General features: G+C 37.0%; 2 protein-coding genes across 5 annotated transcripts in view; one reads left to right on the forward strand and one right to left on the reverse strand.

Moving 5' to 3' along the window:
- Positions 1 to 22,990, forward strand: part of BBIP1 (BBSome interacting protein 1) — a 40,361-nt gene extending 17,371 nt beyond the window's left edge. For both annotated transcript variants that reach the window (XM_027851609.1, XM_027851610.1), the window contains exons 2-4: positions 9,012 to 9,193; positions 19,750 to 19,826; positions 21,979 to 22,990. In XM_027851609.1, the coding sequence (XP_027707410.1) occupies positions 19,781 to 19,826; positions 21,979 to 22,145 (213 nt within the window). In that variant the 5' untranslated portion in view covers positions 9,012 to 9,193; positions 19,750 to 19,780 and the 3' untranslated portion in view covers positions 22,146 to 22,990. The remainder of the gene's footprint in view (positions 1 to 9,011; positions 9,194 to 19,749; positions 19,827 to 21,978) is intronic.
- Positions 22,991 to 23,870: 880 nt separating this feature from the next.
- Positions 23,871 to 51,727, reverse strand: PDCD4 (programmed cell death 4). Of its 3 annotated transcripts, none has more exons than XM_027851605.1 (12): positions 51,665 to 51,727; positions 46,244 to 46,345; positions 40,893 to 41,195; positions 38,875 to 38,969; positions 36,058 to 36,171; positions 34,645 to 34,866; positions 31,490 to 31,587; positions 30,604 to 30,718; positions 27,611 to 27,718; positions 27,254 to 27,364; positions 26,404 to 26,543; positions 23,871 to 24,572 (listed from the first exon to the last, which is right to left on the reverse strand). In XM_027851605.1, exons 2-12 carry the CDS (start codon positions 46,284 to 46,286, stop codon positions 24,512 to 24,514), a joined length of 1,410 nt encoding a protein of 469 aa, XP_027707406.1. In that variant the 5' UTR covers positions 46,287 to 46,345; positions 51,665 to 51,727; the 3' UTR covers positions 23,871 to 24,511. The 3 variants fall into 3 exon arrangements, with proteins under 3 accessions (XP_027707406.1, XP_027707409.1, XP_027707407.1); XM_027851608.1 differs by lacking the exon at positions 51,665 to 51,727 and adding an exon at positions 51,485 to 51,540; XM_027851606.1 differs by lacking the exon at positions 51,665 to 51,727 and adding an exon at positions 47,336 to 47,502.
- Positions 51,728 to 72,089: the final 20,362 nt, after the last annotated feature.

A 72,089-nucleotide genomic window follows, 5' to 3' on the forward strand; every position in this document is an offset into this window, starting at 1 on the left:
CAAAATCAACTTATATCCACCACCTTTATGCATACCCCTTGAACATGGTGTAATAACAATACAGTTCTCAAGAGTTACAAGTGTCATCTTCCCTTGCAGGGATGTAAACAGTTTGCCCTTATTAACAACATGTTGTATTTTTCTGTCCCGTTTATTTTTTATGTATTTCTTGAGTCTTGTATTTGAAGATCAAATTTTCTGTTGAGCTCTGGTCTTTTTATCAGGAAGGTATGGAAGTCCCCAATTTTGTTGAATATCCATCTCTTCCCCTGAAAGATCATGCTCATTTTCACTGGGTAGTTGATCCTTGGTTGTAATCCAAGCTCCTTTGCCTTACAGAATATCATATTCCACACCCTATGGTCTTTTGATGTGGAAGCTGCAAGGTCTTATGTAATCCTGACTGTGGCTAAATTGTTTCTTTCTGGCTGTTTGCAGTATTTTCTCTTTGACCTGGTAATTTTGGAATTTGGCTACTATATCCCTTGGCGTTTTCAATTTGGGAACACTTTCAGGAGGTGATCAGTGGATTCTTTCTTTGCCTATTTTACCCTCTGGTTTTAGGACCTCAGGGCAGTTTTCCTTGATGATTTCCTGAAAGATACTGCCAGGCTCTTTTTTTTTTCATCATGATTTTCAGGTAGACCAATAATTTTCAAATTGTCTCTCCTGGATCATTTTTCTAGATCAGTTGTTTTACCAATGAGGTATTTTACGTTTTCGTTTAGTTTTTCATTCTTTTGTTTCTGTTTGACTGATTCTTGCGCTCTCGTAGGGTCATTAGCTTCCATTTGCCCAATTCTAATTTTTAACAAATTGTTTTCCTCTATTAGATTTTATACCTCCTTCCCCATTTGCCCAAATATATATTTTTAGGGACTTGTTTTCTTCAGTGTACTTTTTTTCCAGTTGGCCAATTGTATTTTTTAAGGACTTGTTTTCTACAGTTAACTTTTGTCCTTCTTTTTCCAGGCTATTGACTTTCTCTTGCATAACTCTCATTTTTTCTTCCACCTCTCTCATTTGACTTTTAAAATCCTTCTTGAGCTCTTTTAAGAAGGCTTGTTGTGGGGCAGCTTGGTGGCGCAGTGGATAGAGCACCAGCCATGAATTCAGGAGGACGTGAGTTCAAATCCAGCCTCAGACATATAACACTTACTAGCTGTGTGACCCTGGGCAAGCCACTTAACCCCATTGCCTAGATAAAAAATTTTAAAAAAAAAGAAGGCTTTTTAGGCTTCAGACCAGTTCATATTCCCTTTTGAGGTTCCAGATGTGGGTTTGTTGACAATGTTGTCCTCTTCAGAATTTGTGCCTTGATCTTCACTGTTCCCATAATATGAATCTCTGGTATGTTTCTTTTTGCTCATAGTGTTTGCTTATTTCCTGGCCTTTAAAAAGATTGAACTTTCCTGCTGGGGAGCAGAGGGCACTGACCCAAGCTTCTTCTATTGGAAGCCTTGGGCGTGGTCATTGGCTTTATTTGCTGGGGCCTCCAGTGTTGGCAGTTGGAAGCTGTAGGGTTCTGGCAGCTTACCTGGTGTTGTGCTGGAATCAGCAAGGCTGGAACTCTAGGGCAACTCCTGGTTGCCTGCTTTTCCTTTCCTTGGCTTTCTTCAGCTCCTTTCAGATGGATGTTGCAGAGTGTTTATCCGCCTAGGGCCCTTTGTAGTGCTGCTTCCCTTATTTTTGCTAAGGCACTGGGAGACCCGGTTGCTGTAGAATGCGGAAGCACCTGGGGGTTTTCCGTGCTGGTTTCCACCGGTTCCCCAGCCCTCACTGAGGCACTGGGGGGTCCAAGTGTTGGTGTTTGCCTGCTCCACCACCTGGGTTTCAGGATCTCCTCCTGGTATGCTGAGGTGGGGCTTTCTGCTAGCTTGCTGGGACACCTCCCTTTCTGTACTGCTTCCCTTCCCCCAGGGTAAGAGGGGCCTTTCCCGTTAATCCCTCAATCTACCTGGGCTACTGGACTGCTGCACCCCTTCTTTCTTCTGGTTCATCTGTTCCAGGGTTTTTCCTTAGGCGATATTTTCTGCATTTTCAGAGGTTAATATGGGAGGCTAAGAGTGACTTACCTCTTACTCCAGCGTCTTGGCTCCCGGAAGCGGAACTCCTCAAGAGAGTTTTCAAAGCTAGAGATAGAGATTTGAGTTAACTTCATGGAGGTGTTAGGTGAAGCTGTAGGAATGCATGAAGTTGCCTGGTAGAAAGTATAAAGAAAGAGAAGAGGACCAGTAATGTTCCCCAACATATTTGCAAACATCCAAGTCAGAAATAGTATCTGGCAAAGGGCACAAACAAGAAATAGAGTTAGGAGAAGAGCCAGGAAAATGTGTTTAAAGTCAGGGAAAGAGAGTAAGTAGAAAAGGAGGTGGGGGACGGGACATTGGGATGTTAGTGGAGAGAAGGAAGCTACCAACAGTGTCAGATCTTGCATAGAGGTTGAGTAGAATAATGACTGAGAAAAGATCAATGGATTCAACAGTGATGACATTGGGGACCTTTGAGAGAACAGTTTCAATAAAATGATAGGAAGGAAAGCCAGTTTGCAAAGGTTTAGAGTAGGTGGTGAAATGATGCATTGAGTGTAAATTTTGTTTTGCCCAATCCCCTGCTAAATGGCACAGAAACTTTGACCTTTTGAGTTGCTCTCTTCCTGACCTGAATCAGGTCAGGGGTCACCAGGCCCCCCATTCTAACGGTATCACCATATTGGTATCACACTTAGTACAGATACCTGATTGACCTTAGCCTTATTACATCTCAGAACTCCTGGGTTCAAGTAATACACCAAGCTCAGGTTCCTGGTAATAAGGAGTACAAACTTGTTCCTCCATACCCAGCCTGCAGATTGCGTTTTTCAGAGCTGGGGAGATATAATGACTTTACAAATAGTAAGAGTGGACCTGGTTTGGGATTTGGGAAAGAGAGGAGAGAAAGAGTTGATAGGGAATAAAGATTTAAGTTGCATGAGAGGATGATTCCTGGATCATAGTCCCGGAAGAGTGTGACCTAGGACCAAGGATGCAAGTAGAGTGTCTTACAAGTCTTACAAGGAGTGTAATGTGTTGTAGCAAAAGAGTGCTAAATTTGAATTTATAAGACCAGGATTCAAATTATTGCTCTGCCATTTGCTGCAAAAGTGATATGACCTCAGGCAAATCACTTAAAGACTCTGGGCCTCAATTTCCTCAACTGAAAAATAAGAGTGTTTGATAAATAATCTCCAAGTTTCCTTCATGTTCTAAATTTTTGAGTCTCTAATGTGTCATGTGAGGATGCAACTGTTTTTTAAATTTTTGAAAACATAAATTTAATTATAGAGTTTGGGAAGGGACTTCATGGCCATATAGTCCAACCAATATCAGAAATGAATCCCCACTTTAACATACCCAACCAGTGGATATCTAGCTTCTGCCTAAAGATCTCTATTGAGGGGGATCCTGCCATCTCCCAAGAGACTGCATTCAGCTTTGGAAAGCTCTTAACTATTAGGATGGTTTTTCCACTTTGTAACTTCCATCCAATGCTCCTGGTTCTGCCTTCTGGGCCTAAACAGAACAAATCTAATCCTTCCACATGAAAGCTCTCCAGATAATTAAACACAACAATAAGCTGTCCTGTCTTCTTCAGATTCACTGTACCTAGTTACTACAGCTAATCTTCATATGACACGGACTCAAGTCCCTTACTCCATTTACCCTCTTCTGGATAATCTCCAAATTATCAATATCCTTTGTCAACTGGAAGCCAGAACTGAACAAAATACTCTGTGTGGTCTGATCAGGAAAGACTGTCACTTCCTTATTCCTGGAAGTTCTGCCTTCTTAATGTAGTCCAAGAGACATTAGCTTTTTTGGCTGTCATGTCATACCACTAACTTATATTGAAGTGAAACACTATACCGAAACCAGAAGAAGACAACAAAGTCAAAGCTCCTACATCCAAAGCCTCCAAGAAAAATAGGAATCAGTCCCAGGCCTTGGAAAAGCTCAAAGGGGATTTTGAGAAGCAAGTAAGAGAAGTAGAGGAAAAACTGGGAAGAGAAATGAGAGTGATGCAAGAAAATCATGAAAAACAAGTCAACAGCTTGCTAAAGAAGACCCAAAAAGATAGTGAAGAAAATAACACCTTAAAAAATAGCCTAACCCAAATGGCAAAAGAGGTCCAAAAAGCTAATGAGAAGAAGAATGCTCTAAAAAGCAAAAATGGCCAAATGGAGAAGGAAGTCCAAAAGATTACTGAAGAAAATACTTCCTTAAAAATTAGAATAGAGCAATTGGAAGCTAGTGACCTTATGAGAAATCAAGACACTGTAAAACAAATCCAAAAGAATGAAAAATTAGAAAACAATGTGAAATAACTTACAGGAAAAACAACTGACCTGGAAAATAGATCCAGGAGAGAGAATTTAAAAATTATTGGACTATCTGAAAGCCATGATCAAAAAAAGAGCCTAGACATGATCTTTCAAGAAATTATCAAGGAAAACTGTCCTGATATTTTAGAACCAGAGGGCAAAATAGAAATTGAAAGAATCCACTGATCACCTCCTGAAAGAGATCCCCAAACAAAAACTCCTAGGAATGTTGTAGCCAAGTTCCAGAATTCCCAGGTCAAAGAGAAGATACTGCAAGCAGCCAGAAGGAAACAATTCAAGTACTGTGGAAACACAATCAGGATAACACAAGATTTAGCAGCTTCTACGTTAAGGGTCCGGAGGGCATGGAGTATGATATTCCGGAGGGCAAAAGGAGTTAGGATTAAGACCAAGAATCACCTACCCAGCAAAACTGAGTATAATCCTTCAGGGTAAAAAATGGTCATTCATGAAATAGAGACCTTTCAAGCATTCTTGATGAAAAGACCAGAGCTGAATAAAAAATTCGACTTTCAAATACAAGACTCAAGAGAAGCATGAAAAGGTAAACAGGAAAGAGAAATTATAAGGGATTTATTAAAGTTGAATTGTTTACATTTCTACATGGAAAGATGATACCTTTCTCATGTACATGAAACCTTTCTCAGTATTGGGGTTGTAGGAGGGAATATATATAGAGAGGGCACAGGGTGAGTTGAATATGAAGGGATGATATCTAAAAATAAAATTAAGGAGTGAGAGGATTGTGCAGGGAGAAGGAGAAAGGGAGTGGTAGAATGGGGTAAATTATCTCATATAAAAGAGGGAAGAAAAAGCTTTTACCATGGAGGGGAAGAAGGGGGAGGTGAGAAGAAATGAATGAATCTTACTCTCATTGGGTTTGGCTTGAGGAAGGAATAACATGCACACTCAATTGGGTATGGAAATCTGTCTTACCCTACAAGAAAATAGGGGCGAAGGGATAAGAGAGGAGGAGATGAGAGAAGGGAGGGCAGATTGGGAGAGTGGGTAATCAGAAGCAGAAACTTTTGAGGAGGGACAGGGTCAACAGAAAGAATGAATAAATGGAGGGTGGGATAGGATGAAGGGAAATATAGTTCATTTTTCATAACACAACTACTATGGAAGTGTTTTGCATGACTACATATGTGTAACCTGTATCACGTTGCTTGCCTTCTCAATGAGGGTGGGTGAGCAAGGAGGAAGGGAGAAAATTTGGAACCCAAAGTTTTAAAAACAAATGTTAAAAATTGTTTTTACATACAACTGGGAAATAAGATATACAGGCAATGGGGTATAGAAATCTATTCTGCCCTACAGGAAAATAGAAGGGGGAGTGGATAAGAGAAGGGGAGGGGATAGAAGGGAGAGCAGATCAAGGAAAGTGGTATTCAGAATACATGCCATCTTGGGGTGGGGAGAGGGGAAAATTTGGAACTCGAGATCTTGTGAAAGTGAATGTTGAAAACTAAAAATAAATTAACTAATTTAAAAAAATCAAAATAAAAATTCACAACCTGTCCCCAAACCATGTTTCCAGACCCACTGTATATTACTTACCCTCTCACAGTCTGAAATCAAGCCCTACTGGCTTCTCTGTTCCTCATAAATGACACTCCATCTTCTCTCTGTGATGGCACCAGCCATTCCCCCCACCCAATCTAGAAGGTACTACTCCCTCCTTACCTCAAAGAATCCATGCTTCCTCTAAAATACAGTTCAAGCACCATTTCTTTATTCCAAAGTGCTAGTGCTCTCCGTTCCAAAACTACCTCGCAGTGGAGTTTAAGTAGGAAAATGACATGTTCAGCTCTGCAGTTAAGAAAAATCACTTTGGCAACATTGAGGAGGATGGTCTACCATTATGGGGAGAAACATGAGATAGGAAGATCATGTTAGGAGGCCTTTGCAAGAATCTGGGCAAATGGGGCAGCTAGGTGGTGGAGTGGATAGAGCACCAGGCCTGGAGTCAGGAGGACCTGAGTTCAAATTTGGCCTCCAACCAGACACTTGACACTTTACTGGCTGTGTGACCCTGGGCAAATCACCTAACCCCAATTGCCTTGCCCAAAAAAGAAAAAAAAATAATAATCCAGGCAAATGTTAATGAGGGCCTGAACTAAAGTGGTGACTGTGTGAATAGAGAAAAGGGTAAATTTTGTGGATTTGACATTAGGGTTTGACAACTAACTATGTGAGCTGAGAGTGGGAAATCAAAGATAATTTTAAGATTATGAACCTGGGAGCCTAGAAAAATGATGTATCTTTGATGGAAATAGGGAAATTTGGAAGAGGGGTCATTTTAGGGGAAAAAATGAATACCCTTTTGGACATCCAGGACATCAAGTTTGAAATGTGGAATAGTCTTCCAAAACTGAAGATCAAGGGAAAGACTGTGTGTGCTTGGATATATAGCTCTTTTAGTCATTTGCGTAGAAATGGCAATTAAATCTTTGGAAACTGATGAGGTCACGAAGAGAATACGGAGACAAAAATGAAGAATGCCCAAGATAGAACCCCTGTGAATCTCTACCATGCTAATGATATGAATGCTGATCTAGCAAAAGATTCAGGACACAGGATGGGGCCATGGGAGAATAGTGTCATGAAAATTCTCAATACCAATGAATAAGCATTTATTAAGCACTGCCTGCGTGCTAGACACTGGGGATACAAGAAAGAAGAAAGTTCCTGCCCTCAAGAAACTTACATTCTTTTGAGGATACATGTACATAAATAAACATATATATATATATATATACATATATATATATATATGATAAATACAAGATATTTGTGGGGAGGAAGGACACTGGTAACTGGAGAAACAGAGCTAGAGCAAAATTTTGAAGGAAATGGAGGATTGGAAACAAGTTTCTATTTTATCCTTTTGAGTGTGTTAATAGCAAGTAGGAAGGAGAGTGACGCGATTAGACTTGGATTTTAAGAAAATCACTTTGGTAACTAGAGAATATAGGAAAATAGATTAGAAAGGAGATGAAACTTGAGGCAGGAAGCTATTGCAATAGTTTAGGCAAAAAGAGATGAAGAGTGCCTGAATTAAGGTTGGGGACCATTCAAGTAGAGAAAAGAGTATCGACAGGAAAGATCGTGTGGAGATAGGAATGTGAAGCTTCGGCAAATGATTTATTGATGAAGATGAGAGAGCATGAGGAGTTGACAAATATAGGATCTTCAAGCTAGAAGGGACCTCAGAGATCATCTGATCCAAACTCCCTGATTTTATAGAAGAGGAAAAACTGAGGCCCAGAGAGGGTGACTGACCTGCCCAGCATTATACATACAGTCGTGGCAGAGCTGGGATTTGACTCCAAGTGCCAGGGTGAATGTAAGGATAGTGTCGTCCTGGACAGAAACTGGGAATATTGGAAGGAAGGGCTCATTTTTGGTGGGGAAAGATGATAAGTTCAGTTTTAGATGTGTAGATTTGGAGAATTGCCTGTGGAACATGCAGTTTCAGATCCAATGTATTCTAAAGCATTTTCAATATTAGTTATAATTTTGAAAAATACATTAGTCTTTGCAAGTAAGAATTTTTTAATTAGTTGTGTTTGTATTTCCAGTGTCTAGCACAGTATCTGGTCCATGAAAAGAACATAACAAATTTCCTCACTTTTCCTCCTTATTTCTTTCCTACTACATTCTTTTTTCTCTTCCTTTTCTTCTTTTAAAATTGTCAGAATATAACAGGAGTTTATTGACTCCTGTGTTTGTATTTCAAAATTTTACTTCAGTTCTATTCTTTCCATCAAGAATGCCTGAAAGTCTCATATCATTAAAAGTTCATTTTCCCCCTGTGGGATTATGCTTAGTCTTGCTTAAATAAGTTATTCTTGATTGGAAGCCTCTATCTTTTGTCTTTTGTAATATTGTATTTCAAGCTTTCCACTTCTTTATAGTGGTTGCTACTAAATCTTGTGTGATCCAGTACTTGAACTCTTTCTGGCTACTTGCAGTATTTTTTTTTCTTTGACCTGTAAGCTCTGGATTTCAGATAGGATGTTCCTTGGAATTTTCATTTTAGGGTTTCTTTCTAGAGTTTACTGGTAGATCTTTCAGTTTTCACTTCACCCTTTCATTCTAATAGATCTGGGCAGGTTTTTTTCCATGATTTTAAAAAATATTTATGGTTTTTCTTTTACTAATATTTCCCTCCTACTACTCCATCCCCATTGAGCAAATTAAGCAAAAAAAAAACCTCATACCTCTAACCCCCTCCAAAAAATAACAACAAAGTCTTTAATACATTACTATATTGTCTAGCAGAACAAATTCCCTTATTGTCCATGTCTGAAAATTCTGTCTGCATTTTAAGTTTATCACCTGTCTGACAGGAGGTGAGTGACATATTTCATCATCATTCTTTTGGACTTACCATTTTGGTTTATCATTGCATTTATCATTGCTGGCCCCAGGCCCTTTCACCTAGGTGGAAGACTGTAAATTCAGAGCAATAGAACTGCAGGCTTCCCCTTGGCCTGAGCTCCATACTTTGGTCACTAAACTGCAGACCTCAGACTAGGCTGGGATCTGAATGCGTTACCTGACTCAGGTGGATCAGTGTCATATAGCTGCTATTTACTTTTATCTCTTACTGCTCTTTTCTCAGCACATAGCCTCAGGCTAGATGTGAACAGGATCTGTTGAATGGGCAACTCTTCCTTTTCCTGGAACACAACTGCAGATTGGCCTCATTACCCAGCCCTTCTAAGTCCGCACTAGGTCCACTACTCAGCTGTGGAGCTACAGAGTTGCCAACCAGCTCCTGTTCTTACTTCCTGCACAGTTGGGGTGAGTACTTGCTGGATTCATATCCACTTTTGCTCTGCAATACATCTGCAGGTCATACCTCACTTGGGTTCCCGCCTACATCTTCTCTGTATGTGCAAACCAGTTCTGGGGTTAGAAAAACACAGCTGCTTGCTGGCTCCTGTTCCTGTTCCTTAAGCTAGAAAAATGACTCAATGTATTTTCTCCTTGGATTTCAAACTCTCCCACACACCCCCCAACTTTAACCTCCCTCCATCTTCACTGCTTTGACACTCATCTTAGATCTTTGTTGTTGGAGTAGTTGTGGAGAGAGCTAGGCTATACTGCATCCTCCTAGTCTACTATCTTAGCCATTTTCCTCTAGTAGTCATTTAACAGGTACTTTTAAGAACATCTCAGTCTATGTGCTGTGTTGAAAGAGTTTTGTATGGAGTGGCTCTCCCTAGACAAGGAGTGATTTTACTAAGCAAAATTAATAAGACAGTTGATTTTACTACCTACATGCCTCCAGTAGAGACATCAAAAAAGGAAAACCAAATGGAAGACTGCTTACTTTTGCAACCTATTTTGTATCTTTGATTTACAATCAGAAATTCTATGTAAATTTAATTCATAGGAGTAAGGGCCCCTAAAGACTATTATTATACATAAGACACAAATCTTTTCTGTTTTGGTTGTTTTTCCCCTGGAGACTTGCCATGTTATTTGTCTTAACTCTCAGGAGATCATCATATTGATAAGCATTTAGAATTATACTTGTCATAACTCAGTCATCTGTTTCAAAGCTCTCATTTTATAAATTAGGAAACTGAGGCCTAGGAAAGAAAAGTATGTATTTTTAAAGTCAGACAGCTAGTTAATAGCAGAACAAGATCTACTCACCAAAGCTAAAACAAGACATTTATGTACTATGGACAAGGTTCAAAAATTGTGTCCCAAATATGACTGTCTCTTAGTGGTTTTGAGTTTCATGTAATACCTGTAATTTGACTTACTATAAAATAAATACCTGTATGCCGTGAAGAATAGACTTTATTAAATATTTGTGTGTAAATTTTTTTTAAAAATTAGTCTCTTGAATTAACTCCCTATCTCCAGCATGTTACATATTAAGCAGCTTACCTCCCTGCTAGAACTAGGCCTGTGCCTAACTCCAAGAGTTAATAATATCTTATAATATCTCATTTCATCCCTCATATTCGTACAACTTCCCATGATAACCCTTTCAGGGAGTTTCAGGGAGCAATTACAAAACCAAGAAACAGAAAGATAGTCTCAGATCACTCAGACAAAAGCCTGAGCAAGCAAATCAGATTAGACTGAATTCTGATGGCTTTAGAATAAAACTATAACAATAATTATAATCATGCCATCTCTTACATATGAAAATGACATTTTAGACCTCAGTCAACAAGCCTTTACTAAGCTCTTACACTGGGGGTACAAGGGCAAGAATGCTCTCAAGGAGCTTTGGGGGAAATATCCAGTACACCTCTAAGTTTATACAGAAGAAATACAAAATAAATATAGGTTGATTATGGGGAGAGAGCACTAGCAGAAGCAGTGAAAGGTTTCATGGAAAGAGCAGTGCCTAGGCCCAGGGCTTCTGTGGCCTTCTAGGTCCTTGGATGTGAGCTTTTGACTGAGTCCAAGTTTTACAGAACAAATCCTTTTATTAAGGGGATTTATTCTGTGAAGTTTGAATTCAGAGGGCTGCACTTAAGGACCTAGAGGGCCACATGTGGCCTCAAGGCTGCAGGTTCCCCCATCCCTGGTCTAAGCTGAGTCTTTTTTGGGGGGGAGGGGGGCAATGGGGGTTAAGTGGTTTGCCCAGGGTCACACAGCTAGTAAGTGTTATGTGTCTGAGGTCGCATTTGAACTCAGGTCCTCCTGAATCCAGGGCCAGTGCTTTATCCACTGTGCCACCTAGCTGCACCCTAAGCTGAGTCTTGAAGGAAGAAAGGAATTCTGTGAGATGGCAGTGATGAAGAAGGGCATTCCAGGCATGGGAAACAGTACCTCTGCACAGTCAGGAGATGGAGAGGCATTTGTGAGGACCAGAAACAAGATCATTTTGGCTAGACCACAGAATTCAGGAAAGGAGAGCAGAGGTTAGTAAAATATACTAAGGCTAGCAAAGGAAGTTGGAGCCAGGTTGTAATGGATTTTAACTGCCAAAGAAGAATTTCTATTAGATCCTAAAGGCATTAGACAGCCCCTTAAGTTTAAGTAGGGGAACACCATAATCTAACCTGCAACCTCCTTCTAATATCTCCTTTCTAGTTTATTTGGGAGTTTTTCCCCAAAAAGGCATTGGATTTTGATTCAGAAGACTTGAGTTCAAATCCCAGCTCTACTACATACTTCTTGAGTGACATTGAACAAGTCACTTCTCTAGGCCTCAGTTTGAGGGCCTAGATGATCTTCGAGGGCTTTTCCAACTCTTAGTCCATAACCTTATGTTGGTGAACTTTTATTTATCCATCTACCTTCTCAACCATTGCCACGGTAAATAACAGCATCCATCTGTGAGATAGCTAGCCAGATTGAGGTATTGGAGTATATATTCCTGGAATAGAATGAAAGCTAACTGGCTAAGAGAAAAATCAAACTTATGACTTTGTCAGCAGGGCCATCGCCTGTTACTAAGTTAACTAGCTCTAGACAGACATGTCACCAAAGGAATAAGTTCCAAAACCACACATGTTATTTGTTATTTCCAATGACTTGATCTATGTTAAATATGCTTTTAATCATTACCATTATTATATTACAACAGTGATTGTTTAAGTTGTCACTTTTTATAACCACCTGACTTGTTAGAGTTCGTTTACATGTACACACTTTTACACGGGGGGAAACGGATATGTGACTCTTAAATATTTTCCATAAATTCAGAGACAATTTGAAAAGAGAATGTGGTACGATAAAATAGGATAATTAAGCAAGAAGAGTAGAGAAGCCATGCACTTAAAGGTAATTACAACAAACTCTCCATTAGTGCTGCAAGGCAAGAGGCCAAGGTCTAAGTGATTTTTAACCACATCCAGGACTTGAAAGGTAAAAAGGAAAGGTGGTGGATGCTATTCCACTGTGTGCCAAATAGCTAAGGAAACATTTATTAGCCCTTCTCTTGCCAAAAAGATACCTGATCTTCAGAATGTTCAATTTGAAGTCAGATCTAGATTCTAATCCCACTTCTGACCCTAGCTGCATGACCGTGAGCAAGTCATTTAATCTCTCCAAACTTTAAATTTGTAAGACGGGGTTAATAATATGTATTACTTACCTCCCAAGGTTGTTATAGGGCTCAAAGTAAGTAAACATAAAGTGCTTTGCAAATCTTTAAGGGCTATGGAAATGGCATGTGGTGGTAGTGGTAGTGGTAGCCAAGAAGAGACTACTTCATGATGCTTAACCTTGTGACCCTCTCTCATGTCTCAGTGACATTTCACGCAAAGCACTCATGAAATGTATATGGAAAGAACACTATGGTAATTTCTCTTTTTTTTTCTTTTTTCAGTAATTTCTCTTTTGCCATAAACATGTTGTATGACCTTGGCCAAATCATTTACCCTTTCTGATCCTCTTCATCTAGAAAATGATGAGTTAACACCAAAGAAAGAATATGTATACAATGATCCACTTGGGGAACAGAAAGAAAATATTTAGAACTTCTATTTGTAGTTTTTATCTAAAAGATTTTAAGAAAGTGAGCTAGTTATATCTGATATGCAGATTGATAGTGCTCCCCTTACTTGGTCAGAGTGTTACATGGTCACATGTCACATACGGTATGCAAGTGTTTCACAGGTAAACACACAAGTAACACCATTTGTTGGGCAGGAGAACACAGGAGGGCTCCTAACACTAACAGGTGTTCTAGTACGAGTTCACTGTTGATCCGGTCAGACAGGAAGATAGCTTTGGAGGGGTTAAATAAGCTTCTAGTCTAGTCTTCTCAAAAGGGTTGCTTATAATAGGAGCACCAACTCCTACAGCATTCCCTAAGCACACTTCTTGCAGAGGCAGGCAAGAATAGGAGTATAACTCCTTCAAGATCCCCTAAGCCTCAGTGAGGGTCAGTTGAGACAAGCACACAGATTCCCCCAAGCCTTGATGGGGGCCAATCAAGGCAGGTACATGCAGTCCTCTATGCATTACCCAAATCTCCAAAATGGGTTCCCCCACTCACTGACCAATGCCTACCTGCTGTATAGGGCAACAGGCAAAGAAGGCATCTTGCCAACATTAAGCACACAAGTTAACTTTAGCAATATCATCAAGACCTAGCATAGCTCAGGTGTACATTATGCCATTCCACGCAAGCATGGTGGAGATGTTTTCAACCATAATTCATGGGAAATATTATCTAGGATCCTGGAACGATCCTGGCACTAAAAAGAATAACAAAATTCTACTTACACACACTAAAATACACCTTACTTACAGCAAGCTATCCTGAGAGAAAAATGGGAATTCCACAGAACAGAAGATTAATTGTGGTGTCCTCATTCATTTGTTTGCATTTGGCATATTGTCACATAGTGCAGTTTACATATTCATAGTCAGGCAGCTTTATCTAGTTTTAGCTAAACTAGCCCTCACCAAATGGACATGCGGTTTTACAGGAGTGCTTCAAAGAAACCTTGGATTGATTATAATGTTAATAATTCAAGCACAAACAATAAGATGATGTTAGAGCTGCATTTCCTACCCCTAGTAAGTAACTCTTTTATCAAATATATTAACAGGTTTTACACACACACACACACACGCACACGCACACACACATATATATTTATAAGTTGTACTACTGTATTAACATGTGACATGTATTATAAAACATTCACAAAACAAATTTAAAAGGATGAAATAAAACAGCAAAAAAATTTTATTCATCAGAGTGTACAGTCAGAAAAGTTTGGAACCTCCGGCCTAGAAGATGGCTGAAGTCTAAGGTCCCTCCTAGATCTAGAATTTTCTGCTTTAAGACATCTGGAAATTCACGCACCTGTTCCCCTTAGTTAGTGGGAGAGAATCTCTGCTTTCTCTGTCAGACTTCTTTTCTCGGTCATTGTCTCTCTGAATGTTGCATCGCTGCTACTTCCCTGCTGCGCACTTGCTTCTCTATTATAGGCCAATGGACTTAAAGAAAAACAAAAGACATGTTCACTTTGTAAAAATATTTACCAGAAGAGTATGTGATTTTAGTCCTTGTTTAAGGCTGACCTTACAGAGAAAACAATCTTAAAAAATACTGTATGGAACATACTGCTGATAAGGTATTAAAAAAAAAATCAGGCATAGAAATGCTCAAAGTAAGACTTTTTATTGAGTGCTATTTTTATAGAAACTTATTTAAAAGCTTCCATTTGTCTGTTCGGTATCTGATCAGTATATTAATAATCTGACACTTCTCTCTCATATGCGATTAAAACCTCCACCAATATCTTAACATGGAAAAGTGACCCTAGCTTCTTGAAGGCTATGCCAGTGGGAACCCACTCTACCAAGTTAGAAAGGTTTTGAATTTGAGCATAGCAATGGATTGTGTTGCCTGTCATCTGAGGACCAGCCTACAGGCTTTTATTACCAGGATGAGGTATGAATTTGGAGCCACAGTTAATCTTGAAACATTCTATAAGGTGTAGAGAGATTGTGATTTGCAGTGATAGATAAAGTATCCATTCCAGTGAAATCTCAGATCTCTTTAAGTATGGGAATAGAGGAGTGTTTATTTATTTGTTTTTTAAGTCCCAAAATCTCCTTCTGGCTTTCAGTGGCTGTACTATAACTATCTGAACCCCACTCTTGACAGGTTTGTTTTTTGAAAAATATAATTTTAAACAATTAAGAATGGAAGGAAAATTCATTACACAGCATCTGCAAGTACAAGTACCACTTTGGCAGTAGGCAATTGCAACAGCACTTTTGTGTGTACCACATTTGACCTATCCCACCAAAATAGCCATTCAGAAGTCATTCTCCCCTTATTGAGAATGGGCCACCATATAGCATCACCCCATGAGCTGAGTGACATTGCCTATGATCACTGCACATTTCCAGGGCCATGGAGCCAAACTCATGGAATTAGCTTCATATCTTGTAGTTATTGTAGAACCATAGCCAAGAAGCACAGAGCTATGGAAGCAAAACTGTGTGTCCAGTGAGAAACTGCTCTTAAGCTATTCTTCAAGAGTGCCTTGAGCATTATAGTAGCTTAATATATGTTTGCTTATAGAATTGAATCATCTTAAGTTTCTGAATAGCTGATGTGGCTGCTTTGCTGATAGAGCAGTGTCCCAGAAGCTGTGTGACAAAAGCTCATTACCTTGGATAATTGGGAAGGAAGGTGAAAGGATTTCTTTCCTTTCTAGCAAGAGAGTGCTTTTGGTGTTGTTTCCCTGATGTCAAAAAGGGAGAATTATATTTAATAGTAACCTCTATGTTTATCTGCTTTGTCTCCCTCTTTTGACTTATAAAACTACTCAGCGAAACTACTCAGGACTGTCTTTCCATTGATAGAAACATCATAGCAAATTGTACAGTATGATTGTTACTTATTGAACATAAAGAAGAAACAGACTTTGCAAAAAAGCAACTAGATAGGAGATAGTCTGAATAACTTCATACAGGTTACATGGCCTTATATCTGGCCATGTTAAAGAACTCTTGTATCAGAGTTGGAAGGGATTTACTCCAACCCATTCCTAACCAAAGACCCCTTCTATTCATGACCCAAAAGTCATCATCAAGCCTCCACCTAAAAATCTCCAGTGATGAAGAGTCTGCTCACTACCTCCTGAAGCAGCCCATTCCACATGTAAATACCCCAGATTGTTAGAAAATTCTTCATAATATCAAACTTAGATCTCTCTCTCTTGCAGCTTCCACTGATTACTCCAGTTTCTGCCCACTTGGGACTATGTAAAACAAATATAGTCTCTTACACATGGCATCCTTCAAATACTTGAAAAGTTATCATTTAAGTTATTCTTTCTCCAGGATAATTATTCCTGGCTCCTTCAACCAGTACTTTTTTTTTATCTAGTCTCCAGTCCTCTGACCCTTCTGGTCACCTTCTTCTAGATGCACTCTGTCTTGGCAATGATTTCCTAAGTAGTATCCAAAACTGAATATAGTATGTCAGATAGATATACCCTATAGTCTGACTAGGTCAGAGGAGAGCAGAACTATCATTTTCCTCATTCTGAATCTTTTGCCTCTTTTAATTCAACCTAAAATAAACATTTGATTTTTTTACTGTTTCACTGCTGACTCTGTTCACTAAAATCTTCGTATCTTTTTTCATGTAAGTTGTTTTTTAACCCATGCACAAAAATGTTCCATTTGATTAAATTTCATCTTATTAGATTAATTGCATCATTCTTCCTCTCAAACTTTGTGAATTCTAAATTTGCCATCCAGGGACATGGATAGGCATGATCTTGCCTTTTAAGAAGTGACAATCTAGTAGATAATATAGGTAACTAATCACTCAAAAACTGTAATTAATATACTAATTATAAACATACAAAAAGGATGTTAAAGATTTTAGTATCAGAAAACTAAACTGAAAAATTGGAGATTAACTATAGAATAAGCAGGGTGACCATCTTGGAGTTATGCACCTATAGATCTTAACTATCATAAGAAGACAAATAGTTATTCCTACATTAGTGTTTCTAGGCTACTTTCACACATGGGAAATCGTGTACACCATAATCAGAGTCTTTGAATACAAAGGACAGTGATATAGAGTAAAATCACAAATATAATCACTTGGAAATATGTTGTGCACTGTGGAGGGAAAAGGACGAGCAAGGTAGCAGAAAAATGTGTACTTTATGTAAAAGAATCAGTTATTTCCAAGCATTTTAGTAGCACTGTGCAAATAATAAGTGATTAGCAGTTCATGAAAGTAGGACTTTAATTATGAAGACTCTGCCATTTCTGTGTATTTGGAAGCCATTACAAAGATACAAGATGGAAAGTAAGAGTCATATTTGTGAGGAATAGCAAGAAGGACAATTTGATCATAATGTAAGAGAAATAACATAAGGATTGGAGGCAGATTGGATCCAAGTTGTGAAGGGCTTTAAAAGCTAAAATGAAAATTTGCATTTGATCCTAAAAAGACAGCAGTCACCCATTGGTTTTATTAAGTAGAGTTGTGACATGATAAGACTTGCACCTTGAGGCAAAACGACTTTGAAGAACAGATTGGAGAGGGGAGAGGCCTAAGGCAGGGAGATAAATTAGAACATTATTGCAGTTGCCTAGGCTAGAGGTGAGGAGGACCTGAACTGTGGCCCTATGCATATCAAGTAACCAGATACAAAAGATGTGGAGGTAGAAATGACAAAATTTAACAATTGATTGGATCTATGGAAAAGAGACAGTGAAGAGTCTAATAAAACATCTAGGCTGAGAATCTGTATGATTGGAAGGTTGGTGTTAACCTTGACAGAAATAGGGCTATGAGGATAGGAAAGGGATGGCTAAATAGTTCACTATTGGACACATTTAATCAGAGATACCAAGGGGAGATCCTATTTGAAATATCCAGTAGGCAAATGGAAATGCATGACTGAAGCTTAAGCTAGAGAAATTGGCTAGTTATAATAATAATGATGATGACAATAGCTAGCATTTATGTGGTGTCTACATGTGCTGGCCACCGTATTAAATACTTTACAAATATTATCTCATTTGAGACTCACAACAACCTTGGGAACTAGGTGCTATTATTATCCTCATTTTACAGTTGAGGAAACTGAGGCAAACAGAGGATAAGTAAATTGCCCAAGGCACAAAGCTAATAAGTGTATGAGGCTGGATTTAAACTGAGGTCTTACTGATTCCATTGTCAGTACTCTAACCACTGCACCATCTAGCTGCCTCTAAGATATATAACTTTGGGAGCCATCTTCATGGAGATGATAATTAAATCCACATTGGAACTGATGAGATCACCAAGTGAATATAGAAAATATGAGAGCACAGGATAGAGCCTTGGGGTACACCCATAATTAAGAGGTGTAAACATGTTATGGGATGGTGGGTATGTTATTCACCCAGCAGTTTGTGACTGAATTTCTAAAATAGGTGCTGAAGAAATGGTTTAGTTGTGGGAATGGGAAGTGTATGGCCCTGGCAGAAAGTGTGTGGTAAGAAAATCTAACGGCCTAGGAGCAGGTTCATTTGATTATAACTAACTTGCTGTGAGTGGAGAAGGCAGGCTCTAGCAGAGACCAAACCACCCCAGCCACTTTAAAAATCAGAGACCCATCTTTAATGTGATCGTGTTGTGAAAGTTGAATAGAAATATTGCTTCAGTATAATTAAGCATCAAGAAAAGGGTGGGGCTTTCTGTAGAGACCTTTGTTTACCAAAATTTACCTTTTTTAGACAGAAGTTTATGTTGTCAGCCTTGTCCAAGATCATCTTTGTAACATATTGTAATAATTAAGTTGGCATCTGATCAAGGTGGTCCAATATATATGCTCTATATATAATGACAGATTTTTGAATGCTTGTCACAGAATGTTCATGATTATATGTATTATTTGTCTAGTTCAATTAACATGCCTTTTTTAATGTCTGATTAAAGTAATTAGCTCAAAGGGTTTAATGTTACCACATTTATACATATTTTCACATGCTTTATGAAAACTGAGAAAATTTTCACAAAATCTTCTTTTAACCACTCTAACATTCTTCCTTCTTTGAAACTGTGACTATATATAGCCAGTAGAAGTTTTCATAAGTGAAATGTGTTTTTCCTCGTCACAAGGCAAGACAGTTTTTAAGGGATGGCTAGTTTGCCACTATAAGTGAGAATGTCAAGCAGTTTGTCATCATTCATTTCTCTGTCTTCATCTACATGCCCTACTTCTTTCTCTCCTTCTTATCTCCCCACTTCATCTGCAGCCATAGGGAAAATGTTAGGATTGAGATGGGACTGCAGCAATTATTTGTCCTCCATTTTCTGGAATTCAGTGATAGTAAGCCCCAGACCTTAAATTTGAAAGTACAGGTGATTCTAAATATAAATGCTGTCTTGTAATCATCTGCAAATCATCTTTTTCTCAGAGACAGAGATGCCAAAACCCTGTAGTCACTTTTCATTTTTAATTGAAGTTTTCATTGACACAAGAAACTGTAGAAGGGAGGGAAAAATTTTAGGCTATGGAACTTCCAATATAACTGCCACTAGGTAGGCCTTAGCTTTGGGGTTTGGACTTGATGACCTCTCAGGGCCCTTTGAGCTCTTAACCTGTGATTCTGTGGCAAATTATTATTACTGATTAATAAGTAGGGAGATTCTCAAATAGTAGAAAAAGTTGCCAAAGAGGCAGTGGTCCAGGAACAAGATATTCATATAACTCACTTTAACCTACTTTAGTGAAAAGATTCTAAAGAAATTATATAAACAGGGAAAACTCTTCATCTTCTGCTTCTTCACTTGAATCATACTAACAATGTTTCATGGAGCAAAATCAATTACAGAAATATACTTTGGGAACTTGTTCCAGGAAAATAACATTAATAAATGTTTACTCTATTCAAAGGGAAAAGAAAGGAAAATACAGCAGTTCTGATATGGCAGAGGTGAAGTCAATGTTCCGAGAAGTACTTCCCAAACAAGGTAATTACATAATTACCCCCATCAGTAACACTTACTGGTCCCTACAAAGCATAGGTAATATACCAAGAATTTTTTTTTTTTTAGTAAGCATTCTACGTTAGGATATTCTTCTAGTTTTCAGACTCTATGATTGTTTCCCACAACTGCTACCACAAAAAGTTTGCCCCACTTCTTCAAACAAACTTAGTTTTTAGGGGATGAGAAGCCTGAGCTTCCTAAGAAAAGAGTGATGCAAGGGAGATGTGCCAGAAATCTTGCTGCATTAATATTGTAACCTTTAGTTAAGATACTTAAGTTATAAGCTTTTGTTTCTTGCAATTTAAAATGTTTATGAAAACCACATTACATATTACAGGAGTTTTATATATATCCATGTGTGACAGGTTGTTTTTTTTTAAAAGCTCTTCAGGGATGTTTTTAAAAAAATTTTTTTTCAGAATTTTTAAAAGCCCTTGATTTGGAGTCAGATGACTTGAGGTTGAATCCCCTTTCTATATCCCCTTGCTGAATAACCTTGCTATTATTCCTTGTGTAACCTTGGACAAGTTATTTATCTGTGCCTGTTTCCATCTGTAAAGTTAGTGAGTTGGGGGCAGCTAGGTGGCATAGTGAATAGAGCTCTGGCCTTGGAGTCAGGAGGACCTGAGTTCAAATCCAGCCTCAGACACTTAACATTTACTAGCTGTGTTATCCTGGGCAAGTCACTTAACCCGATCACCTCACCAAAAAGCAAAAAAAAAAAAAAATTTAGTGAGTTGGTCTGATTCTCCAGGGTCCTTTCTAGTCTAAATCCTATGATCCTCAAATCTCTCCTTAAACATTTTGAAAATATGGAACATCTGTGTATCCAAGTTCTATGATCTGTACCTTGCTTCTAATAAATAGGTGCATGTGAAAGTCAAGTCTCCCGATTCCTTTAACCCAGAAGTCAACAACCTTTAAAGGGAGAAGGCATGTTTTTGTTAATACTCTTAGAATCATGTGAGAGAGTGTGGCTTACTGGATAGAGGATTGTCCTTGGAAGTCTGAAAAACCTAGTTTATTGAAATCTTGACTTTTACATGTATTTTGTGACCTTAGAAAAGTCTTCAACTTCTCAATGCTCCAAGCAGCTAAGACTCAAAGTTAAACTCTTAGGGGCAAGGTAGTTTTCAACACCCCTTGTTATCCTCATTGTCTTCCCTTGGATATGCCTTAATAATAAAAATAGGGATGGGGACTGGACTTATTCATTGAATATGAAATTTGAATTAAAAGTTCCTCCTTGAAAGAAGGGACTGCCTTTTCTATTTGTATCTCTAGCACTTAGCAGCATATATAAGAAGTTAATACTTCATTCATTGTATAAGGAGCTCCCAGGTGAGTAAAGTCCTACCATTTCCAAGTTTGCAACTGCTATCTTGTGAGTTGCCTAGAGCACTTGAGAGGTTGAGTGACTTGCCCAGGATCAGACAGCCTGTATGTCAGAGGCAAGATTTGAATCCAGGTCTTCCCAGCTCTGAGAATAGCTCATTATCCACTATATCACACTGTTCTTAACCATTTCCTGCTTCAAATGGAACACACTATTTTTAAATTTGTCTGACCCTCCCTAGATTTGCTAAACATACACCAAGGATCCAAACTGATTGTGCAATTTGGAGGACCCTCAGGTGTTTGGTAACCTTCCAGGTATGCAAATCCTAATCCCTCTATTGCCTCTTTAACTTTGTGGAAAATTTTAAAGGAGTAGGAGCCCAGATCCTAAATCCAAGCCAGCACTTCATCTGTCTACTGTAGCAAACTGCCTCACACACCTAGATTTTCACTTGTCAAAAGGATTAATAAAGAGTAAGTATTTTTGACTTCCCCAGTCAATAACTGGTTTGGCAGTACTCTATCCTGGAAGACCTTTCGTCTCTCCTTGGCTGCTCTGGTCCCAGCTATATCATTACAGGTATCAGCAAAACTCAAACCACGCTTCACTGGCTTTACGTAAAATACTTGCCATAGTCCACTGGCAGCCATTATTATTTTAACTTCTCATCATACCTTTGTTATTGTGAAAGTGCTCCGGGAAGCTTCACTTCCAACCTCAGTTTTAAGTACAAACCTAAAACATTCCACTTCTTTACTCAATAATCCATTAATGTTTATTTCTCTTTAAATATAGGTCAGTTGTCTGTGGAAGATGTGGCCACCATGGTGCTGTGCAAACCCAAACTTCTGCCATTAAAATCTCTGACTCTTGAAAAATTAGAGAAAATGCAGCAAACGGCACAAGAAACTATTCGCCAACAGGAAATGGCAGAAAAGGAAGAGCACCAAACAAAGCAATGAATGAATGATTTATTCATCAGTTTTGGTTATTTTTACTTGCTATGATAGTTTTCAAAATAATTCATATTTGTTTGCTAATCCTGAAATTTGTATTAAAGTTAAAATTCATTTAAAATAAGGGGATAAGTATAAGTCATCAAAACAACATAATGAATTTAAGCTTTTATAATTCCTATTTTAGACTATGGTCCAACTTTCACTTTGGCCATATTTTATTTTAATCTTTAGTATTCCGTTTAGTGATTGCTGGAATTCTCAGTTCTACCACAAGATTGCATTTGTCTAGATGTTGTTCAACATTCCTATTTTTATCAATTTTAGAGGTCCAACAACCCATAAAATGTGTAACTTCTGAAAATTCTACACATTGGCCTTTATGCATGATATATCAAGACTAAAAATGAAGTTTATTTTTTTAAGTGTTTTGAGTTTTTCAATGGAAAGCGTTGGGGAGAGAAAAATACTTAAAAAACAAAATTATAAAGCTACTGCATAAGCATATACACATATACACACATATTATGTATATATACACACATATTATATACACGAACACACACACACACACACACACATATATATATTTGAAAATGCATTCAAATCACATCAAAAATAAGCTAAGTTTCTTTTTAATGATTCACCTGGGAATCTGAAGCAGAGGGAATGAGTAGATTTGTGAAACAAGATTTCATGGTAGACTGCTTTTACTTTCATTTGATAAAAACTGCCTATGTGGTACACAGCATTTTTTAACAGAAGTTACAGTCAATCTTTCTTGGCCAGCAGGAACAAAATAAATGTAGCAATATTCCTGAACAATAAAAGGCTGTCTTTTTTTAAATACATATCTGTCTTAGCATGCTTTAGACTTTACACCCACATCTTGGTAGTCACCTTTACAGATTTTCAGTTCTAAAACAGTAGTAATAGAAAAGAGGGGAATCCTAAGATCTTTTTAATCATTAGTCTAACTAACTAACTACACAGTACTTTTTAAAACTGAATAGAAAAGTTAGATAAGCTACAGAAAGCCTAAGAACAAACTGTTACTCAGCTCCAAACTAATGATTGATAGAAGTAGGTCTATAATTTATATCAATAAAAAATTAAGAGTTCTGAATATTTGTATTTCAACGTGGTACAGAATAATTTAAAATAGGCCTTCAAGCTCTGCTACACAATTGGACTGAGTCTGAGATTACACAGTGGGCAAGCACTATTTTCAACAAGGATTAAAAATATGACTTATGATACCCTTGGCTTTTGTTATTTAACAAAGCTAATGCTACATTCCTATAACTGTCAACTTAAGAATGTCAGTGGGTTTAAATCTCATGCAAATTTCTAAACACAATTTTCATCTACTCCTAGGTCAATTACTAAAATGTTAGGGAGAATCTTCTTAAGTCACAGATTTTCCAATGTAGTTTTGAAAGAATGTTTCCTACATTTGTTCCCTGTCTCCAAAAGAATACACACATCATTAAATTATTACTTATTAGCACATATTTTTGGTTTGCTTTTAACTATTCATACATTTTAAATTACTACTCAATCACAAGAAAAAGAGCTTTTATAACTGCTAAGTTCATTAATTTTGAAAAGCTGATTATTTGAGACTTTGAAATTCATGTAGTAGTATAAAAAACTTCATATGCACAATTAAATGAGTATAACTTATTGAGAATTCTCTAAATAAAATTTATCTTAATAAAGACGCAAAAATACTGCTTCACAAATTTTATTTTGTAATACATTCTTCCAGAACCTGGTTCATTTTTCCAGTTTTGTAGAAAAATAGATGTTCCAGCCACCATTTACTGAACTGTCTAGTCTTTAAGACCAATCAATATGTTCCCTGGAAAGATGAATAAATCTTATGACTAACCCATTTTCTTAAAATTCTTTAAAACAAAGAAATAACCTTTTGTTCTCCCAAAGCACAGTATTTCAACAGCAGCAGCCAACATGGGGTTTCAGCAGCTTAACTTCACCCCCTATATAAAGCTTTGTATAAACCAGTGATTTTACTACAAAAACACTGTCCTTGAAAGGAAGGAGTGGCAGTCAGACATCAATGCAAAACATGGAATGATTAGGTCATAAACATGGCACTTACAAAAGGGTAGCTTATTTGAATATACCACTTCAGAGTGGTTATTGTTCTGTTCCCTCAACTTTTATACCCACAAAAAAAAAAAAAAGAAAACTCTCTTTAAAAAAAAAAAACCCACCTTGAATGTAAGTTTATAAAACTATATCAGAAATGCCTTGTACCCAAAACAAGTGCTTAAAAAAAACTGCTAAGCAACTCTTACAATTCAGACATATTTTTATAACATCTAAGGCTGCAAGAGTTCTTAAATTCAGTAGCTCTCTGGCTTAAGACGACCTCCATCTCCTTCACTTACAAAGCGCTTTCTGCCCCTGAAATAAAGCACACAATCACAAAATTAAATATAAATCTTGATTACAATCTTTATTTCTTTATACCTAAAACAGTAAAAGAACTCCATATTTTGGCATATACTACATTCTTTTTTAATAAGGGGAGGAACGGACTCATTTTTCTAGCAATTTCCTTTAAAAAATTTTCTGTTCAATTTTTTTAAATTTAAGCTGAAATTGAAGCTTGTTGAATTTTGCTGTTTTCAGACTGTATTGTATGAGCATTTTTATGGAACTAAATATTTGAAGCCTGAGATGGCTAGCCTTCCTATGTGCTGATTAAAAACATGGAAGATTTTTAGAAAAAAATCAGTCCTGGTTATCTAAAATTCCACTCACAACACACCTCTCACTATATACTTTGGGCCTCCCACTAATTCCTATATGATCTGAGCCAAGGTTCTATTCTATACCACCACAGATTATGAACTGGAAGTAGCATCAGTTCAGGAGGAAAAGGGACCACAACAACAATGAACAGCAATCACTTTTTGCTTTTGGATCTAGTTAACCCTGAAGACCAGGGTGGGGAAGCCAGAAAGTCAAAGTTCTTATGTACAGATAAAATTTGCCTTTTGCCAAATTACCACTGGAACAAAAAAGGCCAACAGAAAATACGCAGATTAAGCTTCAAAACTAAGAATAAGCAATACTGTAAAAGGGGTGGCTGAGACAGCTCACTCCTTTTCATTTGACATGCCCCAGAGATAGACTGCTGATTGCTGATCAATAAGCAGAGTAGAGGTGAATAACGGCTATCAAAAGACCTAAGCATAAGAAAAGTGAGTGTACACTCATTAACTTTTGTAGTACCAATGACTCCTACTAGCAACAGAACATGTGACTATATTTGGCAAGAATTCCTGGGCTTTCCAATCCCTGCTTTATATGAGTGTGAAGAAAAAGTTATGTCACACATCAACCAGCACTTAGAATCAATATTAAAAAGATGCCATAATTTAAGTCTTACTGGACTCTGTAAAAATCAACCCAATGGCTTTCAGTCTTTCTCTACTCCCATATCACCAGTGGGATGTCTTCCCATTCCAAAATTTATTAAGGTAAAACTAGTCTGAAGATTTCTAATATTCTTCAGGATTTAAGTGTCAAAAGTGTTCTTTTATCTTAGAAAAATACTCAGATCTTTAAAAGAGCTTAGATAAAAAATAAAAGGCTGCTCTCAACCTATGCTCCTTCTAGAAGTTTGGTGATATCTGATATATGGAAAGGCAACATCTTATGGTAAAGAAACCAAAAAGATACTTTACTTCTAATTTAAGCAGTCCAAACCATATTTAACCTCAAATACTTATTTGTGGCAATGAACACGTTATTTCCTATCATTAGTAACGCTGGGTATCTTAGCCTAAGAGTAGGAGTAAAGGAAAAATTTGCACACTTTCAGCAATGTGAATTTTTTAAAACCACTCAAGATTCTTGATTCTTAAAATCAATTAAAATTAAATTTATTCTTAAAAGCACTAATGAAGCAAAACACTATCAAACAACATAACATACCCCTATCCTGTTAGAACTGATAATTGACCCCATTCTCCAAACCGTGGACTGGTGTGAACCATTATAAATTTTTTTTAAAAATCTTCCATAGGCTTCTATAGCATTAAAATAAATTCCTCTAAAGACAAAGTATAACGTCAACCCTTCTATGACTTCAGAGGGCATACTAGTGTACTCTTGAAAGATTGGCATGGTATAAGTCTTACTGATTACAGTCATTCTTAGCCTTCTAGAATATGTATTGCAGCTAATACTTATATGTTACATAAAGGAAAGAAGCAATTCAAAATACCTTGAAGGACAAAGATCTCTGAGTGGTTTGGAAATTATTCCAGCTTGAAAACATTCTTCTACAAATCTCTCAAGCACAGAATATGAATGTGGGACATCCAGGTTAATGTCTGGTATTTCACTATAAATTCTTTCATAACCCTGAAACAAACATGACTTAATCATTATCTATAAAAATGTTAGTCCATTTAAATTACAATGCTAGGCAATACCATCAACCAGTATGTCATCAAATGGTATTTAAGGACACATGCCCATGATTTAAACTGGTACAATATGCTTCTTGGAGAATACAGAAAATAGATTTCTTTTTAGAAATACCTCCATCACATTCAGGCCATTTTCAAATTTAAGACTTGTAAATTGAGAGCAGATAAAAGTCTTGATGAAGATGGACACTTCATTAATAATGGATAATATTATACAAGCAATGCTACCCATTCACCCTATTACTCTGTGTAGACTTGTAATTTTTACTACCTGAATAATGAAATAGAAGGCAAGAGAAATAAACTAAGACATTACACTAGTCAAATTATTTCAATAATACATAAAACATAAAGGAAAGGTATGCAGTTAAAAATATAAGAATTTAAATAATAATAATAATAATGATATGTTTAATGCTGTCTATAGACAACATATTTATCTTAGGGATAAAATATTTTACATTCACACAGTCACACATCCAAATAACTTCACACTAAGGACAAATTGAGCCTTCATCATCCAGTAGGTAGTCATATTCAACATCCCTATAACCATAAAGACAAAAGAGCCCTATTAGCATACCTAACACTAGAACTCTTAAAACAGGTGAGGAAAATCTTTCAAGGTAACAGAATACTTACTCTCTTCATTTGGTCCACAGTAATGGTAGAAGATTTCCAAAGGGATTTTAATAAATCCAATACCATTTTAAATGTACTTTCTCCAGTTGACTCCAGAACCATCACGATTGCCTAAAATAAGTGCCAAAGTTTAATGAGTAATTTGAATTGGAAAGAAATTTTAAAACTTTTTATGAAAATCCTTTTCCCATCATTTACATGAGAAGTACATGTTGTCTTCAATACTACACAAGAATTAGAAAACAACTCTACTTTCTAATTACTATAGTTAGAAGAAAAGATAAAAAGATAAAAATAAAGGGAAAATGTCAGCACTGTCCAAAAAGATTAACACTTGAAATCTCATGTCAATCTTACTTCATACACAAGTTCATGGTGAAAATGAGGTACTTCTAGTTCTTTAAGGCAATGTTCAGCTTCGGATATATCTCCAGAAAGTAAGTATTCTTTCAGCAGCATGTCAATCTGTTAGATTTTAAAATTAACAGGTAAGTTATAAATACTGACTTTTTCTAAAAATTCACTTCACATAAGGAAAAATACTTACTCTTCCCCACTGATTTAAGTCCCTTATTTTATGGTACTTATTCCAAATCAACTAAGAACAGCTAACAGTGCTATATGGCTGAAATTTGAATAGAATTTTTTTATAATAAAAAAAACTTCCAAATCTAAAAACAACTGATAAGTGAGCTGAGGAGAATGGGAGACAACTATACCTACTCAGTGACCTGGTGATTTTTTAAAGGAGTCATAGATATTTAATAAACCAATTAAAATAACTCACATTTTACTGTATATTAGTCACCATCAAATAACACTGAGTTTTTGTTATAATTGCTGTTTTGGTGGTCTGCTTTTATGGGGGTAGGGGTGATGTGTAGGGAGTGTGGTTATTTATGTGTTTTCAGAAAGAAAATCTGAATCACCACTAGAGGGCATTAAGCTAGCTAGACTGACAAAATTTAGTTGGCATTGAAATCTTTCACTACTAAAAATAAACACTAACTACAGTATACTTATAGTCAGGAAGAAAGCTAAGTATTTACACAGTGCGTTACTAAGTATGTCAGATTTCCACATATCTTTTTTTCATTTATATGATGATCCAATACATCTCCAACTGCTTACTGACCATTTTCAACAGAATGTACAGGCAACTCAAACCAAAACAGAATTTGTTATCTTTCTCATAAAATCCACCCCTGTTCTGAACTCCCAGATTTCTATTTAGAGCACTACCATCCATCCAGTTAACAAGGTTTACAACCTCAATCCTACATTTAATTCATTCTCCCCAATCAGATGTCAATTCTTGTTTCTACCTCCACAGTATCTCTCCACTCTGTCCCCTTCTCAAAAGCTTACGCAGCCATCACCCGAGTTGAGGCATGGGGAACCTGCAGCCTTGAGACCACATGTGGCCCTCTTGGTCCTCAAGTACAGCCCTCTGACTGAATCCAAACCTCACAGAACAAATCCCTTTAATAAAAGGATTTGTTCTGTAAAACTTGGTCTTGGTCAAAAAGTCGTACCCAAGGACCTAGAGGGCCACAGGTTCCCCTCCCCTGGCTGGTTCAATTCCTCTTGTCCTTTCATCTGGACTATTAAAAAGCCTCTTAGAGGTCTTCCTGCCCAGTCTCCCTCTACTCTAATCCCTCCTCCAAACAGCTGCCAAAATGGTCTTCCTAAATCATGAGTCTGACCATGCCACTCCCCTAACTCAAATACAAAAACAAAAGAAAAGGGGGGGAGAGAGAGAGAGACAATGATGCCCTGTCATCTTTAGAGTAAAATACAAACTCTGGCTTTTAAAGACCTTGCAAACCTGGCCCTAACCTACCCTTTTCAACACTGTTATACATTACTCCCTTTCCAGCATTCTACAGTACATTCAAAATGGCCTTCTTGCTGTTCCTCACATAACATTTCCTGCCTCTATAGCTCTGCACAAGAATAAATTCTCTCACCTCACCTCCACCTCTTAAATTAAACCCCTTGTTTCTTTCATTTCAGCTCAAGGTTCACCTTTTACATGAAGTTCTTCCTGATTCACCAAGCCCACAGCTGTTAGTATCCCCCTCAAAATTACCTCGTCTATACTTAATATATATATATACATGAGAGTAAGCTCCTTAAGGGAAGAGACTTTCATTTCTGTATTTATATGTCTGCAAGGCACATAGTAGGTGTTTAATAATACTCGTTCAACTGATGGGCAGGCATCAACTAACAATTCATCAAATTGAAACTAGCTAAAAAGTAAGAGGGATAGAAATGGCAAAGAGACTTAAGAATTTAGGAGGCAAGTCCTGAATCTTTTCCTGTATCTAGCAGAATGTCACCTGTGAGGCCTAAAATAGAGTACTACAAACTCTATACACAATCAGATTCAAGTCTCTGTGTTAGGCAGTTTTCCTTAACTGCTTTTCTTTGTTAAAATGGAAGATTCACTTCCCCAAGAATTGAAGGGAAAGGGTGAAAAAATAATCACAGAAATGACTGACACAGAAATTTTTTAAATGGAGCATGGATGCTTTAATACCTTTACAACCTCCCTACTTCAGACATCTGTTTTAAGTCTCAAAAGCAATAATGTATATGAAGCACTTTACAAACCTAAAATATATATACATAAAACATATTATTCTTATATGCATAGATGCTAACACATGTATTACATACATGTGTATTATATATTATATATAAATAACCCTATCCTCCTCCAAAAAAAAAAGCCTTCAAGTAGTTCTTTTACAATTTGTTGTAAAGACACTTAACTGTATAGTTATAATCTTGTTATCCTCAATGATATAGGCCACTCTCCAAAGCCTCCCATCTAGAGCAAGTTATACAACTGCCCCATCTGAAAAGTAGTCCCTTCGTTGTGCTATTAAATACAACTGTTTGTTACTAGAAGTTCTGTTGAAAGGAAGAAGACTAAACAGAATTTAACCTATTGTGAGAAGCCAATGTCACAAACAATATATTTTATAAAGGTGAAAAATTATGTTTTAAATCTACAATAGCCCTGTTATTTCAAAGCACATTTCTCTGCTTGTAATCCACACTTAACTGGATTACATAACTCAGATTACATAACTCAGATCAATGGCAGAGAATACTTTTGCGAAGACTTTAATAAAATTACAGTCTTATTTAAGTCAGTTTTTAAAAGACAAAACAAAAAGATTCAAAACTAAATACAAAGCATTATAAAAAAAATGTAAGCACCAATCAAGGTCTAATCATATGCAAAATTAAATCAAAATTTCCCCCCTCAAAAAAGACCAATTTAAAATACAAATACTTATTAAAGTAACTTCAGACAATATCCAACATTCCCTTACCTCTTTAACAAGATGATTGACTGACTGCTGCCCACCTCCAGAGCCCCACACACTATCTTTACGCTTTCCACCTTTTGTCATGCTCAGAAGCACTGTAGCTCTGTCCAGAGCAGCTCTTTTAAAAAAAAAAGTGTAATTAAGACATTTCATATAATATGAAGTTTTTCAATTTTAACCAGTCCTATGATAGTGAAAGGAACATTATGAAAGAAGTAAATAAAGAAAATACATTTGTATTCTACAACTCTTCTGATTCTCATGCTGTTTTTCAATTTTATAGTAAAATCATGCCTAGAAAAAAGAACTGTATATATAATAAAAAGAGCAAAAGATTACAAAATAAAGTCTATATTCTAACTCAGAACAAACAAAATGTGGAATTTTTAGTAATTAAGCAAAAAGGAACACTTTGCATAAATTTAATTTGCTTTTACTATGGGGTAGTCAACTAAATCACAGCTTTCCATTGTTGGAAGCCATTTCACTCTAAGATGAACCAACTGAAGACATACAGGAAATGTCTTAGTCCAAACTAGAGTTTCAGCTTTATCTAAGGGAAGCCCAAACATAACATATGACAGGTCCTATGTATCCCTCCTGACTTACTATTAGTTGGACAAAAAAAATAAGTTGGACTCCAGATAAAAAAGTGGATGTAACTATCATATTAATTCAGATTTCTATATTAAAATAAAAATTTTAAGCAAAACTTTTTGAAGTTCGCTTTAGTGTTTTCATGGAATATGGTAAAAATATAACAGAGCACACAGCCTGTCATAACTGACAATGTCCACAATTTTTAATTAATTGAAATTTCACTGAATAGGATTCAAATTGGCTTTCCACTGTGGTTTGAAGTTCTGAGTATGAAAACAAATGAGCTTACCGAGCTTGAACACAATCTACGGTTCCTTTGTAGCTATCAATGTAGGTATTGCATAAAATTCCATCTCCAACAGCTCTAGCAATAAACTGTCCCACCAACTATAATGGAAAAAAAAAACTAGATAAAAATTTGTCAAATAAACATTCGTTCATCAAAAGCAATGTCTAAATAAGTAAATATAAAAAACTGATATGATTTCTCAATTACACAAGTGACTAAAACACATTTTGACTTTCTCATCCTATATCCTTAAGAAATCAAACAAATTTTCAAGTTAAGACAGCCAACAGTAATCTCTTCTATGAAATAAAGAAACAGGCATGCAGAAAAGGCCTAAACAGCAAAACAAGTACATGTTTCTGAATAAATTGGGTTAGATATTCTTTAAAAAACAAAATTAAGAGTAGGGGAATGATTCCATCCTTTTCCAACTCCTCTGACAGCTTGCCCCTGCAATCATCCACTATGGAATCTTAACTGTCTCCCTAATCTACTAACTTTTTCTCTGCTCTCTACAAATGACCAGGTCTATACTAATAAAAAAAAAAAAAACCTCACATGATCATATCATCCCTTCAAGCTATCAACCTATATTTCTCTTCCCTTTCATAGTCAAATTCTTAAAAAATGCTAACCAACCATATTTCCTTTCCTCTCACTCAGGAAATCACAGAATTTGAGAGTTGGAAGGGACCTCAGAAGCCATCTATTTAGTCTAACCCACACACATTAAAAAATACTTGGCAAACGACCACTCAATCTCCTCTCAGACCTCCAAGGAGGAAGAGGAATCCAGTACCTCCTGAGACAGCCTTTCCACCACAGGACAGCTCTCTGACTTGCTGATTTCTTGCAATTTTGCTTCCAAACATCATTCAACTGAAACTGCTCTCTAAAGTTACCAATGATCTCATTAAATGCAATGGTCTTTTCTTAAGCTTCATCTTCTTGACTTCTCTACACCATTTGTCAAAGTTAATAACTTTCTCTTTCTAGATACTCTCCCCCTCTCAGTTTTCATGACACTGCTTTCTTGGTTCACCTCCTACTTCTCAAGTTACTCTTCAGTCCTTTTTGCTGGATCAAAAGATCATACATTCATTTATAAGACACAGAGCTAGAAGTCAAAGATCATCTAGTTCCATCCCCAACTTTTACAAGTGAGGAAACCAAGGTCACAAAGCTTTGTTTTTTGTTTTTGATAGGCAATGGGGTTAAGTGCCTTGCCCAGGGTCACATAGCTAATACATGTCTGAGGCTGGATTTGAACTCAGGTCCTCCTGACTTCAGGGCTGGTGCTCTATCAACTGTGCCACTTAGCTGCCCCCCAATTTTTCTGCAGTTTGCAATCTTTTTTTTTTTTTTTGTTTTGGAGACAAAGGGGTTGTTAAGTGATTTGCCCAGGATCACACAGCTAGTAAGTGTCTGAGGCCACATTTGAACTCCGGTCCTCATGACTCCAGGGCTGGTACTCTATCCACTACCCCACCCAGCACAAAGCTTTTAAGTGGTGGTTGATTATATAGCAAAAAACTGGGGGGAAAAACACACGTCCAACAACTGGAGAATGGCTGAACTGAAGTACCTGAACATAATGGAATATTAACGCATGATTTCAATCCAGACCTGTGATTTCATTAGTGTGTGGAACTCCCTGCAAGACAATCCTTTTTAACAAAGTTGATTGGCAACATCTCCACAACTTATAGTCTTAGAGAGTTGCTGGGGTGAGGCGGGGGGCGGGAGGGAAATGGAGGAAAGGGAGAGGGAGGCTTGAGAAGTTAAGCAATTCATTCAGCATCACAGAGCCAATATGTGTCTGAGACAGGACTTGAACTCAGGTCATCCTAACTGCAAGGCAAGCTCTCTATCCATAATACCATACTATTTCTTATATCAGAAATGTAAAATATTAAGAATAAAAAGAAATATATGAAATAATGAAGAAAGCAGAATCAAAAGTATGAGTGACTATAAAAAGTAACAATATCAACAACATCTGAAACAATGGAAGGAAAAAACAGATACAAGTAAACTACTGTTGTTTTTATAAATACATCTAAAAAATTTAAATAACTGGGAATCCAGTTTTATATCCATTTTTAAAATTTTACTTGAATTTCTGCTTTTGATGACAGTTACTAAGTTTAAAATTTTTTTAAATATATATTCCAAAAAATATCTTAAATGATTGGTAATCTTAATATTCTTTCTTTTATGGTTGTTCATCTTTATTACAATTTCAAGTTACATAACTCAGACACAAACTTTCTATTATCTTTATCAGTCACTTTCATTTTGTGAACTCAGAATAACTGTTGCAATAATACCTAAAAGAGTATTTTATTTCATGCCATGTCATTGTCTAGAGTCTAGTGCTTCTTAAACTGTGGGTCAAGACCCCATGGTGTCACAAGTGGAAAAAGTTTAAGCTCTGGTCTAGACTGGCAAAATAAAGTGCACTCTATGCTGCAAATTTCTTTAAATCAACCTTCTAAAGAAAAAAAAAAGGGCAAACTTTCTTTAGCCATCACTGCTTTTTATCTAAGTCTCTCATACGACATTTTTAATTTGGAATTACATTATTTAAGCAAATAAAATTAAATCTGATTCTCAAAGTCAAATAAATGGAACTAGGAATACCATATGGACAATGACAACAATTATATAAAAAACACAAGTGAAATATAGAATTATAAGGCTCAAAGGGGTTAGACTTAGTTACTTATTGTCTTTCATGCCTGAATTTTAAACTGAACTTTTTTTATTATTGTAAAATTGATTAAATTAACCATTTAAATCTAAATATAAATTTAATTCATTTATTTCCTAATTGTTATCCCCCATAAAATATAGCTTTCACAAGATATAACAATAAAGTAACGTAACTTATTCCACAAGCAACAGGGTCAGTTTCATTACTTTAAATGCATTGTGCTTCTCCAGTGAACAATTAGTCTTGTGAGTTTAGCTTTTAGCACACGTGCATACACACACACACACACACACACACACACACACACACACACACACCACACACTCTCTCTCTTTCACTCTCTCTCTCTCTAAATTTTAGTTATACCATGTAACAGTTCAGTAAGATGCCATGAACAGGGTATAATAATATGTTACTACAACACAAGAAACACACAAACCTGTGGTGCTCTAGGAGTATCTAATGCTAATTCAGGTAGTTCTTTAAGCAATTTATCAAATGACTTTTCTACATCATTTGTGCTGACTACTGTCCCACAAAGGTCAGAAAGGAGCTTAGATGTCATTTCTCTATGACTGGCCTTTCCCTCCAAGGCCAAGGACACTGCCAACACTGGTACTCCACTTTTCATCTCACCAAGATTTAAATCCCTTAGCATTTCCTAAAACAGAAAAAACATTCTATAAAACATAAAATGTTTCATATTTTAAAATCAAATTTATTACATAGCAATTCTTAAGTACAGAAGAAAAATTCTGACTCAATGATTCTAATTTTACCTGATGAGCATACTTTCCCTATATCTAAAGCCATTGATCAAATTTTTTTGAGCTTTTCATGCAAACTTAGTAAAGATTCCTATGCCTCCTGAAGCACATTTACAAAAACTACACAATAGTGTTTCAATTTAAGGGATACTCTATCTTCTAAACTCACGATAGTATTAGCTTTCACTCTAGATAGTTATATCTCCATTCAACCAGCAGCAACCAAATTTATGTTACTACATTATTTCAGGCACCTTAATCTGTACCTGCCCTTTCCCCAAAGTTTTCCTTTCAATTGCAAAATAATTAGATCACCATAAAGTTAAAAGAAAGATCTCAGGAATAAAGGGGAAAAACAAACTCTACCTACATATTGCATTAAAAAACAGATATCTATCTTCCAAGACAATTCATTTTTGAAAGAGGGTTGGTTAAAAAGATATTAATTTTTTTCTTAATTTTATAATGGTAATACTAGCGGATACATTAAAATCACAGACTACTAAATTTTGAAAATTCTTGTACATCTGAAATATTCTTCTTTATATCATAAAAGCCAAGCAATGCAAATTCAAAGAAAGTTCAAGACAACAGGCTTATTACTATTTCAGAACCTTCTTTTCAGGACAAAATGACATAACAATCAGCTGCAAACAATGGGTAACGACAGTTATTAAAAAATTGTCTGGTCATGTAATGGCAAAAAGTTTTATTTAATTCCAAGCTGTCTTTAATATGTTAGCCCTCACTAACTCAAACCAACTGGGGCAAAGGCAATTTAAATAAGTCTGAATTCAAAGTCTAATCTTCAAAGTATCATTCAAAGTCTCATTTTCAAAATGTATGTGATTATACAAATGTGAATATTTCACTCTATGGATGCTGCTCTCAACTTATCATGTAGTTACAGGAATAGCTGAGGCAAAAAAAAATACACCGTTTGGTGTCCCAAGGATGAAACAAGACAATACATGTGAACAACTCTGTAAACTGCAACACACTAAATGTAAGGTAATGTTAGGATGATGACCTTTTCACGTTATTTTATAATAAGTTGTAAATTATATGTAAATTTTTAAACATACTGCAACTTCATTCGTATCTCCATGTTCAAAATACTCTTGTATAATTGGTGTTAAAGTCTTCTCAAATGCTCTTTCATCCAAAGGTAGAACAACAGTTTCATACACACAGTTTTCCTGGAAAAAAGAGAGAGTTGCACACCCCTTGAACACAAACAAAATTGAGACACTTATGTATCGTCAAATTTATACTGACTACTTGACAGAGTAATACAACCAGTCAATAATTATTCCAACCTGGGATAAAATACACATTTTAATACACCATTAACTACAGGCTGCTTGTTGTAATGGAAAAAAGATGACATTGGAATCAGAGGACTTGGGTTCAAATCCGAGTTCTGCGACTTTCCACCTGTGAGACAAGGCACCTCACTTCTCTGTGCCTCAGTTTACAAAAACTTACAATAAGAGAGGCACTGGACTAGAGGACCTCTAAAATACCTTCTATCCCTGGATCTAAAATTTTATGACCCTATTTTAAAGGACCACTGCAAAGTAGATTGTTTGTGTGTTTTTTTATCTAAAAGTCATAATATACAGAGTTAATATTAGCCATATTAAGCAATTCTGGGGGCAGCTAGGTGGCACAGTGGATAGAGCACCGGCCCTGAAGTCAGGAGGCCCTGAGTTCAAATCCGGCCTCAGACCAAACACTTGACACTTACTAGCTGTGTGACCCTGGGCGAGTCACTTAACCCCAATTGCCTAAAAATTAAAAAATAAATTAATTAATTAAAAAAAACATATTAAGCAATACTCAGACATCATTACAAATAAATTAAGGCAGCACACCTACTGTTTTCATTACAAATTCTTATTAAAAACAGTAAGTAAGGAAGGATCAGAGTTTGCAGGATGACTAAATGTTAAGACCTTAAAACTCTTGGTACCAGAAGCATCTCCAACTGTGCCAATGGCACTAAGAGGCCTTTGAAATAAGTGTGGTTCAAATTCAAGACTCAGAAAGGAAACTAAACTAACTCAAAAAAAAAAGAGAATAGTTTCTGAGTTAAATTGTAGATTAAGAAAATACTTATTTCCTCTTTTTCGACTGGTTTCAGTTTGAACCACATATTTTTCAGAGAATATGTTTACTGAGAAGATTGTAGTAAATTTTTAAGGAACAAGACAGAATTACTTGCTCCCAGAGTCTGTAAAGTATGTATTTTTGTATTGTCTTAAAATTATTTGCACTCCTAGTCAATTTTAGTAGAGATAGCAAAATCATAAAAAATACCTACTATACACCATCTACTTGTTTTAACTTTTATTTTTGTAGTGTGAAAGGATCAATTGCTTTCCAAGAATATGACATCTATTCCTGGCTAATATGAAGACTGTTAAGCTGAAGTCAGGAGACAGTTCTAGTCTCACTCACCCATCTCAACCATTTATTGACTAGCTCTGTGGTTTTAGGCAAATCTCTTAGACCCTTTTGGGATTCAGTTTCTCATCTCTACTATAAACTGGAAAAAGCTGAACTAAAGATCTCTTAGGTCCATTCTAACTCTAAAATTCTATAATTCTATGAATGCTATAAAGATAGTAGATTTGAATCATGTTACCAAAACTACATCCCATGAATTCAGGGATCTATTAAATTATAAGCTCTAGATAGTAGTTGTCTCGCTTGCTTTCTCTATACTGAATCATGCCTAAATAGGTGCTAATTAAAATGTTTTTAAAAGAACTAGTTAACAATATAACCTTTATTAAGAGACATCTCTGGACCTCATTTGGAAGTGAGGAAGTTGGATTCAACAATCAGAAAGGTCCCTTCAAATGTTAATATTCTTTGAATCTAAGAATACTAAAGGCATCCCTGCTCTGAGTTTTTTTAGATAACTGAGTTAGCACAGAAGCATAACCTGTTTGCTATATGTAAATTAAATTACAATGGCACATTTTAAATTTATCTTTTTCTTGAGAAAAGAATCTTTAAGAAAATTCTACTTTTTTTCCATACATAATATAATATACACAATGAATCCAATACAATAAATTCTCTGAATTTGATATAAAATACTGTCTAAAAGTAGTTTTATTGAATTAGATACCACAAAATAGCCTTTATGTTTTTTAATGTATTAAGTAAAGACCTCAAATTTAACAATTACCCAAAAAAGTAAATATATATTAGATCTTAAAACAAAAGTCTATAATGTTAGGAATTAGAAAATTTAAGTGATTTCTCATATACCTTAATCAATCCATGTTTGAGTACTTAAACGTGTGAGAATTAAGTTGCAATTAAATAGTGTTTTCAGAGTTGTCAGGATCTACATGATCATTCTTTTTCAAAGAAACTAAAGTCCCAAAATCCAAAAATCTAAAAATTACCACACAAAAGCAGTCACCCTCCTCTCTAACCAGCAAGGCAAAAAATTTAAAATAAACAAAGTTCTGACAATCAATTATAGATCAGGTAGTCAGCATACAAATATAAAAATGAGACTGTCTCTGCCCTCAAAGAGCTTACATTCTAGTGTGCAAGTGTCTATCTACTACAGTCTTCAAAATTAATTGAGTCTCTTCAGTATCAATATCATTACCAAAGACTATGACCAAAAGAAACCAAATTACTCAATAACAACTACTGAAAATTTAGCCCTATTTGTTTTTCTAATTAAGTAAAGAGACATTTAAATAAAGGGAAAACATTCCAAACAAGCAGATCTATAATACACATTAGTTTGATTAAATTAACATTTTAAAAAATTATTACATACAAATGACTAAAATTTGAAAGCTACTATATATCTAAAATTTCTGTGTGAATTTTTTGTTAAAATTACAATTTTTAAAAACATTAATTACCTGGTCATCATCATAGTTGGGATCTTTAACATCTACTTCTTCCACATCATATACCTGACCAGGTGTACCCCATACACCTTTGCCTCCTGCACCACCTGATGTAATGAATTAAAAATTGAGAAAGAGGAGAATACAGCTCTCATCACATATGAATGACTCACATACCATCTTAATACTACTCACAAATACCATAACTGAATAAACACAAATAACCAGCATCAATAGTATCTCAAATATATTTGGCAAAATCATCTTATTTGGAAAGATCTCTCTCTCTCTCTCTCTCTCTCTCTCTCTCTCTCTCCTCTCTGTGTCTGTGTCAGTCACTCACACACACCCCCCACCCCCACCCACCCATACTTATTAGGACCAAACTGTAACAAAACATATCATGAACCAGGGGTTAACTTAGGTTCAGTCTTCAACATTCAAAAAAAATGAAATGGAATTTTCTAATTCAATTTGATTCCAATTCAAATCTGACCTATATTCAAATAAGGTTAAATGGAAGTCTGAAATTGTCATGTATTTGTTAATTATAGAAAACAGAAATTTCTATTTGACTTCTTGTGTAATGTCTCTTTCCCTCCACTGGCTCTGAGATTTATATACTCTGTATGTTTTTATGCAAATTACTTTGAGCCAGCACTAAGGTATGGCATGGTAAATTAAAAATGATAAAACTACTGAATGTGAGACACATTTAAATATGGATAAATTCAGTGGTCACTGTGATCAAAGTATGATTTATTATTAATTTCATTCAACTCAACAAACATATCTACTGTGTGCAACATATTGTGCAAAGAATTAAAGATGATACTGGAGGAGAAATGAAGATTAGATTATATATGGTCCTTATGAAGCATAAGTCTCTAAAGACAAACGGAAGCACTTTGCACTTTAGCAATAAAGTGACATAAAAAAAGTTTTTATTTCAGTTAATATGTTCAGAGTTGTTTGTTTGCATTTCAAAATTACTGCTGCGCACAAATCTATCAGTAAAATAAAGTCTTAAAGTTGTTCTTCTTTTTAAATTATTGGGCTTTGTTTTTTCTAGGCTCAAAGTATTAATTACAAAGAAATAGTCCTCAATTACATCTGGAAAATAATTATTTATTATTATGATGCAAAAAGAAATTTGGAAAGTAATTATTTAAAAGTAATCTGCAAAGTAATTTCTTATGATGATGCAAAAAGTAGAATATGATGTTACTGATATTTAATATTTGTGAAGTGTCTACTTTCAATCTTGGTAAATGGTCTATACCATGAAAAGTGCCTGCCCCTACTTCAAATTGGTACTGGATAATTCAATTCTAGTGTGATTCAATCATTCCAACATGAATTGCAATTTATCAGGTCATTTAAAAAATTTTTTTCAAGAAAAAGATGATGGCTGCAGTCCACACTATTTGCAAACTGGTAAAAACTCAATTTCCATTGAAATTATTTTAATGAGTCAGATTAATAGGGATAAATAAGAATTACTTTGATACATTATAGACTCAAGTGAACAAGGTCAGAATATCAGTAATCTGGTCAGCAAAAGTAGGAATACACCAATCCAGTTTCTAACCAATATTCTTGAGAGGACACATATATAGCTAAATCACAATGGGCACCCAGTAGTGATGCTGCATAAAGAGCCTGTGTGCCTGAGATGTCCACCACTGAGAATCATGCACACCAGTAGTATAAATCTTAGAAGACTATCTAGTATATACAGTATCTAATACAACAGTATCTAGTATAAAGCTAGATATAAGTTTAACTTTTTAACCTTGCACATTTCACAAACATAAATGTCCAAGATGACTAAGTGAACTTAAAACAAGTAAAAACAGTAGGCAACATTCTGCTTATTGTATGTTTATATAATAAAAAACAAAAACCACTTCCTCCTTTCCATTTCTTGCATCTCTCCTATTCCCAGGAGTAAAAGTCAGAAATACTAGGGGAAAAAAAAACCAATGTTTTTCTGTCATTCTCCTTTGAATTTAATTCATCATACAAACCTTTCTTTGGTAGTCCCCTTCCTTTCCCAGACCGGGACCGCCTGTCCAGCAACTTCCCCTTTGGACTGGTTGGTACAGTAACTCCACTTCTTAGGGCCTCTCCTCCATTATCACTAACAGAATCTCCTCTCCCCGAATCCCGGGAAGAATTCTTTCTCAATCGCCTCTTTGCTTTTGCATTAATTCTAGCTTCATTAATGGAGGATGCAGGAATCCAATTTCCATTTATTTCATTTTTTATTTCTTCAGTCCCAGCATTTTCTTCATCACCAGAAAACAGAGAGTCACTTAAATTATCAGATTCTCAAAGAGAAAGATAAGAAAAAGAAAAATTGTTAGTATTTATTTTAAACATCCATTACTTAAATCATGATAGTTTTGAGACTATAAATAACTGACAAAAATGTTTTTCTCCATAATAGCATACAACATAAATTAAATCACTAATTCCACCAAATAAACTTTAGTAACAGAAACCTATTACAGTCTTATTCATGTCAATTTTAAGCACAGCTTCTAGAAGAACTGGCTACAAACTAAAACCAATTATAAAAATCACTGAAATTTGGGAGACTGAGTTTAAGCATATGGGTGGGGATCCTATGAAAAAAATCAGGAAGCATACAAACCATATGCATGCATTCTGGCCTCCAAAAAAATGAATCAATGAAGAAACACATTTGAATACCTGAAAATAAAAACAAATTCTGAACACCTACCGTAAATAAGGCCTCAGTGAATACAAATACTGCTTGGACCCCTGGACAATTTTAGTAAATCATTCAAAGCCACTGAAAATTCAATGAAATGTCAACCCACTTGAAAGATGACTTACTTACATGCCGGGTACTCTAACTAGAGTCAAACAAAATAATCTAGCCAACTCATGAAACGGTTCTAAATGACCCTTCAAAGGACCAAGCTGCATTAATAGACAGTGCATTTTTTTAATCCATAAGGTAAAGCAAATAGAGATAATGGGATGAACACTTTAATTTCAAATATTGTATTATTTTATCATATTGTTACAAAAAATTATATTATTACACAAAATTATGCATGTGTGTGTCTGTTTATGTTTATTTTTTTGATGCTCCTAGTCCTTCTAGTGATAATTACCTAAAGTCTAACAAACTTAGCTTGGTAGTCTACATTTTTTTTTAGGATTCCCTAGAATCACAACCTACCTTACTAATCTTATCTTCAACTACTATATGTAAAAACTCCACGCCAGTCAAAATGATTTACTCGTTACTCCTTAAATATACCAATGCACTCCTATCTTGACTCTGCTCGGCAGCCCCTTGCTACAATATCTGATTCACTACATTCTATTTATCCAAGTCCTACCTTTCCCTAATCAAGGTCCAGTTCAAGTCTCAACTTTTCCATGAAGCTTTTCTTGACCATTCTAACATATGATTTCCTTTTCCAAACCACAGTTAATACCAACAATACATCAATTTATTGGTAAGTATATACCAGTAATCTGGCACTTCTTAACATGCAAATTGATACTGCTGTTTATCTTTTACATCTATGTCCAATTCGCTTGTGCCACTTTGTAACCCCAGGACAGAGCCCTATAAAAATAAAAGCTCACATTTATATAGCATTATCTAGTTTATTTTCTTCACAATAATCCCCAAAGTAGCTAATTATTTTCCCTACTTTGCAGATTAAAAAGTTTAGTTTCAGGGAGGGTGACTTGTTCACAATCACAGAGCTTAGAGCAGTGGTATCAAACTCAAATAGAAAGAGACCTCTGACAAGGGGCATACTGACTTAGAAAAACACAAATTAACATTATCTATGTTGTTATGTATTTTTCTTAATTTTGTTAAACATTTACCAATTACATTTTAATCTGGTTCTGCAGCAAACTCTACAAAGCTATGTCTTGTACCCAAGTCTTCTGATTTCAAATCCAATATTCTTTCAAGTAATCCACTAACTGGTCAAAGATCACTCTCAATAAATGTTTGTTAACTACAATAACTACAATAACTAGCTCTCAGGAACTAAACTAGCTGACTGTGATAGCTCAAGTCATAACTAATGACTCTGCTATTTTAAAATAGGGGTAGATAGCTACATAGTAATTTTCCCAAGGCCAATAGGGTTAGACCATTTATGGGCAGGTTTCTGTACATGAGTTATATTTATTAGGATTATGAAATATTTATTTTAAAACCATTTAAAAACATACCATCTAGGATTGCTATACTTGTATAACACGTAACAAAAAAAAAAAAAAAGGAAAGGTCTAAAACAGCAGAATTATAAAGCTGAGTTAACTGAAGTACACGCTAACAGGTAAGCCAAATACCTGGAACTTTCTGGCCTATCTTTACATAAATGTACATCTATCCTAATCTCTATATTTGTCAAACAGATGAATCAAGAAGTACTCATCAGTGTGCTCATCAGTGATATATGAGACACAAAACAGTTATCTGAGATTTGGCCTATGACTATGTAGGACCTTTCATTATACTTGGAGAAAAACTAGTATACATAAAACAGAGAAAAATACTAAATTATATGGTACAACCTATAAATGCAATAAGATTTCAGAGACAGAGGAGCTTTGCAGCATAGGCTAGAGACGGTGGAAGTCTCATGAAAGAAAAATTGTGCTACCAATGACAGAAATGGGATAAGTAGGAAAAGAAATCAGTTAAAGAGAAGGATATAAGTTTGGTTCTGGGCACGATGAGTTTGGGGTTACACTGGGACATTAAAGTAGGAAAAGAAGGTAGACAATTGAAAACAGAAGGCTATAGTGCAGGTGACAGATCAGAGTTGGAGAAGCAAATTTTGAAATCATCAACATAAAGATGAAAGTTGAAAGAGTGAAAAAAAAGAGTAAGGCAGGAGACAAAATTGTAGACTACCACAATTACAATACACTAGAAAGAAAAGAAAACACAGGAATATTCAAAGCAGTAAGAGAACCAAGAAAGTACAGTGTCATGGAAGTGAAGAGAAGAAAGAATTCTAAGAGTAGGTGGCTCCAGAGAGACTGAATAATACACATAAAACACATGGTGCTTATTCTTCAATTAAGCTAAGCTATTCAAAATCCCGAGGATGATGTTTGACCTCAGGGTTACAAAGAAAAATGGCAATTTTCATATACTGTATCTATTTTTCCATTTACATATTCTTGTCCTTCAACTTTTTGTACCTCTATTTATATACCTATACCACACTGCTTACATACATATATTTTTAATGTCAACTCTGCATACCGCTTTGTTTTTTTAACCTATGTCAGTTGCTGTAAAGTTTAACTTCACTTGCATACATTACAATTTTATCAATACAATATGAATGCAACAACTGATCTGGTCTCAAGAAAACCAAAAGTTAAGCCACAAATAGCTTCATTAAAAGAATGATGAGACTTCCAAATAGCTTTCTTCGACATTCAAACTGATAATCTCTCAGGAGTCTCAAGTACCTAAATGATAACAGACAAAACTGGCACCATATCAACACTATATTGGACCAAAAGTCTTTCTTAGTTAATCATATTTATAAACGCTGGCCAACACGAATACTGTTATGATAGCACTACTCCAAAATTTTGCTAATAAGACCAGTCACATAGGTCACAATTTAGCATAAGGTTCTTAACTGGACCCTGTACATGGTGATTTAGTTTCTGTATTAAAGGCCCCTTTATAAGGCATGACAAAAGCCACAAACTATATGAAAACTAGACTCCTCCATATTCAACATATGTGTATATCTCCAAGAGTAGAAGCACAAATTTATGTATAATGTAACTCCTTAAAACCTGATATTTTCTTCCAATTTTCCACTTTATCTATTCAATTTATTAAAAGATAAATAATAGTTAAAAGCAGAATTTCTCTCTGACATTAATTATTGTAGGATTTTTTTCAACTAAAATATTCCCCTAGCTCACTTTCACTGCAATTACTTGTAAAATAGCAAGACCTATAAGAACTGATGCAAAGTAAAATGAGAAGAACTGGGAGATAATTGTGCATTGTAATAGCAATGTTGTAATGATGATCAACTATGAAAGACTTGGCTACTCTGATCAAGACAACTCCAAAGAACTCATGATGAAAAAATGCTATCCACCTCCACCGAGAACTGATGAACTCTGAGTTCAAACTGAAGTATAATTTTCTCATTTCCCTTATTTTTATTGCTTTTCAAAAAATATGGCTAATATGGAAATATGTCTTGCATGATTTCAAATGTATAGTTGATATCATATTGCTTGCCTTCTCAATGGCTGGGGAAGAAGGTGGAAAGCAGGGAAAGATTTTGGAACTTAAAATTTAAAAAGAAAAGAATGTATAAAATAATTTTTAAATGAAATTTCAATAACACAAAAGTATAGTTGTAGTGACCTCCAAAAAAAAAAGTGACCTCCAAAGTGTCCACCTACATCAAAGTGTACACACTGCTAAATAAAAGTAGCTTAATGTAGATGTTCAGCAGCATGATCACAGAAAAGAAGCTACAAGATTATACAATATTTTAAGCATACTTTTATAAGTTCCAGAAAATAGATTTCAAACTCTTTATAGAGACTTCAATGTTAATGAAATTCTAAGAGTCGTTCAGAAAAATAGTAAGCTAAAAAGCAACAGATGTTATGTATGATGCAAAAATGTCATTGCAACTTTGCAAAATACCTCCAGTAAAAACCACAAAAGCATTTTAAATCAACAAAGAGCAACTCTGAATACTATGACAGACAAGTTAGTTGATATGTGAATATCTATGTCACAAATCTTTATTCATTTTTGTAAGGTTCATAATGAAGGTATTTTTGAAAGCTACTAAAAAATCATGAATAGTTTTGAGAGATGTTTTAACGATAATTTATGGAAAACTTTGAGTAAATTTTTATAAATTAACCAGAACCTATGGCAAGATATGATTTTTTTTTAAATCCTACCCTCCTTTATGCATTGTTCAATATATGAAGAGCTTATCATTAAAAAATAAGAGTACACAGAGTTGATAAAGAATAGAAGCAAGAGTAGGGAACCATATCCTTTTTTTTCTTACTATGAATTTCCTATTTAAAAAAAAAACACAGAAATTCACAAAATGGTTAATGGTTAATTTAAAGAGAGCTCAGTCCAGAAAAAAAGTGGGAAAGTATCAGAAAGGGCATTTTCTTTAAAGAATTGGTCACTCAAATAAATAAGGGGCAGGCATATATCCTATTTTCATGGAGTATATTGGGTTTTTTTTTTTTTAATTCAGATCCTGTTACTATCATTCTTCCACAAAGTACATTTTGGCTCAATGGACTGTCATAAAATACAGTTGAAAAACTGAATGTTATTACTTACCTGTAGGATGAACATTTAGTACTTGTTCATTTTCCACTTCCATCGTTGCTCAATTACACTTGCACTGATTAGACAAATTGATGGTAGTACTTTTTTTTTAATCTATTAAAAAGAGAATGAAAAATAAATTTTGATGTAATCTACTAGTAATAATTAAAATTAGTTCAGTTTGCTGAACATTTGAAAAAGGAATCACAATATTTAATTAAACCCTGATAAAGTTTTACTTTGCTTTCAGATACTGAAATCAAATACTTGTTAGGATTGCTATCATCCTGGCAATTCCAGCTAACTAACACTAAAAGTGCCCAGATTTCAGCATGAGTTGGACAATTGCTTTAATATAGAATAAAATAACAGCAGATGCACACACTATTTCTTTTCTCTACCACACCAAATCTCAAAGTTTCACATTCGCAGAAAAAGATGAATGTTTTAAGTTTTCCCCAGCAGTAGATTATGGGAGTCACTCCAAAACACAACTAACATTCTGGTATAAAATATCATAATTTTAGTATGATACTTTGACATCATCAATGAAAGTTACACTGAATCTAATTTTTCTTCTCTCTCCATAACTGTTCTAATCCACTACCATTACCAGCAAAGCTGAAAATCAGGTTTATTTTATACATTTTAGCAAGAATATGTAAAAGCATGACGATACCGAATCAACTTTTCAAAAGATTTTTAGACAAGCATCTAAAGAGTTTTAAAATTCTCAATGGTTAGAAGTTTCATTTAAATCAATCATCATTTTTTCTCCACCAATTGTATCAACTAAGCTTGCAGTATATGGAGAGAAAAACAATGCCCAAAGATTATTTTCATCAAAATAATCGAGATATAATAACTGGAGGGTATAACCAAGTGAGGTTACAAAATCTCCTTCTCCAGAGATTTTTACCTAATGGATTTAAATTTCTCATATGACTAAGACCTAGATTACAGACTACTCTATCCCTTTAGCTTTACATATAATATGCTTTAATTACTTAAGCATATCTTTAATAGTAGTTTTGCATAAAAATTAAAAATAATGAGTTACTCCAGTAAATATTATCTTCCTTCTAATACCATTCAAATAGTTACCTCATCCAATCATTCAGAATTCCCCAGTGTTCTGAAGCACTAGTATTTTATTAAGAGTATTCACTATGCAGTTCTCACAATGGTGGGGAATCCAGATTGGCTGTTTAGTTTGTGAGGTTACTTTCTTTGTTCCTGGTAGAATGTTCCATTACAATCATTCCACTAGCAGTGTGCTCTCCTTTTAAAAAACAAAATGCACACATTAATGACACTTCCTAGTATATAAGTTATGGACAAACACTTATATTGGTTACAATATAACCTACTGTTACCTTAGGATAAAAAATTTTGTATCATACAGGAATCAGAAATCAAATCCGCCTTAAAACTACTGAGTATGTTTTAATTTCAAAATGGTAGATATGTTCCCTTTCACCTAAAGAAAATATTAACTAGCCTAAGTAAACTGGCTTCCTCTTATAAACTTGCTATAATTGTCAATTAGTGTAGAGGCAGCTCTATGGCTTCAAAAGATGAATAAAATCGATGTGTTACTCTTTAATTTGGAAAGATTAAAGGATTCTATCATATATGGCCACTTTTTAACAACATGATTGCCACCAACACCACACTAAAAAAGAAAATGTAACTTTATAAATATATTTTACATAAGTAAATATCCTGCAAAGATATAAAATTCAACAAATGACATTTTGTTGTCTCATGTAGATGACTGTCCTATCATGTGCCGCTGAGTCAAATAAGCTATACGTATATTTGGAAACCCTTTGCCCCATTTATTTTATGTGTAAATAATTCATCTGAATCTTGTCTGCAGATTCTTGCTCCAGGTACACAGAAATAAAATGCAGTACACTCAAGTGTCAGAGGCCCTGAGATGATCAGCTTCCCTACTTAGAGGCTGAGTAAGTCATCTCTCTTCTTGGAGCTTTAGTTTCCTTATCTTTAAAAGATTCAGAATACTTTGCACTACTAAGTAAGATTCAAATAAGATAATGTGTAAAATCACATTATAAATACTATCAGTATCTAATGTGACTACTATAAAATGAAACAAACATATGCATATATCCAACTCCAAATTTTATTTTCCAAATAAACATCTGCCTTTGGGGTTAACTGACAAAAATGATTAATATACACATAAACCATATAATAAGATTCTTCTAAATATATGAAATTTTGAAAAGCATAATGTATTCTGGTCACTAAAAACAGCATATTTGCTATTTTAAAGTACTAAAATATTATAAAGAATTAAATTGGTTATCATTATGAATATTAACATATTTATCTATTACAACTGGGCAAGTTCAGTTTCATAACATAGAAAGAATTCCTACCTGTTTGAACAAAGATTACACATAAAAATTCAATCACAATTGCAAGCAACATTTACTACCCTTTGATAGAAGCATAGAGGAAAAAGTAGTCTAGGGTCCTTATGTTTAATCTCTCTGATCAGTGTTGTATATGTTTTTAAATTTTTTCTTTAAATATACATTTAAAAGTTAAGTTGTTTCTGAAAACTTAAAATAATTTGGCCTAAGAATCTATAACCCCACATCCTCAACATCAAACCACAAAACTGAGGTTTTTCTTTTTAAAGGTATGTTTACAAGTCACCTAAAAACTATTCTACTCTTTATATGAAAGACTGTTTTCTTTCCTACAATGTTCTACAGAAACATACAATCAGAGTTTCACTGCCAAGATATTTCCAAATAAAACAAAAACAAGAGAATACTGTATTCTCACTTTTTCCTAAACACAAAAATACCAGTATTTAGGACATATATAAACTGAAATATGATATTAATATTATCTAATTGCTATCAAAACTTTTAGCAAAGATTCTTATTCCCCCCCCAAAAAAAGTCCAACATTATTTGGTTAGTTAAAACATAAACATCTTAGTGATGCAGAAACAGTCTCTGTGGGAAATATCAGATAGTATTTTTAGCACTAATTTTTACCTCTTTGATTCACAAATATTTGAAAAAAAAAAGTAACCAAATCATTCCAAATTTCCTTGCCATTTTATCTGGGAATTGAATGAACCCATACTAGCACAGGGTTAAGGGTACAAATGCAAATAATCCAGGAGTCAATATCTGCAATATTCAGATTTCTAAGGTAAAACTTAAAAATCATTAAGTCATTTCCAATCTTCTCCTCCTATCTCTGCCTTCCATCAAAAAAATTTATGCTGAAACTTTGGGAAACAAAAAATAATTTAGTCCAAAATAAGTAACCATTTTAAAAGTTAGCTCCATTTCTAAACATCTGCCAAGAGTTTACCGGTGTTATCTACCAAGCTCCCATACAGACACTAAAGATTAATGAGATTATGTTTGCCTATTACTTTGAGTTTTAATTTACTAACAGAACTGGTATTTCACAGAAATATTTATTGTGATAGAGATGGTTCCCAATTGCCTTTATTTGCACTGACAGATGATATTTTACCTTCCTTTTTAAAAAAGACATCAAAAATTTTAGGAAGGAGAGACCAAGCATTTACCTCCTTATAACAGATGTGGTATTGCTTTGATCCTCTCCAGTTCCTGGCCCTTATCTCAAATAAATCTCTTTCCCCAGCAAAACCAATGCCTACTTCCTACAGACTTTGCTCACTGGACATCAGGCACACACCTTTCTGAGGAATAAAGTGAAATCTCACTTTCTCACAAATCAATTCCTAATTTGTGAGAAAACCACAGGACCCATCAGCAGACTAGCCCTCTAAAGAGGAAAAGCCCAGAGGGTTTCAGTACGTGAATATGTGTCTCTTTTTCCTGGATGCTAGTGTCTGCTGAGTGTGCCTCTTTCTACTCTTGCTGTAGGTAGGATATGAGAGTCTACAAATACAAGGCCCTCTACAGTTAATCTTCTTTTAAGTCTCCATGGGGGGGGGGGGGGGGGGGGGGTGTCAAGTAGACTCCTTCTTCAGCAAGATGATTGATCCTTTTGGGTCACTTCTTTGTAAGGGAAGAAGGGCTGTGAGGAAAAGAAATTCTTTTCCCTCTAATGGGGGGGAGGTGGGCAGGGGAAGGAATCTCTCCTATAAGAGGGCCTGGAAGGAAGTCATGAGAGGAGGCGGGCTCTCCCCTCTAAGAAAGGTTGGAAATGGGAAAGGCGGGGGGGGGGGGGGGACTCACCCCTCTAATGAAAGCCGAGGGGCAGAGAATATTTCCTTTCTAACAAGGGCTGTAACAGGAGAAAGGTTTCTCCTCTGACGGAGATGAAAGAGAGGAACTCTCCCCTCTAACAGGGGCCAGGAAAGCGCGAGAGGACCCCCCTCCCCACCAGGAGCTATAGAAAAAAGGGATAATCTCTCTTCAGTAAAGACCTGAAGGGGAAAAAGGGTCTTCACTCTAAAGACGGCTGTAGAGGACCGCGGGGGTCTCCCCTTTAATAGCGTCTGGAAGAGAGAGGAAGTTCCCCTTCTAACGGGGGCTGGAACGGAGGGGTCTTCTCTCTAACGGGAGCTGGAGAGAAAGGGAGGAGTCTCCCTTCTAATGGGGGCTGAGGGGGAGAAAGGGGACTTTCCCTCTAACGGGGAGGGGGTCTAGGAAGGAGAGGGGCTTTCCCTTCTAATGGGAGCAGGAAGAAGGGGAAAGGCCTTCCCTTTTAACAGGTGCTAGGAGACAAGGGAGGAGATGCCCCCCGAACGGGAGCTGGAAAGGAGAAGGGGGGTTCCCCTCTAATGGGGGCTGAAGAGAAGGGAGGAGGTCCTCCCTCTGACCGAGGCCGTGAGAAGGGAGGCTCTCCCCTCTAAGGCGGGCTAGAAGGGAGAAGGGGGTGGAGGAAAGAGCGAGGTCTCCTCTCTAACGGGTGCTGGAAAGAAGGGGATGGTCTCCCCTCTAATGGAGGCTGACAGAAGGGAGGGTGTTTCCTCTAACGGCGTCTGGAGGGGGAAAAGGGGTCTCCCCTATAATGGGGGCTGGAAAGAACAATGAGAGTACCCCCTCTAACGGGAGTTGGGAGAAGGGGGAGAAATCTCCCCTCTAATGAGGGCCGGTGAAAAGCGGTCCCCCCCTCTAAAGGGAGCTAGAGGGGAAAAAAGGATCTCCCTACTAATGGGAAGGAAGAAGGGGGGGGCTCTCCCTCTCGGGGGGCGGGGCCCTCTCCCCAGAGCGCTTCGTGGCACGGGGTGGGGGGGGCAAGCGAGGCGGGGAAACCAACCTCCCCGCAGTCTCCGGCGCAGTCGCAGTCGCAGGGGGGCCGAGGGGCCTTCCTCGGGGTCTCGGGGGAAGGGGGGGAGTTGGGCTCTGCAGCGCCGGAGCTCGGGCCTCCAAGTTCTTAACGTGCGGCCGCCTCAGCCAGGAGAGAAAAGAGCCTGCCGGCCGCCCAACCGATACTAACCCCGCCTCGGGCCACCGCCACCGTTCGCACCGCTCCCGCGCCTCGCTCTGCTGCCGCCGCCGCCGCCGAGGCCGCTGCTACCGCTGCCGCCTCCTCAGCGCCTCTCTGGCCTCTCTCGCTCTGTTTGTTTTTGTTTTGTTCTACCCAGTAACACGGGGGCGAGAGGGCCGCGCTGATTGGCCGTAGGGCGGGGGCAGGTTCTCCAATGAGAGAGCGGGGAGCGAGGAGCGAAGGAGAAAGAGGGAGGGAAAGAGGAGAAGAGAGAGCTGGTCGCGAGAGAAGATCTGTGGGCGCATGCGTGTTTCTGTTCTGTGGAAAGGAGGAAAGGAAAAGGAGAGGGAGAGGGAGGGAAAAGGGAGGGAGGGGGGATGGAAAAATGAAAACTAGCGCCAGGAGGAACTAGGGGGTGGAGGAGGAAGAGATGCAGGCGATGGACGTACAATGGACTTCCAGACTGTTGACCTCTGAATAAATTTCCTTGGCTTTTTCATTTAAATTTCATTTCCACACGACTTGCTATTTTTTGCAACATCTCTAGCTTCCTCCCTTTTCCTTCTCTTCCTGTTGTCAGTTCAGCCCCAAGTAACAGTCAGCCTCTTCTCCTTTCTCCACAGAAAAGCATCATCCGACTTTTTTCTTCCCTTCAGTACCTCTATCCCTAAATCCCTTCCCTCTTCTCTTCCTTTAGTCACCCACCCACAATTCCCACAGTTCCCCCAAAACACCGTGGAATAATCTGGTGTTAGGGTCCCAAGGATAGAGATCGGAAAGAGTGAAGAAGATGGAGACTTATTTCCCTAGGCATCAGAAACTACTGAGCCATGTGGTATCGTGGAAAGCGCATTAGATTTTAAGTCAAAAGACTCAGATTCAGCTCTGCTGCTTAACCTCTCTAGGTCTCAGTTTCTTCATCTGAAAAATGAGGGTGCTGGACTAGATAACTTCTAAAGTCCCTAAATCTATAATTTTATGATTCTTTTAGCAACCTTAAGCACATAAAGCACACTGCCTTTTTTCCTTTCATAGGGAATCACAGAATCATAGCCCTGTAACAGAACTTCAGAGTAATCCTTTGAGTTCATAATTACATAAGGATAGATGGGCATTGTTTTGTTTCGTTTCGTTTTTCTCAAGCTAGGAAGAATCTTAAAAATCATCTAGACCTTACTTCCTTATTTGATAAAGGAATCTAGAAACTGAGTCGCCCAAAAAGAAATGATTTGATCACAGAGCAGGTTGTTAGCAAAACAGGAAATACAACTCAGGTCTCTTGATTTCCAGGTCAGTCTCTATTCCCATTATACCATGATGTTTCACATTTGGTCATGTCCATAACAGACTTGGAATTGAACAAAGTACCATGTTCGTTTGCAAACAAGCCAGTGTGCAGGATCATAGACTGCATAGAGGAGAGTGAGGAGATCAGAAACTTAGGAAGGGACCAGGTAATGAAGAGCTTTAAAAGCCAAGAAGAGGACTTTATATTTTACTGTAGAGGCAATAGGAAATTACTGGAGTTCACTGAGTAGGGAAGTGACATGGTGAGACCTGCACTTCAGAAAAATCATTTTGGCAGCTGGGTGAAATTCTGATGGATTGAAATGGAGAGAGATTTGAGGAAGGGAGACTAGTTAGGCTACTAAAAGAGTCCAGGCAAGAGGTGATGAGGGTTGTAGTTGCATGAGTAGAGAGAAAGCTTATGCAACAGATGATGTGAAGGTAGAAATGAAAAGATTTGGCAACAAATCAAATGTGCTTGTGAGCCCAAGTGACCAGGAGAATGGTGATGCCCCCTGAAGTGGGGAGGCACGGGGGAAAAGAAAATGAGTTGTTTTGGACATATTGACTATAAGAAGGATGGATCAGAGTGGGAAGAGTTGAGATAGGGAAACTAATTAGGAGGCTATTACAGTAGTCCATAAAATCAGGAGATTGGACTATAAGATCTCTAAATTCCTTTCTTATCTTAGTATTGTATGATTCTATGTGAGATACAAAGGAGAGACATCATTGCATTCCTAAGAGAAGTAAGGACAGTGCTAGTGTGGGATAAAAACTGGGTCTAGGATTTCACTGGAAGATTTCACCTGAAGTGCATTTTGTGACTATCTCACTTGACCTGGGAGAATATAAGACAGAGAAAGTAAGGTACTTCAATAGCCATTCCTTAAAGCAAGTGTTCTCCAAGACTTTGTCCTCAGACCTCTTTTTTGTTCTCTCCCTAAACTGTCTCCCATGGCAGTCTCATGGATTGTTAGAGCTGGAAGGGAATTTAAAGATCATCTGGCCTAACTTCATTTTACAGATGAGGAAAAAGAAGGCCTGAAGAACTGAAGTGATTTACCCACAGTTAGTAAAAGGCATAGCAGTGATTCGAATCCAGCATTGTCAGCTTCATTGGTTTTCATTCCATTGCCTTCAGTTATATGCCTGTATATGCCACATTCTCCTATATGCCACATTCTCCTAATTCTATTACACAAACATATTGATTCTCTACTGCACACCAGACACTGTGCTAGAAGCTAAGGATACAAAGACAAAACCAAAACAATTCCTACCCTCAAGAAGCTTACATTCTACTAGCAGGATACAACATTATCATACAAATAAATAATGGGATAGTTTGTAGTAATTTGTATCTCCATCCCTGACTTCTTCCAAAGTTTTAGACCTTCATGGCCAGCTACCTAAAGGACATCTCTGTTTCACTTGGATCTCCCACTAATGCCTCATACTCAAAACTAAACTTGTTTCATTTTCCCCAAAACCTGTTCCTCTTTATGCCAGAGAGTGGAGGAACATCCCCCAAATTAATTCACTCAGCTCTGGGACTCATCGTTGAGAGGAGCTGCCTGAACTGTTAATCAGAGCGTAAGTAAAAGAAACCTCACCTCAACCCTTTATATTAATCCAAACTGAGCTTCATCTTACCCAGCCATCCCACCAGGACCCTCAATAAAGTGCTTTCCATATAATAAGTGCTTCAGAATTGTTGAATTTAATCTAATTCCTCACTTATTTTGAAGTGCCAGGATATTGATATCCCCATTTCCAAATAAAGAATCTGAGGCCCAGAATAGTAAGGTGGTGTCACTGATAGTAAGTGGTAGGGCTGGACCAGAACTTATTTCTCCTGAGCCTTGGTGACCTTTCCAGTGACCTTTCTAGTGACCTTTCTATCACAATATGCTGCTTCTCTTTAGTAAAGGATTAAATATTCAAGTCTACTGTTCATTTTCAATATACAATGAAAGCAGTCCTAAAGACATTGATAAGTAGGGGAAACAAGCTAGCAGATGCTTAGAAGCTATGTTATCAGAGACCAGGACAATATTTAGGAATTTTTCTCAAAAGTAAAAAATAAAAGTCATAAAACTGTCATCAGGGCCCAAAAAAATAATCATATTTTTAAAAGATGAAGTACTAAATGGAAATGAAAGCTGATAAGTTTTCATTTCCAATTCATATTCTTTTTTTCCCAGTTCCTTTTTTGAGTTACATTCAACAGAAGGGGGAGGGGATCTGCAGCTACTAAACTATACATGAGAATCACTTCAGGCCTTATATTGACCTAAAAAACCATATATTAGCATTATCTATTTTAATTGTATTTTTATTCATTAAACATTTTCCAATTACATTTTAATCTGGTTCTGGCAGCACTCAGGAGTGTTGCAGGCCACGATGCAGCTAGCAGGCTATGTGTTTGATACCTCTGCTCTAAAGCACAACCTTGGAGAATGTGAGAGAAAAATCTTTTCCTACTAAATCAAGCCTCTCTTGCTATATTTGGGACTTTGGGACAGGTCTAATTATGGCTGTAATATATTAGTTAAAGATTTACTTCTCAAAACTCTCTTAAAGAAGCTTATGTACCTCAACTGACTAAAACTCTCTCATCTGTCACTCCAACCCCTTGTAATGACACCATCTAACCTACTTGTTTTATGTGATTAACATATCACCACACCTTAGCTATAATTATATTACATAAACTTAGAGAAGGTTAACCTACTCACATTCTCCTCCCTCAGGTTCATTGTCACATCTCCAATCCCACTTAGTCCTCAAAAAGTTCTTTGTGTCCTCTGATTCTCAGACAATTTGAACACTTCTCATTCTTTCTCCAATGAGCTAAAGTATATCCCTGTTTTTTAACCAGCCACTTGAATCAGTTTGTCACTGCACGAAGCCATTTCTTGCTTCTCAAAGAAAACTAAATGACAAGGTCCAAAAGAGTCTTTGAGAACAGAGGAAATTCTCTGGCAAGAATAGCTTTCTGAAAAAAAAATTGAGGCTCACTATGAACATGGGGCCCTCTCACCCTGGATAAAAAAGGAATGAAATGGGATTGAGGATTAGGAGAACAAATTCTTCAGGGAAACACCAGTAGGAACAAGAGAACAGAGAAATGATTGAGGAATGCTCAGAAGACAGAAAAGAGACACACAAAGAAAAGAAAATTAATTGGAATAGTTAAACTACTACAGCATGGTGGTAAGAAAAAAAACAAAACTCATGGCCAAATGGAAGAGAATACTAAGAAGAAACTGTTCCTTGTTAAATAAATGGACTCTTTAATGGAGCACTTTTTAAAAATACTTTGTACTATTATAGGTTATTCTGTTCTTTATCCAAAATTCTATAAAGGCACTAACTACAAATGATGAGGGAAAGGGAAGAGAAAACTCTGATGACAGAAATAGAAATGACAAAAGAAAAATCTCACCACCATTTATTTGCTTTCCTTACAAACTTCTCTTAAAGTAGCACTGGTGCCATTGGGGCCTTTCAGTTTTTTCCCTTCTTTGGGTATTTATACCAGGAGAGAGTACCCCATGTCCATCCCTTGGACTATGGTCAAACTTAGCACCCAGAGCATTAGAATGTGGCACTTTAGACTTGGTTAATCATTAAAAAAAACTGGTACATAAATAAATCATAATTACAGATGAAATTATCAAATTCCATAAGAATTGCTAAGACAGACATAGTTGTTAGTGAGGTAGGTAAGGAGTGTAGCTTTAACATTGCTTGAGTCCCCTTTAATAATCTACTATGTATCCATCATCCATGAACTAATCTAACCCCATCTTGAACTTATTTAAGAAAAGCAACATGGTATTGTAGAGAGTGGCAAGTTTGAAGGCATGTTTTTCCACTACTATCTCTTTGACCTTAGGCAAGTCACCTCCCTCTTCTGAGCCACAATTTCCCCATCTGTAAAAGTAAGATGTTAGATTTGGATGATCTCTTGAAGCCAGCAGGAGTCCATTTGAGCAGGAATTTATTAAGCACACTGAAGTTACTTAAGAGAGCCCGATGCTACTTACAATAGGGTATAAGTCATTATCATAGGACTCCTCCCTAGCTGGGAAAATATGACTGACCCCTGAGATCCTGAAAATCAGCCAGTAAGTTCTCATAGTCATACTCTGTCTCATGCTCATGTTCAAAGGGAGAGTGCTAAATGGTATTGCTGAAGTTGTTAACTAGTCAGCTAGGAGAATTTTCCTGGGACTGTAGGCCTGGGTTTTTAAGTAACAAGTGTGAAATTTCTTGGGAACTTACACAATCAGTTGGGAAGTAGCCCTAGGGGATATTTTAAGAGATGATATATAAGCTATGTGGTACATGCAGTCTCCACATTATGAGTGTAGGAAGCTATATAAAAGTTTAGCAGGCATACATAAAAGAGCTTTGGAGGAGAGTTAAGAGATAGATGTTCCAGTCTTGGCTTTGTCATTAATTCACTCTATGTCCTTTCAGAAGTTCAGGATCTTAGTTTCTTCTTCTTTAAGATGAGAAAGTTGTACTTTCATAATCTCTATAGTCCCCTTTAACTTTAAAATTCTTTGATTCTATGAGTAGCAAGGTAGCAGGGGGCTATCCAGTATATACATCACTTCACCTCACCTCTCTGTTCTCAGTTTCTTCATCTGTAAAATGGAGATAATTATACTTGTACTACCTACTTCACAGAGCTATTGTAAGTAAAGCATTTCATAAGTTTAAAGGACATTATAAATGGGAGTTATTATTATTATTATGCATAGATACTGCAATCATATTCCCAGGTTTTCTGGGACAGTCTTACTTTCAAAGGTGCTTGTGCTAATGAGGTAAGCACAGTGAAAAATCCATTGTTGGATGATGTATCCTCATCTGGGGTTTAAAAAGTATGGTCAATGTATCTATAGATGAGCTAATTTATCATCAGTGCAGTCTGCATCTCTTGGTGTCTATGATCCATTTCAATTCTTGATTTTCTTTGTCTTTAGGTCTACAATGTGGTCAGGCAACTCTGACATGGAAATAAATTGAAATAATCTGTGAAAGGTTCGTTTGCCTCATCTCTGAACACCTTTCTTTTTCTTAGGAAATCATTTACTCAGCCTATTTCAGTAGTTCTGGGTTCCACGAAACATGAAAAAGTATAGGTAAATGGTTAAAGTATATGAACTAGCAGTTCTCAAAATTTTTTTTAAAATGCAAAAAAAATGTATCAACAAACATTAAAAAATCCTTGAAATCACAAATAAAAAGAGGTAAAAATTAATACAACTCTGAGGTTCCACCCATAAGTTTAGTAATGACAAAAAAAAGGGAAAATGGCAATTTTGGTGGAACCTGTGAGAAAACAGGGACATTGTTGGTGGAGCTGTGACTCGGTCAAATCATTTGGGAAAGTTATTTGAGAACATACCCCTAAGTCACTAAACTGCACGTAAGCTTTGACTCATCCTTATTGTACTCTTTGTAGCATAGTATAATGTTGACCACTTTCTCCTCAATACTCGCTTCTCTCTGATTTTTTGTGACAGTTCTGTCTCTTGATTTTCCTACCTACCAGACCTGTCCTTATTAGTCTACTTTGTTGGATCTTGCTTCATGTCAACCAATCAATCAATAAATATTTATTAAGTGCCTACTATGTGCCAACCACTGGGGATACAAAAAGAGGCAAGAGGCAGTCCCTGCCCTCAAGGAGCTTATAATCTAACGGGGAGACAACATGCAAACAAATATATACAAAGCAAGCTATATAAGAGATAAATAGGAAATAATTAATAGAAGGAAGACACTGGAATAAGAAGGGTTAGGGAAGGCTTCCTATAGAAGGTGGGATTTTAGTTAAGGGATTAGTAGTTGGAGGAGGTCGGTAGTCAGAATGGATAAGGGAGAATATTCCAGGCATGGGGGACAGTCAGAGAAAATGCCAGGAAACAAGAGATGGAATGTCTTGTTTGTAGAAAAGCCATGAGTCTAATGTCACTAGACTTAGAAGAGTATGTGTTGGGGAGTAAGGTATATAAGAAGACTGGAAAGGTAGGAGGGGACTAGGTTATGAAGGGGTTTGAATGCCAAACAGAACATTTTGTATTGCTCCTGGAGGCAATGGGAAGCCACTGGAGTTTACTGAATGGGGGTAACGTGATTGGACCTGCATTTTAGGAAAATCACTTTAGTGACTGAATAGAAAATTGTTTGGAATGGGGAGAGACTTGAGACAATCAGACCCACCAGCAGGCTATAATCAAGGTGTGAGGTGATAAGGGCCTGCACTAGAGTGGTGGCAGTGGCAGAGGAGAGAAGGGAACACATTCAAAAGATGTTGCAGAGGTGACATCAAGCCTTGGAAACAACTTGGATATGGTGGGGGAGAAATAGTGGGAAATCCAGGATGACTGCTAGGGTGCAGAGCCTGAGGGACTGGGAGAGTGGTGTTGCCCCCTAAAGAAGGTAGGAGGAGAGGAGGGTTTAGGGGGAAGGATAAAGAGTTAAGTTTTGGGCATGTTGAGTTTAAGATGTCTACTAGACATCCTGTTGGAGATGTCTGAAAGGCAGTTAGAGATGTGAGATGGGAGGTCTGCAGAGAGATTGGGACAGGAAAAGTAAATTCGAGAATCATCAGCATAGAAATGGTAATTAAATCCATATGTAGTAGTATAGAGGCAGAAGAGAAGATGTCCCAAGATAGAACCCTAAGGGACACCTACTGGTATACCCCAAGGTTTTGTTCCAGGGCCCCTTTTCTCTATATAACTCCTCTCTTTCACCTCATCAACTCCCATGGGTTAAATTATCATTTCTATGCAGATGATTCCCAGATCCATTTGTCCAGATTTGGTCTCTATTATCCTGAGCTGTAGTCTCACTACACAAACTGCTTATTGGACATTTCAAATTGGATATTTCACAGGCATCTCAAACTCAACATGTTCAAAACAGAACTTATTATCTTTTCCCCCAAACCCACCTCAATCCTAAACTTTGCCGTTACTGTTAATGACACCACCATCCTACTAGTCATCCATTGTCTTCCTCTATTTCTTATTCTTACTCCCTCCATATATCTAATAGATCTCCAAATCTTATTGTTTCTGTTTCCACAATCTGTCTCTCATGAATCTCCTTCTCTGTACTCACACAGCCACTAATCAAGTTCAAGCCCTTATCATCACCTTTCACTTGGACTACTGAAATAGCCACCTATTTTTCCTCCCAGCCTTAAGTCTTTCCTCACTCCAATTCATCCTCCAAATAGCTGAGAAAGTAATTTCCTTAAAGCACAAGTCTGACCATGTTATTCCTCTGCTCAATATACTCCAGTAGCTCACTTTGATCTCTAGAACCAAATATGAACTTCTCTTTTTGGCATTTAAAGCTCTTCAAAACTTAGCCCTTTTTATCTTTCCAGTCTTCTAACACAATGTCCCTACCTACCTCCATCCCTAAGAGCTCTCTGTTCAGGGCTCCCTGGCTCCCTGGTTTTCCCCTGAAATCTGCTGAATCCTCATCCTCACCTCTTAATTTGATCTTGGCTTCTTTCTGCAGGGGAGGCCTTTGGTGGTCCTCCCAGCTGCTAGTACCTTCCTTTCTAAGGTTACCTTGTATTCACATTGTATGTATCTGTGTGTATATATATATATCTATATCTATATATATATATAGATATATATATATACATACATATATGTGTGTGTGTGTATGTGTGTGTGTGTGTGTGTGTGTGTGTGTGTGTGTGTATGTTATCTCTCACATTAGAATGAAAGTTCCCTGAAGGCAAGGACTATTTCTACATTTTCCTTTGTATCTTAGCACTTGGCACATATAAGTACTTAATAAATGCTTGTTGATTGATTGATACCATTGCTAGGCATGGGGGATAAAAGACAGACTCTCATAGGGAATGGACCCATATACACAAAAATATCTATAAACTTATTTTTTGTTATAACAAAGAACTGGAAACAAAGTACCTAGTCATCAGTTGGGGAATCACTGAAGGAACTATAATATATGAATGTAATGAAATATTATTGCACCATTAGAAATGACAAATTGGAGGGAGGCCAGAGCCATGATGGAAGAGTAAAAGCAGTGACTTGCTTAAGCTTTCCCCCAAACCCCTCCAAATACCTATAAAAATAGCTCTAAAGAAATTCTAGAGCAGCATAACCCACAAAAGGACAGAGTGAAACAAATTTCCAGCTCAAGACAACCTGGATGATTGATTGGAAAGGTCTATTGCACTGGACTGGGAGAGGAAAGCAGTTCAGCATGGGCATGCAAGCAAAGACCAGGCCTCAGAGAACCTGGAGCAGGCCTCAGAGGACTGAATCACAGGCAGCTGTGGTGGTTTCCAGACTTCTCAACCCACAAACACCAAAGACAACTTAGAAGGTCAGTAAGAAAAGTCTGTGACTGTGGTGAGAGAGAAGCCAGGTCCCAACCCCAGTCCCAGCACAGCCCCAAGGTGGCAGCTGCTTCCAGAGCTCTCAGCCCACAGCCAGAAGGGGAATTGAGTGGCTGATCAGAGGGAGATTGCAGGGATCTCTTTGCTGGTGCTGAGGCAGGATTCTCTTGCTTTGCCCATCCTTGGATCTAAGTCATAGTCCTGGGTGGTAATCCTGGAGCGAGGAGGAATGCTGGTGTGGAGCTTGTGGTGGCAGTGGAAAGAGAATCCTCCTCACAGCTCCAAGGCAGAAAAGAATGCTTGTGGTCACTCATAGACCAGAGTATAGGCCAGGAAAGGAGTAAACACCTCACCATTGATCATACCACCTTGGAAGAACTGAAAACTTACAGGTCCCTAGAAGTATCTCTGAAAACAGCTGCACAAAACCCCTGAAGCTTGGGACAGTATATTCTCCACCCTGGAAACAGACCCCTACCTTAACAAAGAGTTTAAAACTCAAGTAATTGACTGGGAACATGAGCAAACTGTGCAAAAAAAGTCAGACCATAGAATCTTTCTTTGGTGACAAAGAAGATCAAAACATACAACCAGAAGAAGACAACAAAGTCAAAGTTCCTACATCCAAAGCCTCCAAGAAAAATATGAATCAGTCCCAAGCCATAGAAGACCTCAAAAAGAATTTTGAGAAGCAAGTAAGAGAAGCAGAGGAAAAACTGGGAAGAGAAATGAGAGTGATGCAAGAAAATCATGAAAAACAAGTCAACAGCTTGCTGAAGGATACTGAAAAAAAATACTGAAGAAAAAGAAATGACAAATAGGACGGATGCAGAGAAACTTGAGAAGACTTTATGAAATGAGCAAAACTATGTACACAATATACCACAATGTACACAATGACCACAATGTCATAAAGGACAATTACTTTGAAAAACTTCAGAACTCTGATCAAAGCAGTTACCAATTATGATTTGAAAAGACTAATGATGAAGCATATCTCCTTCCTCTTTGGAGACAGGTGATGGTGCAGATTGAGACAGGCCTTTTCAGACCTGGCCAATGTTGATGTGTTTTACTAGACTATATTCATTTGCTGTGTTAGAGCAGGGAAGTAAGATCATGGGTAGTAACAGAGATACAAAAAAATCCCACATCTGGTGACTATTAATAGAAAACGTTTTTTAAAATACACAGAAGATAACGAAAAGAAATTCAGAAGGGGATACAGACATAGCAATTGTTGTTACTATCTTGTTCAATTTAGTATATACTTTAAAATATTAGCCGTATGTTGCAGAAATTCACAATTTCACATATGTTCTCTTTTTGTACTTCTTTGTATATTGATACATTTTTGTTTGTTGATAAGTATTAAGTTCATAATGCTTTTATTAAAAAAAAGAAACATACTAGAAAATAAAACTATGTGGCAATCCGTATAATCCTCAAATGTGGACGTATGTAGAATGTAAACTCTTCTAGGAGAATATAAGCTACTGAAGGGCAAGAACTATTTTAATCTTTGTCTTTGAATCCCCAGCATATAGTATGGTACCTGCCTAGAATATGATAGGTGCTTAGTAAACGCTAAATAAATTGAATGATGCATGAAAGATGATGAAGGCAGTGTTCTATCCAAGCTATGCCCTGAGCTCATCACCACATGCCTATCAGAGCCTTGATGCCATTCTCACTGACTACCTGGGAAAATGTTGCACTGGCATATGAGTCGATATAGGACGTTAAAGCTGGAAAGAACCTTAGAGATCCTCTAATCCCACCTCCTCATTTGATAGAAGAGGAATAAATTGAGACCTAGAGAAGGAGCATGACTTGACAAAGATTACATACTAAATTAATGACATGGGAGAGGTGATGTGCAAGGGATAGACAGTTATCCTTTGAGGCAGAAAGAAATGGATTCAATCCTTGCCTTTGACTCATAAAGCAGGAGCTAATCTTCATTGCTAGAGGGAATTTCTTCATCCTACACTGATGAGACAACAACAGCAACATTGATAGGATCACAAGTCAGGTACAAATAAGAAAATTTGTGACAAAACTGGGACTCAAACCCAAGTCTCCTATCAGCATAATTTCCCCTATACCTCGTTGCTATAACAGTTATTCTGTAATTAATGGCCATGATTCAGAGGACAAAACAAAGTAGAAATTTGTATGGGTTTATCTAAGCATGTGATTTTGAAAGCTTGCTCATCTGTTTTCTGACTTGGGGCCCTCGGTTCTCAGGGGCAGCAGTGAGAGAAAATGAAAGTAACAAAAACCTCACGCAGCTGGAAGCCACAGAGCCAAAATGTGTGAAGGTGTTCAAAAAACAATGATGAAAACAAAACCCTAGGTATCCTTAATTTGGGGTTTGATCAATTTCACCACCATCCCAAGTCAACAACAATTACTGAACACTCACTTTTTACAAAGCCACATACTAGTTAGTTTGTAGGGTATAAAGATGGGGAGATGAGACCTAAAGAAAGACATGGTTCCCCCAGTTTATCCAGGGAATTGACCCAAGTACATAAAGTGTATTGAGAAAAGTTACAAAGAATAGGACAAGGTTCTGTAGTTCTTCTATTAGCTGCCTCCCAACCAGAACTAAATCCTGGCATTTCCTCTCTCTCATTTCCTGGTCAGTATTTTTCTGAAGATAGTCCTGATCGTGAAGATTTTGTTTCCTTTTGTCAGTCAGCAGTTATTTAATCCCATTGATTGGGCAAGTGTGCTTTGTGTGCAGCATCTAGTAGTTGCTATTCTGAGGAAGGATTCTAAAGAAAGAGAAGACACCATTCTTGCCCTTCAGAAGCTTACAAGCACATTGATTATAATGAAATACTGGTAGCTTGTCTTCCAAACTTGCTCTTTGAGTTCCTAGATCTCTCTTTTCATCATCATCCACCTCAAAAGATGGGGATTTTTGGATAAGGCCCTTTGGCAAATGAGAAAAAAACCTCTCCTTCTTTTCCCCCAGCCCTGATTACCAACACAAACTTCCTGGCTCTTTCCAGCCTTCAAAACCTGTGTCCTGAAAGCTGAAGTTGAAGAACATCAATTTCCCTGTGGGCAGAGTTTCTCTACGTTGTTTGGGTACCTGCCTTGCCAGTTTGCTCTGAAAGGACCTAGCCAGACTAGATCTGAGAATCTTGTAAACAAGCTTTCTCTGACCTCACTGCCATGAATGAGATTGAAGCAGATGCTGCATATCTTAATGTCTCTGTCTTCTCCTGACCCTGATTGAGAATGGAGCCTATTCCTGGGACATCAATAAGTCAATCTATTATCAGGATTGGGTGATGGCTTTTGTGAGACCATCAAAGAAGAAGGAGTCTGGATCTATGCACTTAGGATTATAAATGGCAACTGTTGGCTCTATGTGGCATAATCTTTGATTGCTTTGATTGAATGCAGTCAGTGGTATCTTGGAGACTATGAAAAATTCTATGAACATGTATATCTCTAACTGAGGCAATGTTACACTGACTAATGGTAAGAAGGTTTCTTCCTTGGGGATGCACAGAGGGCAGGATGGCTAAGACTTCTTTATGTCAAAATCATCAGTATGAAGTGAGTCCTGCTGAGAAACCTAGGGGTCTGAGGACTTTCATGTGCTCCAAGATGGGTATGATGTGGACAGAAAATATATACTCTGTCTAGGACCATCCCACTCCAGGGACACTAACATAGAAGGACTCATCCCCTTAGACTTCACAGAGTATACATTCAGGTACATATATTAAATCATTAAATCTTAGGGTTGAAAGGACTCTTAAGGATCAGATGGCTAACAGGGTCACAATAGATTTTCATATGCTTTTCATAGACTCGCATGGATCAGTCTATTTTTAAGTTCTGTTATTGCTGCCCATAGTTTTTACTTCTCTGTTGCATTGGCCCTAACTATATTTCTGTTGTGGAGGAACTGACCTGTTTAGGAGAGCATTTGTAAGTGGCCTGCAATTTGCCTATATGAGCTAGATTTTACTTAACTTCTCTGAGAAATATGTCTGTATTTTATAAGGAAGGTACTTTGCAGACAATTTCCATAAAATTCTGCCATCAAAATCTTGATATATGGGGACGATAAATATAATAGGGTACTCAAGTACTCTTGAGCAAAAACTTATGGTAGGAAAAAAAATAAAGTAAAATAAAGTAAAAGCTTATGATTGAAAAGGGCAAAATACAGATATTTAAATATAAAATGTTTTCAGATGCAAAATAAACATTCCACATCTGAGGAAGGGCCTGAGGTTTGAATAGCTCAATTACATATGAAAAAGTCAAGTAAGACAATGAATAGCCTAGATGGCACAGGTAGCATTTCTACTTTTGTCCCAAGACACTCATCTGCATAAGAGCCTGAAAGCTTTCTGGGCAGTACAACTGACTGAATTGGGATTGACCATCACTATAAGCCAAGGTGAATTCCTCTATTTGAACCAGGGAGTATTTTTAAGTAGGAGAGGTTATACCTCTTTCATTTGTGTCTGGAGGTGACAAACATCAGAACTGGGCTTAGAGGGAGTCAAGGATGTAATGCTTCTGTCAATCCTAGGACAAGGTCATTGCCCTAGCTGAAAGAGTGCAGCAATGCTCCAGCTGTTAAAAAAAAAAAAGAACTATAACACTTGACCAAAAAAGAACATAGTACTGATGAGGTTTAGAGGTTAGGGGTCCTGGAATTCCAAGATCACAACACTCGGGTCCTGCCCGAAAGAATTCAACCCAAGACTTCTTTCAGCCAAAAACAAGGTTTATTGAAGATTCACCATATTAGCTAGATTCTCAAGGAATCTGAGCATCTGTGGGCTATTGTCTAGATTGTGAAAATCTAAGCAGTGGCTAAATTATAAGAATCAGAACAGTGGCTAGATTTTAGGAATCCCAGAATTTTAATGGAGACAAGATGGACCTTATATACAGAAAGACTGTGAGAGGGATCTAGGAGTGACCAAGTAGTTTGGGGTGACTGGAAGAAGGATCTAAGGAGATCTGGATGGGAGTGGCCAGTAAATGGGTGAACAGAACTCCTGGGGCCTAGACAATAGAGCCTAGCCAGGATTAAGTGTGGGAAATGGCTGGGGGCCATAGGGAGGGCTAGGATAGGTTAAGGGTAACAGAATTGGGAGATTGGGTGTAGCCACAATGAAAGGCCAGGTGATGGAATTATAGCCTCAGGCCAATGCCAGAGATTTGGCCTTGTGGGAAACTCCAGGGTTTTTTCTTTTTGGTGTCTAGATCCCATCCTCATCAGTACCACCCAGCTAAACTGTTGCCAAAGATGATAAAAGATCACAGATGCCCATCAAAAAACAAGACCAAGAAATCCAGCAACAGCTGCCTAGCAATAGAGAGACCTGCCCAGTAGTGGCTAGCAGCAGCTATTTAATGGTATACTGGCCAGCTTGGCCCAGGCCAGCAGGAGTCCAGTTGCTGAGTGATCTGTTTGACCCAACCCAGAAGTACTCATGCCTAGTAGCTTATCAACTTACCCAGTCCAGTCCAGCAGTATCCAAACCTGGTAAGGAACCAGCACAGCAGCCAATTTACCTGCTTGATCCAGTGCAGCAACAGACTAACACAACAAGCCAAGACACCACAAAGACAAGCCTAGCAGAACCACCCATCCAGCAGAGATACCAAAGAAATTGTTACATAAGCATGAACAATATAGGCTAGAACAATGGTCCAAATCTAAGAGAAAATACAATACTGATAAATCTTTATAAGTCTTATGTTTGTGTTGGGAAAAAAAAACACTCAACTTCATAACTACAAGGTGAAGAAGCTATTGCTCAACAATATTCATGTGAAAAAAGATCTCAGAGTTTTAGTGGACTGACAACTCAATATGAATCACAGTGTGATATGACAGTTAAAAATGCTAATGCAATCTGATTGCATTGAGAAGCATCCAGCTAGAGTATGGCCTTTTGGGCCATCTATAGTATTAGGTTCATTTCTGGGTGTCACATTTTAGGAAGAAAAAGTAATTGGCTAGAATTTCCAGAAGAGAGTAGCAGGGTAATGAGGGGCCAGAGGGGCTGTTGAAATAAATGTGAATATTTACCATGAAGAAGAGAAGCCCCAAAAGATATGACCGCTGTCCTCAAGTATTTCAAAGGCTGTCATGTGGGAGCGGGATTATATTTGTTCTGCTTGATCTGAGAGAGTATATCTAGGAGTTACAGGCAGAAGTTGTACAGAGGCAGATTTCTTTTCAATATAAGGTCAAAGCTCATAATTAGGCTTGTCTAAAAGTAGGAATAGGCACTTCTCCTTCACTAGAGGTCTTCAAGAGGAGTCTGGATAACCCACTTGCTGAAAATGTTGTAGGTGAAATCCACACTCATAACCTGATTGTATAAATGGCCTCTGAGATACCTCCTAGCTCTGAAATTCTGGGATTTAATGAGCATAATGAAAACTGAAGAACATCCCTTAAGCAAAAATGTGTTTGTCAGGCTCTGCTCTGAAAACAACAAAGGGATTGTATTTGTAACACATGAGGACCCAGGAAGAGAAATAGATCAAAGCCTTTCAGTCAAGCCAGACTCCAATAACCAATAATCCACCCAAGGATACCCAATAACTTCTTGTGTGTGTCATGGATGCCTTTGGCAGTTTGGTGAAACCTATGAGCTTCTTAGAAAAAATGTTTTTAAGCATAAAAAATAAAATATATTATGTTAAAATAAAGATGTAATTTTTTTCCCATCCCATTTCACAGATCCCCTGAAGTTGATCCACACACCTCTTGGAGATTTAAGAACCACTGCCCATAAAAGAAATAGGTGAGCTCTTTGCCAATCAAATTGCTGCTAGGCCAACCAAAGAAAATATAGCACAAACCTTGATCTGATCCAGTAGTGGTGGAGGTGCAGGAGTTGCATGATAGAGAGTGTGCTTGACCTAGAATCAAAAGATCTCAGTTATATTTCTGGCTTTGCCCCAAATTTGTGTCATCTGGCGCAAGTCACTTCACCTTACTGCTGCATAATGATCCCCTTATTCTTCTCTTATTGACTTCCTATTGAATTCTCCATAACAGATATGCCAAACAGAGTCTTTCCTACTCTTCCCTGTGCTCCCTACAAGACCTTAAATGTGATAGCCATTCAGTAAATATTTATTGAAGAAATTAATAAATGAAGGATGGAACAAACTTCTCTGGGCATCTGTTTCCTTATCTACAAAATGGGGTTCATACTACCAATTTTACTGACTTCAAAGAGGTGTTGTGAAAAGCAAATGAGATAATGGATGTGAATGTGTTTTGAAAGTACTGTGAAAATGTAATTAATTATTCAAGAAGTAAAAAGAAAGGTTGATTACTATCATGGTGCCCCAGAGGAGTGACTACTTAAGAACTACTATCCCACAAAATACATTTACCCAGTTGTTTGTCCGTAACGTTAATCCATTTTTCATTCATTCTTTTATTTGAGGTACATACTTCTCTGTGTCCAACATATATGGTATGCTCACAGTGTGAGGCTGAAGTAGATACAGTAAAAGGGTATGGAAGAAAGAAAACCTTAACCTTCAGGATCTTAATAGTTCAATGTTTGCCCTGATGTTATTTGGTGCTTTAAGCCTATCTGAGCTGATGCTGTGTAGGTGGTAAACAATCCATCAAAATAGCAACAACAACACTTTTGAGTTCCCATTATGTGCAAGACTCAATAAGGGGGAAAGAAATAGAAAACAACCTTGTCCCTGCCTTCACAGAACTAAGAGTATAACTTGCTTCTCTAGAGCCAAAGTCATATCTAAGCTCTGTCTAGCGTTTTATATTCAAAAGCCCTTTTAAAAATGTATTTAGAATGGTGAAAAACATCCTAGCGTTCCTACCCTGATGGCCTCTTTGGTCAGGAGAAGAAGTACAATCTCAGGAGCTCAGGTTAGAGCCCTAGGTGTGGATAACAGATACTACTATTGGTCAAAGCCAGATTCCCTAAAAGAGCTGCCAGGTTCAGGGGAGGTCAGCTCTCCAGGAATGAGCAGAACAGATAGGTGCATCTTTCCTCTCTCCCTCCCTCCCTATGAAGCTTTCTGAAATACTGTGTCCTTTCCAGGCACTTTCAGAGAGGTGCCTATCTGATGGCTTCTATAATACTCATTTACGACTAGCAGAGTGGGGAGAGAAGTGAAAGGGAGGGGAAAGTGTATTTTGGTTTCCTTCAACTGACATTTGTTATCTCATTGTGGGTTGTTTTGTGCATTGTTAGTTAATATTTACACAGTGCTTCAGAGGTGAAGGATGTGGCGGGACTCAGAAGTCCAGGACTTATCTGCTCTCATTTAAAGCAACACCATTCTGTCTTGGGTGAAAAAGTCTCTGGTTAGAGAAGACAAGAATTCCTGGAACCTCTTGATATTTTGTTGGGTCATACTTCCTCCACCCATGTGCATCTCAACCCACCCCCATGCCTTTGTATTCCATATGCAGTTTTAAAGAATATTTTTACCTAAATCTTCCATAGAGGATATATTCATGACACTGGAAGGCTTCTTCTGGCATACACACATACACATACATACATACATACATATCTGTATTTTATATTTATATATGTATACATCTCTCTCTATATATATTATATATTATGTATATGTATATATACATATATATATATATATATCAGGCATATATACCTCTTGGATTGTCTGTCCACTTATTGTTTCTCATCTTCTCTACATGACTAATCCAGTTCTTTTCCTCTCATACATGGCCTTGAAAATGCCATTTATGCCAGTTCTGCACTGAAAGTTAAAACATATTGCTGACTATTTTCACTGACCATGCATCTTTCCATTGCCCTTTGGTTTACATATAATTCTAATTCTTCTCCAAATTGGGGTATTCCACAATTTCCACTTATTCCAATTATCACTGGGATAATAATTTTATTAAAAGAGAGGAGCTTTTGTGGCAGCAAACAATTTGGGATAGTTGAAAACTCAGCAAAATTTCCCAAATTTCAATGACTTTAATTTCTTCCTGATACTCAATTATTAGCCAAACTCCATCTAGTTCTGTAGTACCTGTCCAGGATAAATACATATTGGACTAATTCAATAAGTATGTCATAATCTGAGCAATATGTTTGTCATCAACTTTATTTTTCCAGCGTAGATTATTAAATCAGTTTTTCTTCACACTACTGTGGATTTCACAGAAGAGTCAGTGTAGTATTCTGGGGCACAATACAATTAGTACCTCATCTTGTAAACAGAAGACGTTAGAAAAACTATTAACAGAGAATTCTTTTTCTGCTTGAAGTCAGCCCAGGATTTTTACCATAATACTAGAAAAAAAAACCTTAGGTAAATATGTTTTGCACCTCATTTGAGGTCAATAATCAGTGGATCACTGAATAAAGTTATTTCCCTAAGTATATCAGTCATAAATTTTGGGATCATTTTAACTTGTTCATAGTAGACACCATGTTGAAAGTGGTAAAATTGAGGCCTCTTCTTCTGGGGACCATTTTCACACTCTTGAATGAGCTTATAACCACTCTTCATCCCAAAGGGCTAATATGACCCAAGACTCAATTCTTTAAACTTCAACAAATATTCTTAAGCATCCATTGTATGTGGAGCACTGGGGTAGGTGCTGGTAAAGATACAAAGGTCTATATAGTCACTGTCCTTATGAAACTCAGGATCTTATTTCTCTCTTCCCTTCTAGAATGTTTGCTGACTGTCTCAGCTCAAAGCTCCCATTTGGTTTGTTGCCTATGTACACACTTCCTTGTTATCATATCTTTCCTAGAAATAGACTGTATTGGTCAGGTTCTCTGAGGAGGGGGCATGTAAGAAATAAACCTATGTGACTGAAAATTTGGAAATGATTAGATTCAGGATAGATACCTTTCTGACACAGGATTAGGGGACACAAGATTTAGGGCTGCAAAGAAAGACTCTGAATTTAACGCTTCTGAAAGTAATATTTATGTGTATGCATATATGTATATACACACATGTGTATATATATGCACATATATGTATGTATATCCTCATTATAATTAAAATCTCTGTACAATAAAAAGCTTCTCATTCCTAGCCAATAACTCAGTTACTCCAAGTCAATATTTGCTATAAGACAGTTCCACCATAACCAAAGGATCCCATTGTAATGGCACATGACCTGTAACAGCTTAGATGTTGTTCTGGTTGAAGGCAAAAGCAAAGACTAGATGAATTCTAAGTCTTTTGCCAACCACATGATTATTATGTCACTTACCAACTATGGCAGCTTGTTCCGCCAAAGAGCCATAATTCAAGGAAGTAAAATATTTTTTCTTCTTACCCAAGGTCATTGGCTCTTTTCATGCATAAAATAACTGAAGTATGTGTCACAGGGTTGATCTGACTTATCTTCTGTTGAACTCCTAAAGTGCTGAAACTTAGGGAACGTCAGAAAACTCTAAGTCATCATGCATTCCAAATAAGCAAATACATAAAAACTCCCAAACATATCACCTTTCTCTTGTGCCAGAGCAAGTTCACCAGCAGTCTTGCCTGAGAGAATGTGGGTAAATCCTTGAAAGATGCTGGTTGTTTGTATTTGCAATAGAAATAACAGTTGTTCAATATGGCGCCCCAGTCCTGGCTTTCTAAACATCCCAAAGAGTATCTGGGAGTGGCTAAGTCATGGGCTAAACCAAGCTGAGGGTAACTGACAGGCCTCAGATCCAG

The sequence above is a fragment of the Vombatus ursinus genome, unplaced genomic scaffold (assembly GCF_900497805.2).
Source record: "Vombatus ursinus unplaced genomic scaffold, bare-nosed wombat genome assembly UNPS02009205.1, whole genome shotgun sequence".
In the NCBI taxonomy this organism is placed as follows: domain Eukaryota; kingdom Metazoa; phylum Chordata; class Mammalia; order Diprotodontia; family Vombatidae; genus Vombatus; species Vombatus ursinus.

What these genes read in the sequence shown, in the direction of transcription:
- PDCD4 (XM_027851605.1), bottom strand. Translation starts at nt 46,286, where the DNA reads ATGGAAGTGGAAAATGAACAAGTACTAAATGTTCATCCTACAG. An exon ending in GTAGATTGTGTTCAAGCTCG is followed by an intron (nt 30,719 to 31,489) that starts GTAAGCTCATTT and finishes TTTTTTTAAAAG; the next exon opens with AGCTGCTCTGGACAGAGCTA. An exon ending in ACCATGAACTTGTGTATGAA is followed by an intron (nt 27,365 to 27,610) that starts GTAAGATTGACA and finishes CACTTATTTTAG; the next exon opens with GCAATCGTGATGGTTCTGGA.